This window comes from Macaca mulatta, chromosome 1 (genome assembly GCF_049350105.2).
Source record: "Macaca mulatta isolate MMU2019108-1 chromosome 1, T2T-MMU8v2.0, whole genome shotgun sequence".
Taxonomy (NCBI): Eukaryota; Metazoa; Chordata; class Mammalia; order Primates; family Cercopithecidae; genus Macaca; species Macaca mulatta.
This window is the reverse complement of record NC_133406.1, coordinates 78,613,341-78,685,429: the sequence shown is the minus strand read 5'-3', so window position 1 is coordinate 78,685,429 and position 72,089 is coordinate 78,613,341. Positions and strand designations below refer to the sequence as shown.

Sequence of the window (72,089 nt, the reverse complement as noted above, 5' to 3'; positions counted from 1 at the left end):
GGAAAGCCTGAAGTGGGAAATATCCCTGAAGACAGTCAGAGACTAAAAGAGGAGGCAAGACTACCATCTCCAGTCTGGGAAACTTGGCTCTGTAACTCATCCAAAGGAGATGCTAAATCAGAGTGGCTGTTCACCAGTAACATGCTGTAGGAGATTTGTTCCATAAGTGTCCTGGGCACAAACCCCTAACCAGCCTTCCCACACTACTGGGATATACCATTTGATACTGCAATTCAGCACTGGCAGTACTCTGTTTATTTACTAAAACTCAGGCAAACTGGGTTTAAGGCACCATGACTGGTGCCAGAAAAGAGGCAGTGACCTAGAATTAAATAAAGGAAGGGGAAAAAGAGGAAGGAAGGAAGGAAGGAAGGAAGGAAGGAAGGAAGGAAGGAAGGAAGGAAGGAAGGGAGGGAGGGAGGGAGGGAGGGAGGGAGGGAGGGAGGGAGGGAGGGAGGGAGGGAATTAACAGAAAAATTGCAAAGAATCTCTATGCAAATGTATCTCATAAAAACCAGAACAAGGTGAGAGGTGACAATGTGCTAGCAGCCCTCACTCTCAGCACCCCCTCCGCCTCAGTGTCCACTCTGACGGCGCTTAAGGAGCCCTTCAGCCCGCCATGGCACCCTGGGAGACCCTCTCTGGGCTAGCTGAGGCCGGAGCCCCCTCCCTCTGCTTGCCAGGTGTGGAGGGAGAGGCGCCGGCGGAACCGGGGTGACAATGTGCTAGCAGCCCTCACTCTCAGCGTCCCCTTGGCCTCAGCGTCCACTCTGGCGGCGCCTGAGGAGCCCTTCAGCCCGCCACCGCCATGGCACCATAGCAGCCCCTCTCTGGGCTGGCTGAGGCCGGAGCCCCCTCCCTCTGCTTGCCGGGAGGTGTGGAGGGAGAGGCGCGGGCGGGAACGGGGACTGGGGGCTGCGTGCTGCGCTCGCTGGCCGGTGTTAGTTCCGGCGGGCGCGGGCGTGGGCTCGGCAGGCCCCGCACACAGAGCGGCCGGCGGTGCCGCTTAGCACCCGGGCCAGCAGCTGCGGAGGTTGTGCCGGGTACCCCAGCAGTGCCGGCCTGCTGGCGCCGCACTCAAAGTCTCGCTGGGCCCTAGCTGCCTCCCTGCCTGTGGGGCAGGGCTCGGGACCTGCAGCCCGCCGTGTCTGAGCTCCTCCTGCTCCCGCGCAGCCTGAGCCTCCCCGACAGGCGCCGCCCCCTGCTCCGTGGCACCTGGTCCCATCCACAGCCCATGGGCTGAGGAGAGCAGGCGTTGCTGGGGACTGGCAGGCAGATCCGCCTGCAACCCCCGTGTAGGATCCACTGGGTGAAGCCAGCTGGGCTCCTGAACCGGATGGGGACTTGGAGAACTTTTGTATCTAGCTGGAGGATTGTATGTGCATCAATCAGTACTTTGTGACTCTGTGTCTAGTTCAAGGATTGTAAATGCACCAATCAGCACTCTGTCTACCTCAGGGTTTGTAAACACACCAATCAGCACTCTGTGTCTAGCCCAAGGTTTGTGAATGTACCAATTGGTACTCTGTATCTAGCTAACCTAGTGGAGACTTGGAGAACCAGCACTCTGTGACTCTGTCTAGCTCCAGGATTGTAAATGCACCAATCAGCACTTTGTATCTAGCTCAGGGTTTGTAAATGCACCAATCAGCACTCTGTGTCTAGCTCAAGGTTTGTAAATACACCAACTGGTACCCTGTATCTAGCTAACTAGCACTCTGTGACTCTGTGTCTAGCTCAAAGATTGTAAATGCACCAGTTAGCACTCTGTCAAAACGGACCAATCAGCTCTCTGTAAAGTGGACCAATCAACTCTCTGTAAAATGGACCAATCAGCAGGATGTGGGTAGGGCCAGATAAGGGAATAAAAGCAGGCTGCCCCAGCCAGCCAGCGGTAACCCACTGGGGTGGCATTCCAAGCTGTGGAAGCTTTGTCCTTTTGCTCTGCAATAAATCTTGCTGCTGCTCACTCTTTGGGTCCACGCTGCCTTTATGAACTGTAACACTCACCGCAAAGGTCTGCAGCTTCACTCCTGAAGCCAGCGAGACCATGAACCCACCGGGAAGAACAAACAACTCCAGACATGTTGCTTTTAAGAGCTATAACTCTCACCAGCAGCTTCACTCCTGACAGGGAGATCAGGAACCCACCAGAAGGAAGAAGCTCCAGACACATCTGAATGTCTGAAGGAAAAAACTCTGGACATACCATCTTTAATGAACAGGCAGTTCTCAAAAGAAGACATTTATGCAGATAAGAGACACATGAAAAATGCTCATCATCACTCGCCACCAGAGAAATACAAATATCAAAACCACATTGAGATATCATCTCACACCAGTTAGAATGGCAATCATTAAAAAGGCAGGAAACAACAGGTGCTGGAGAGGATGTGGAGAAATAGGAACACTTTTACACTGTTGGTGGGACTGTAAACTAGTTCAACCATTGTAGAAGACAGTAGGGCGATTCCTCAAGGATCTAGAACTAGAAATACCATTTGACCCAGCCATCCCATTACTGGGTATATACCCAAAGAATTATAAATCATGCTGCTATAAAGACACATGCACACGTATGTTTATTGAGGCATTATTCACAATAGCAAAGACTTGGAACCAACCCAAATGTCCATCAATGACAGACTGGACTAAGAAAATGTGGCACATATATACCATGGAATACTATGCAGCCATAAAAAAGAATGAGTTCATGTCCTTTGTAGGGACATGGAAGCAGCTAGAAACCATCATTCTCAGCAAACTATCACAAGAACAGAAAACCAAACACTGCTTGTTCTCACTCATAGGTGGGCATTGAACAATGAGAACACTTGGACACAGGAAGGGGAACATCACACACCAGGGCCGGTTGTGGGGTGGGGGGAGGGGGGAAGGATAGCATTAGGAGATATACCTAATGTACATGACGAGTTACTGGGTGCAGCACACCAACATGGCACATGTATACATATGTAACAAACCTGCACGTTGTGTACACATACCCTAGAACATAAAGTATAATAAAAAAAAAAAAGAAAGCTTATTCAAAGAAATAATAATAGAAAATTTTTCAAAACTTAAGAAAGAGATAAATATCCAGGTACTAGAGGATCAGAGAACACCAAAGAGATTCTACTTGAGAAAGACTACTCAAAGGCACATAAAAATCAAACTGTCAAGGTCAAGGAGAAAATCCTAAAAATAGCAAGAGAAAATAAACAAATAACATATAAAGAGTCTTCAATTTCTCAGATGACAGATTTCTCAATGGAAACCATATAGGCCAGGAGGACATGAGATATGTTCAGAGTGCTCAAAGAAAAATACTGGTATCCAAGAATATTGTATCCAGCAAACATAACTTTCACATATGAAGGAGAAATAAAAGTCTTTCCCACACAAACAAAATGGAAAGAATTCACAATCAACAAATTCATCTTACAACAAATGTTAAACGGATGCTAGAAACAGTGGCTTATGCCTGTAATCCCAGCACTTTGGGAGGCCAATGTGGGCTGATCATGAGGTCAGGAGATCAAGACCATCCTGGCCAACATGGTGAAACCCCATCTCCACTAAAAATATAAAAATTAGCCAGGTGTGGTGGTGCACACTTGTAGTCCCAGCTACTCAGGAGGCTGAGGCAGGAGAATCCCTTGAACCCAGGAGGCAGAGGTTGCAGTGAGCCAAGATTGCACCACTGCACTTCAGCCTAGGCAATAAGAGCAGAAAAGAAAGAAAAAAAAAGAAGTAAAGGAATCTCTTCAAACAAGCTGAAAGCACAAAAAGCACTGAAGTCCAAAAAGGAAACACATGAAAATATAAAATCCACTGGTAAAATTAAGGACACAGACAAATCCAGAATACTCCAATACAGTAATTTGGTATACAATCCACTCATAGCTCTTGTATGAAGCCCACAAGACAAATATATCAAAAATAATAACACCTACAGCAACCTGTTAAGAGATAGGCAACATAAGAATATGTAAATAAAGACAATATAAAGTCAAAATATAGAGGTCCCCACATTTGCAGGTAACATGTTGGAGAGTTTTTTCATTTTTTCTTGATTTGTTTGTTTCTATTCTTTTCTTTGTAATCTAAGTTGTCATCTCTTTAAAATAACTTGTTATGTCTATAAGATCCTTTTAGTAAGCCTCATGATAACCACAATGTGAAAACCTATAATAGATTCATTTTTTAAAAGAAAAGAAACAAATTAAAACATACTACCAGAGAAAATAACCAAAAAGGAAGACAATAAGAAGAGAAAAGCCACAAAACAACCAGAAAACAAGCAACAAAATGACAGTAGTAAATCCTTACTGCCCAATAAAAATACTGACTTAGACTCCAATTTTCCAATTAAAAGCCATAAAATGGCTAAATGGATAAAGAAACATGACCCAAATATGTGCTAACTACAAGAAACCCACTTCACCTATAATGACATGCATAGACTGACTGAAAGTGAAAGAGTGAAAAAAGATATTGCGTGCTACTTGACACCAAAACAGAACAGGAACAGGTATACTTACATTGTGCAAAACAGACTACAAGTCCAAGAGACAAAGGTCACCATATATGGTAAAAGAGACAATTCAGCAAGAGAATATAAATGGAAAATCTATGTATGATAAAGGAGACAATTCACCAAGAGAATATATCCATGCACCCAACATAGGAGCTCCCAAGTACATAAAGCAAACATTAATAGATCTAAAGGGAGAGATAGATTTCAACACAATAATAGTATACAACTTCAACAACTCACTCTTAGTAATGGACATATCATCCAACGGAAAATCAACAAAGAAAATCAGAGTTAAACTACACACTAGAGCAAATAAGCCTGACAATAACAGATACTTTAACCCAATGACTGCAGGATACACATTCTTTTCATCAGCACAGGGGACATTCTGAAGAACAGACCATATCTTAGGCTACAAAACAAGTCTCAACAAATTCAAAAAAGTAGAAATCATATCAAGTATTTTTTCTTATCTTAATAAAATAAAACTAGAAATCAATAATAAAAGGAACCTCAGTAAATGTACAAACATATGAAAATTAAACAACATGCTCTTGAAGAACAAAAGGTTCAATTACAAAATTTTTAAATTTATTGGAACAATGAAAATGGAAACATAACATATCAAAATATAGAATGCAGCAAAAGCAATAGCAAGAAGGAATTTTATAGCAATAAAAGCCTATGTCAAAAAAGCAGAAAGACTTCAAATAAATAACCTAACAATGCACTAAAAGAACTAGAAAAGCAAGAGCAAACCAAACTCAAGATTAATAGAAGGGAAAAAATACTAAAGATGAGAGTAAAAAATAAATGAAATTGAGACTAAAAAAACAGAGGACAAACAAAATTAAAAGTCTATTTTTTGAAAAGATAAAAATGACAAACCTTTAGCCAGACTAAGGAAAAAGAAAAGACCCAAATAAATAAAATCATAAATGAAAAAGGAGACATGATAGCTGAGAATACAGAAATACAAAGACCATTAGAGATTATTATGAACTACCATAGAGTAATAAATTGGAAAACCTAGAAGAACTGGATACACTCCTGGACACATAAAACCTACTAAGATTGAACCATGAAGAAAGAGAAAACCTCAGCAAACTAATAACAAGTAATGAGATAGAAGCCTTAATTTAAAAAAAGGTTTCCCATCAAAGAAAAGCCCAGGCTAGGCATGGTGGCTCATGCATGTTATCCCAGCAGTTTGGGAGGCCAAGGCAGGAGGATCATTTAAGGCCAAGAGCTCAAGACCAGCATGCACAGCACAGCAAGAACCCGTCTCTACAAAAAATAAAAATTAAAAAAAAAATAGCTGTATGTGGTGGTGCATGCCTGTAGTCCTAGCTACTTGGGAAGCTGAGACAGGAGGATCACTTCAAGGAATTCCAGGCTGCAGTGAGCTATAATCACACCACTGCACTCCAGCCTGGGCAAAAGAGCAATGACTTGTCTCTATTTAAAAAAAAATTTTTTTAAAGCCATGACCTGATGGCTTTATTACCAAATTCAACCAAACATTTAAAGAAAATCTAATACCAATTCTATTCAAATTCTTCACAAAATGTCGAAGAGGAGGGAATCCTTCTAAACTCATTCTGTGAGGCCAGCATTACCCTGATACTAAAATGATACTAAAATCAGACAAAGACACAAAAAGAAAGAAAACTGTAGACTAATATTACTGATAAAAATAGATGCAAAAATTCTCAACAAAAACTACCAAACTGAATTCAGCAACTTATCAAAAAGAACATTCACTGTGATCAAGTGGGAGTCATCCCAGGGATACAAGAACGGCTCCACACATGCAAATCAATAAATAAAATACATCACATTAACAGAACCAAGAACTAAAACCATGTAGTCATTTCAATAGATGCTGAAAAAGTATTTAATAAAAATCAGCATCCTTTTATGAGAAAAAACCCACAAACTGGGTATAGAAGGAACATATCTCAAAGTAATTAAGGTCACAGTGACAAATCCACAGTTGACTGATCATACTGAACAGGCAAAAATTGAAAGCCCATACTTTAAGATCTGCAGCAAGTCAAGGATGTCAACTTTCACCACTTTTATTCAACATAGTACTGGAAATCCTGGCCAAAGCAAATAGGCAAAAGATAAAAATAAAGCATATTTAAATTGAGAGAAAGAAGTCACATTAGCCTTGTTGACAGTTGACATAATCTTATACTTAGAAAATCCTAAAGACTCCACCAAAAAAGGATTAGCACTGATTAACAAATTCAGTAAAGTTGCAGGATGCAAAACCAACATACAAAAATCAGTAGCACTTATATACCCCAGAAATCAAGAAAGTAATTCCATTTACAATAGCTACAAAGAATATAAAATACTTAGGACTCAATCTAATCAAAGAAGTAAAGATCTCTACAAGAAAAACTATAAAATACTGAAGAAAGAAATGGAAAAGGAAATGCAAAAATGGAAAGACATTCCAGTTTTTGGGTTGGAAGAATTAGAATTGTTAAAAATGACAATTCTACTCAAAGCAATTTACCAATTCAATGCAATCCCTATCAAAAAATCAATGACATTTTTCACAAAAAATATAAAAAAGAATCCTAAAATTTATATGGACCCACAGAAGACCCCCAATACCCAAAGCAATCCTGAGTGAAAAAACGAAAGCTGGAAGCATCACACTACCTGATTTCAAAATATACTACAAAGCTATAGTAAGTAAATCATCATGGTATTGGCATAAAAACAGGTATGTAGACCAATGGAACAGAATAAAGAACCTAGATATATATTCACTCATTTATGGCCAACTCATTTTCAACAAAAGTGCCCACAATATACAATGAGGCAAGGACAGTTTCTTCAATATATGGTGCTGGGAAAACTGAATAACCATATGTAGAAGAAAAAAACTAGACCCCTATCTCTCCCCATATACAAAACTCAAACAAAATGGATTAAAGACTTAAATCTAAGACTTGAAACTATAAAAATACTCAAAGAAAATATTGGGGAAATGCTCCATGGCATTGATCTGGGCAAAGATTATTTGTGTAAGACCTCAAAAGCACAGGCAACTAAAGCAAAAATCAACAAATAGGATTATCAAGCTAAAAAGCTTCTGCACAGCAAAGGAAATAATGAACAAAGTGAAGACATAACCCACATAATGGGAGAAAATATTTGAAAACTATCCATCTGACAAGGGATTGAATAGCCAGAATATATAAAGACCTCAAACAATACAGTAGCAAAAAAAAAAAAAAAAAAAATTCAATTTTTAAATGGGTAAAAGACCTAAACACAAATATCTCAAAAGAAAACATACAAATGGCCAACAGGTATATGAAAAAATGCTTAGCATCCCTAATTATCAGATAAATGCAAACCAAAACCACAATATGATATCATCTTACCCCAGTTAAAATGGCTTTTTTCAAAAATACAAGGAATAATGAATGCTAGCAAGAATGTGGAGAAATGGGAACTCTCATACACTGTGTTTGGAAATGTAAATTAGTACAGCTAGTATAACAATTGTATGGAGTTTCCTCACAAAACTAAAAATAGAACTACTATATGATACAGCAATTCCACTACTGGGTATATATCTAAAAGAAATGAAATCAGTATATTGAAGAGATGTTTGAACTGTTACGTCTATTGCAGCATTATTCACAATAACCAAAATATGGAATCAACCTAAGTGCCCATCAGTGAATGAATGGATAAAAAAAGTGGTATATGTAAACAGTGGAATGCTATTCAACCATAAAAAGAATGAAATTCTGTCATTTGCAGCAACATGGATGGAACTGAAGGTCATTATGTGAAGTGAAGTGAAGTCAGTCAAGCACAGAAAGACAAATATCACATGTTCTCATTCATATGTGGGAGCCAAAACAGTGAATTTCATGAAGATAGACAGTAAATTGGTGGTTACCAGAGGCTTGGAAAGGTGGTGAGTAGGAGGGGATGAAGAAAGGTTGATTAATGAGTATAAATAAGCAGTTTGATAGAGGAAATAAGACCTAGTGTTTGATAGGTGAGTAGCGTGACTACAGTTTACAGTAACCCATTGTATATTTCAAAGAGCTATAAGAGAATAATCTGAATGTTGTTAGCATAAAGAAAAGACAAATATTTGAGGTGATGGATACCCTAATTACACTGATTTGGTCTTTACAAATTGTATAAAGGTATTACATTACCACAGGTACATCCATATGTATATCCATTATGTAATCCACAAACAAATAAAATATTTTAAAAAGAAGGTGGAAGATCTAGATTCCTTTCCACTTAAGTAAGGAAAGATAAACAGTTGGCAATGTTTTGCCTGATAAGAGGAGTGAAAACTATGCACATGTTTAATAGCCCATTCTACTTGACCATATATTTGAAAAAGTGTCCTGTATGAAAGAGAGTACACTGATTCAGGTTTTGAGATTAGGGGAGTAGCGACAAGGAGTAAGGTAACCATCAATGGAACAAATGAGAGAAAGATAATATGAAAGTAGTTTTTATTCCAGTAAACTTAAAAAAAAAAAATTTAACACTAAAGTGAACTTCTGTGATTTTCCTGTCACAAAAAGATATTTAATGGTAAGAATAGCAGCTAAATAGTAATTATTCCAGTACAAGCACTGCATCAAATCCTTTACTTGTGTTGTAATTTAATCCTAGCAATATTTTATGCAAAACACACCAGAAATCATCTTTACTGATACTTTTTTTATTTTTGTTTTTTGAGATGGAGTCTCACTCTGTCTCCCAGGCTGGAGTGCGGTGGTACGATCTCAGCTCACTGCAGCCTCCAATTGCCAGGTTCCAGCGATTCTCCTGCCTCAGCCTCCAGAGTAGCTGGGATTACAGGCATGCACCACCACATCCAGCTAATTTTTGTATTTTTAGCAGAAATGGAGTTTCACCATGTTGGCCAGGCTGGTCTTGAACTCCTGACCTCAGGAGATCCGCCCGCCTTGGCCTCCCAAAGTGCTGGGATTACAGGCGTGAGCCACCACAACTGGCCAATACTTTATTTAAATAAATATTTGACAACATCTATCCAGTTTAATGTATTCTACAAAAGAAATCCCAAGGACACAAAATATTTTCCTTTTAAAATGGTTTAATATATGCACACATAATGTTTTATGTTTTATTTTCTTTTTTATCTTTAATTTTGTTATTGCTATTATTCCTAAGTTGAATACTTTCATTATTTTTCAATCTTTTATTTTCTAAGAAAAATGCATTTTAAAACTGCAAAATTTCTTCTGAGTATTGCTTTGACTATGTCCCATTTGTTTTGATAAGAGTCCTCATAATTTATTTCTAAATAGTTTTGCTTTGCATTTATACCAAGAACGTAGAGGAATATTTTACACTTCCAAGTGGACAGATTTACATATGTGTGTTTATGTGGCTAGCACTTTCGATAATTTCCATTTTTATTGCATTGCACTCGGAGAATGCAACTTGTATGACCCCATTTACTTTGGAATTTGTTGATATTTTCTCTGTGGCTCAACATATGAACTGATTGTGTAAATTTCGGTATTTTTTTTAAATGTGTTGTCTCTGTTGAATACCAAGTTTTACATATATCTATGAGATATGTGTATGTTATTCAAATGCTATTATTATATAATACCTTCTTTTTGTGATTTAGTCTTTTTTTTTTTTTTTTTTGAGACGGAGTCTGGCTCTGTCGCCCGGGCTGGAGTGCAGTGGCCGGATCTCAGCTCACTGCAAGCTCCGCCCCCCGGGTTTATGCCATTCTCCTGCCTCAGCCTCCCGAGTAGCTGGGACTACAGGCGCCCGCCGCCTCGCCCGGCTAGTTTTTTTGTATTTTTTTAGTAGAGACGGGGTTTCACTGTGTTCGCCAGGATGGTCTCGATCTCCTGACCTCGTGATCCGCCCGTCTCGGCCTCCCAAAGTGCTGGGATTACAGGCTTGAGCCACCGCGCCCGGCCGTGATTTAGTCTTAATTTTTATGCATCATTAAGTTCTCCTTATATTTCTATCAGTTTTGTATATTTTGAAGTTGTTAGATTCATGAAGTTAAGTGACTTCTTAGTGAACTCTACTTTTTTTTTTTTTTTTTTTTTTTTTTTTTTTTTTTTTTGAGATGGAGTTTCACTCTTGTTGCCCAGGCTGGAGTTCAGTGGCACCATCTCAGCTCACTGCAACCTCTGCCTCCTGTGTTCAAGCGATTCTCCTGCCTTGGCCTCCCGAGTAGCTGGGATTACAGGCACCCACCATGCCCGGCTAATTTTTGTATTTTTAGTAGAGATGGGGGTTTCACCATTTTGGCCAGGCTAGTCTTGAACTCCTGACCTCGTGATCCGCCTGCCTTGGCCTCCCAAAGTGCTAGAATTACAGGCATGAGCCACCACATCCGGCCATGAACTATACTTTTAATCAATATAAATATGTCTCATTTTTCCTTTTATGCATTTGGCCTTAAATTCCATTTTATTTTATATTGATACTCTAATACCAGCTTATTTAAACTTAACTTTAAATTTTTGAATAGTGTTATATTCACAGAGTTCAACCTTGAAAATGTACAAAAGCTATCTAAAGAAGTAGACTTTTCATTCTGGTATCCCCCAGACACAGAATTTCTCTCCCAAGACACAGTGTTATCTGTATGTTGAATATATATCTGGATTGGGGTTTGGGCAGGGAAAGCAGACATGTGCTTGAGCCACCATCTTGATTCAGACTGTGAATATTATTCCAGTGGTGTGAATGCAGCTAGAATACATTCTCTTGCATCAGCCTAGAGTTGCAAATTCACATGTTGGGCCCAAGGAGAATGTCTTGTGGTCTATCTTAGGCCCTGTGGTCTAGGGAAGCCATTCTGTATTCCGCAACCTACGCCATTTTCTAGCTTGGTGATGGGGAAGGGAAGTAGGAAGGCGGGAGTCGCGGTAGAATCCGGGAGGTGTTGACATGGATTTGGGCCCTGAAATTATCCATTTTGAAGAAATTTATTTCTTGAAATACCCACTCATGAGAGACTTTCTGATGTTTCAAGACTATTAGGTTCAACAAAAATCAACCAATCAACAGTTTTGACTGATACTATTGTCTCGATGTGGATAAGCCTTATAGACACAAGCTGGTTTCTCCTCCTGAGGAGCTTAAAATTTAGAGGGGGCTAAAAGTATTCAGAAAACAAGTAATAACATGAGGAGACATAAAACCAAATGTATGCCTCGGGATCATCCTTTTGGTCTCAGAAAAGCGGTAAATTCACAGAACTCCTATATACATATGTGAGTAATATATATCTCTATATATCTCTCTCGTTAAATGGAGCATTATTTCCTGCTGGCTGTTCTTTGCACATAGCATTTGAAAAACAGCCCCATGATGTTAAAGGGAATCACACCCAAAGTTTGATTTGTATTAGCTGGCCATGGACAGTTGTACCACAGATGAAGAATTAACTCCTCTCTTTCATTTATCATTTTCTTATTTTTTCCTCATTCTTGATCTGATCCAGTCTTCCTTTTATCTCTCTCCCCATCCCTTTTCTTTCTTTCTTCACTATCCTTCTTCCACTACTTCTGATGAAGTATTCTCAACAAGCATTCTGAACAAACCCTCCTCTGTGGGCCTCCCCCCTGAGAAATTAGGTGGCTATGTCAATGCCTCTGATGCCTATTTTTACACTCGTGTTTGTCCGGAGTCTGACGTGGTTTATCACAGTCTCTCCAAAGGCCTATTGTTCAGCACTTCAAGAAGAATGTTGTTATATTGACTGTTAGTGCGTCAGCCCGGCTCTCTCTGGAGGAGCTCTTGGATGAAATTAGATAATTTCCATTAGGAGACCGTGCATTATTAGTCCCCGGTGCCAAACTGGAGAATGAGCCAAGATGACTATTTCTGGCCAGGCTCACCCCAGGAAGGAACCTTCTTGGCTTTAATGGGATTTTGCTATTGTTGGTTGCCTTCTGTTTGACACCAGGCCAGCCCAGGGTTGAAAATTGTTTAGAAAGCTGCATGAAATATAATAGAGCCCCAGCCATTTGCTGAGGCACATTCCTGCACAATGTTTATTTTGAAGAAGGGAAAAAAATATATTGTCCTTGGCAGACAACAATTAAAAAAAAAGAAAGAAAGAAAGCAGTAACTTGAATCTCTGACCATATGCTTCTTGTTGCCAGTTGTGTTTAAAAACTCCCTGCTGGTATCAGAGAATTTCACACTAAAGTGATAAATCTTTTGTAATATTTATAAGCATCTTCACTACAGACCCAGGAAGATATTTGAAGTCATCAGGACTTTCAAGTTTGAGGCTGTTTTAAATGGGTGGATGATGAGGAGGGGAGGACTGAAAGAATATTCCAGGCTCACAGTGGTCCCAGTCTGGGCCCCAGATGTCGAGTTTACAAAAATCCCTCTGCCCTTCTCTCTGGTAAAAAAAACCTTTCTCACCCAATTCTAGGATCTGAGCCTTTGTGAGCTGGTTGTGTTCTGAGCAGAGTTAATCAATAAAGTGGTGGAGGATGGTAGAAATAAAACTCTTATTCAGTATTAATGACATTCTAAGGATCGGATTTCGATCAGAGTTGTGGTGGGAGTTTTAGGGCTTTTTGATTCAATAAAAGATGGCTCATCATGAGAGTTGACTATAGGGCAAAAGTTGTCTCTATTTTGGCACTGCTATGGCAAGAAATGCCTAGGAATATTGAAATGTTGGACACCTTTGAATGAGATTGAAAACTGCTTTCCCTAAATTGCTTTCTTACAATCGTGCTTAGTGTTGCAGGCTTAGCCTTCTTTTATTGTCCAGTCCCTTTGGCGCTAAGTGTGCATGCAAGAAAATGGTAAACAGAACAAGACAAAACAAAACCTAAGGTGGGGTCTCAATAGACAATCCTTGAAAAAGCAATTAAAATGTATTTATAAGAATTCCTTCGCTGAATTAAAATGCTGTTTCCCAAGACTGTTTAAAGATATAATCTTCAAGTCAAGAAGCCAATTCCATCAATTGACATTTAGATGTCTTCTGACTTGTTTCCTCTCAATTATTAGGCTTTAGCCTTGGCCGTTTCCTCTTTAGTTCTTTCAATAAATAATATGCACAACTAAGTCTTGACTGTCAACAACAATGGGGGAGAGGGGAAGCAGAGATAATTAAAAGATAATCACCAAAGCTAACCACCAAATCAACTTTAGACATAAATGTCATCCTTTTCCCATGAAATCTTTCATCAGAAATGCTGACCCATGGGCCAAAACTCACTGATGGGTGGTGTGTGACCCCTGCACAAGAGGAAAAGGAGACAGGCAATTCCAAAATGCATGTGGCTCATATATAGACTCTCCTCTGGCCCTGCCTAGATAACTAGGTCCTGTTTTAGCCTAAAGGAGACCAAAGCATCCACGGTGCTAGGAATGAGTTTCACATGGCAGACAGAATTCTAAGATGATTCTCAAATTCTTGCCCCATGGCAGGTGGAATTCTAAGACGATCCTCAAATTCTTGCTCTATGGTGTACTTGCTATACATAATTCCCTCCCTATGAGTGTGGACGAGTCCTATGAATAGGGTGGGATATCATTCCTGTGATTAGTCTACACTATATTTCAAAAAATGAAGAGAGTTTGCAGATGTAATTGAGGTCCCAAATCATTTGATTTTGAGTGAACCAAAAACAAGGTTATCTTGCAAAGGTTTGACTTAATCAAATCAAAGTCAAATCAAATTAAAGGAGGCATGTGTCCTTCCTCAGGAAAGAGGCACTGCCTTAGTCCCTTGGAGCTGTTATGGCAAAGTACCACAGACAGAGTGACTTGTAAACAATAGAAACGTATTTCTCACAGTTCTGGAGTCTGGAAGTCCAAAATCAGAGTGCCAGCATGGTTAGGTTCTGGTGAGGGCTCTCTTCCTGTTTTGTAGACAGCTGCCTTCTCAAATGACAGAAAGAGAGCTAAAGAGCTCTCTGGAGTTCCTTTTATAGAGGCACTAATCCCATTAATGAGGGCTCCATCCTCATGGCCTAATAACCTCTCAAAGGCCCCATCTCCTAATACGATCACATTGAGGGTTAGGATTTCAACATACAGATCTGGGGGAGACCACAAACATTCAGTCCATAACAGATGCTCTCCTGCAGCTCTTAAAAAGCAAACAGCCATGCTGTCAACTGCCTCTGGAGGGAGGCAGCATCTAGGAGTTGAGGACCTTGGTCCTACCCTAGGGAGGAACTGAATTCTGCCAATACCCTACATGAGCTTGGAAGTAGATCCCAAGCTCCAGATGAAAATGCAGCTGACCAACACGTTGTGCCTTGTGAGATTCTGAGCAGAGGACATAGTTAAGCCATGCCCAGATGCTTGAATGATGAAACCATGAGATGGTAATGTATGTTGTTTTACACCACTAAACTTGCTGTAATTTGTTACACTGCTATGATAGATAACTAATAACAACCACCCTGGGGACAACGTGACCAGTTCCGAAGGTCTGAAAGCTCTGAGTCTGTTGATGCTGCAGGGCTCCAGTTGGCAGTTTATCTGTTGGGTTAAACCTACAGGGGGCTGGAGGCTTTTCAGAGACCGTGCCTGAGATCTCTCAATTGCCTTCAGATGGACATGGCTGGTTGCCTGGGGTTCCTGAGGTCTTGAGGAAGCATTAGCTATTTTCTACCTGAAGCAGCCTTGCAGAGAGTGGAAATGACACACCATGAGGCCACACCAGTCTGGGAAGGAAAGTGCCTTTTGATATTTATTAACCATGTAACTTGGTCAAGTCATTTAAGCTCTTGGAATCTCAGATGTGTCAAAGGGAGATAATATAATTTTTAGAGTTATTTATAGAAGTAAATAAATAATCTGTATGAAACACCTAACCCAGAGACTGGAATATAACATGAATTTTCTTTAAACTTAGCTTAAGTGTTGTCAGACAGCCTTAGTTCAATTCTGCCTCTGCTGCTTGCCAGTATGTTACTTAACTGCTCTCCGCTTCCATATGATCGTGAATAAAATGAAAATCACATTTGTACTTATTGTATACAGTTGTAAGTATTAAATAAAATAATTCAAGTAAAGCACTTATCATCTGCATGGCACATAGTAATGTTAATCTGTGTAGTTATTATCCCTTCGCTCCCAATGCCCAAACTGGAATTCTTCACTTCCTCTTCCATAGTCTCATGAACTTTGAATTTCTAAGATAGCACTTCTCATATTCTCAGATACCTGTATTGTAAGAAGTTGCATGCATTTCTTTCTTTCCCACTCTACCTTTCACTTTATGAGGCAGGAGCCATAACTGATTTATTTCTGCAATCTACCCAGAGCCTTGTCTATTACCTTCCATGTAGCAGATGATCAAAAGCATTAACTTGACTGAAATTTGAATTAAATTGAACAGAGTTAATGGCAGATAGGTGCTGCTTATGCACCCCAAGAAACACCAGTGACCTTGCAGAATCATTTGGTCTTTTCTTCTTGGTAGATCAAGTTGGACCAGATCAATCTGTCCCTAGCTTTGGTTGAAATATCCCTACATAAAGAGTTGTTCATATCATTCATCAATGGACCAAATGAGCATTTATTTTCTGGGAGATATACATCTATAGCATCTAGTACATGCTTTGATGGTACAAACCAAGAGGCAGAAGTCAGATTCCTCTTCTCAGAAACCTCCATGATAATGCAGGGAACAGTCTCCTAGTCCAAAACTCCTTTTGCTCTAATGTTGCCCCTGCCCCAGCTCTGTTCATACCTTCTCCTCTGAACTCAGGAGAGACTCCCCAAAACAGCTGCTCGCCATCCTCAGCCACACGACCCTCACATAATTAAGACCCGTTACTGAATCACCCTCAGCCCTTGCCTCACTTAGGTTCTGCCTGGAAAACAAGGATATTGATGATGACCTGCCTGGTAGGGTGACTGTGAGAAATAACTCATTAAAATGGCTGCACAGTGCAATGAAAAGGCCAGAGAGTAAGATCAAGCAGCTCTCCCTGGCACTCCATTCATTTTCAAGGGAAAACAATTCCGGATCAGAGCTATAAAAAGAATGCCAAAGATAAAGCGAGCCTCTCTCCCCACCTCAGGTTATTTGTTTTCAGTGAGGACCCAGGCACTTGCCTGCCTCCTTTTCAGCCTTTATCACAGCACATTTCTCATCTGTTCTTTTATTCATGCTGGGTCATTTTCATTGTCTCCTGCTCAGAAATGTTTGATAAGAATCTAGCTGAGTGGCATTAGGAAAATCCGCTGCTCAACAAAGGAACCTGCCATTGTGACCCACGCACTTCAAAGCTCTCACAATATCTTATTTTTATTGTTTCTTTATGTTTTTCAAAAGTACGAACAATGTGGTTTGCATCCTAGACCATCTGTGAGAAAATATATTTCTCATTAGTTGGATCCTGAACTGCCAGTGACTAAAGAAAATGTATAGTAATTCATGTTAAGGTTTGTAAAAGTGCTTAATAAACTTTTTTCTTCAAAGTACAATAGCACTGATTAGGTACTTGGGTAGAAACCCAAGAGTCAAGATGTCACAGCTAGATTGCTCCTGAGTTAATTTAGCATATCTTTATTAATTCAATATAACTGAGAGTGTAACAAATGCTAAGTATTATGATAGGCCTGAGGAGAGCAGGAAGAGCCTATGCTTTTCATAGGAAGGGCCTGACATGTCTATCAAGTATTACAGAAAAGGGACCAATGAATGGTATGGACAGGCTTCACAATTATGAGGATTACTCTAAACAGTGCACAGGGCTAGTTTAACAGATCAAGTTAGTCAAAACAAAATTGATAATACATTACAGAGAATAGGAATTAAAGGAAATTCTCCAAATAGCAAGGAGGCATAAACTGGAAGGAAATGGTAAAGTGGCTCCTGTGATTTGTTCATAGAAGTAGAATTAATTGGGCAAACTCAGCAAAAGGTAGTTATTCTGAACTTTCCTCAGCTCAAATACCATCCTTGGCCTTCTCCAGTGATATACTAACACTTACTCACTGGGGTTAGTTTCCTGGACTATAAGGTGAGATCAGAGGATGTTTCTAGTTCCTATCTCATTCAAACTATTTTCCCAGCATCTAGCAAGGTGCCTGGTGCACAGGCAAGTATGTGTTTTATGAATGAATCAAATGAAACCCTGAGACTAAATGGCATCTTGAAAGGGACTCCACGTTATGTTTCCTTTCTTCCACCAACTCCTGTTTTTGGGACACCAGTGGCAAATATTTAACTTAATCATATTTTTCTGTCTATGTCATATCATCATCATCATCCCTTGCAAGGCTCCTTTCTTATGTTATTTTCCTTTATTATTTTCTTCTTTTATTCTTCCAGACTGACTTTCATTCATTTCTCTCCCATAAGCCCCTACTCCTGGTTATCTAATTTATGTTCTTAGTTAGGTCCATACCTGTAAATATCATGATATTATTGCATATATGTGATTAATGTACACAAATAGTATTTACCTGTGGATCTCGTTATATTCATTACTTTTTCATGCAAAAATATATTTTTGAGATTTAGTCATGTTGTCCTTTGCAGATAGATAGATTGATTGATAAGATAGATGACAGATAGATAGATAGATAGATACATACATACATACATACATAAATACATAAATTTAAAAATTCTGACTCCTGCATTGTATTCCATTATTTGTGCCTGACATCTTATAACTATTCCTTCCTTGGTTGCCTTTAACTACTCACTATTTCAACTGCCTCTACTAAACAATCTTTTCCCTGTGGATTTTGTTGGTAACTTATAATTTTGATACAATTTCAAATTTAAAGAAAAGTTGAAAGAATAGTGCAAGAAATGCCCATATACTCTTTACCTAGATTTATTAATCATTTAATATTTTGCCCCATTTACTTCATTACTTCCTATTTCTATCTATTTATATGTATGCACTTTTAATCATTTGAGAGTAAACTGGATATAGCAGCCCCTTTATCCCTAAATATTTCAATGTTTATTTCCTTAAAAACACAAACATTCTTTTATATGTCACAGTTCCATTATCAAAATCTGGATATTTAACACTGACATAATACAATACTATTATGTAATCTACATTGTATATTCAAATGGTAACATTTGTCCAAGTACTGGGCACAGAGCTATTCTGCTCTCCCAAACCAGTATCCAGTCCAGGATTATGCACTGTGCTGTATTGACTTATCTCTTTAACCTCCTTTAATTTGGAACAGTTTCTCAGCCTTTTTTCTTCACCTTGACTCTTCTGAAGAGGACAGATCAGTTATTTTGTAGAATATTCTTCAGTTTGGGTTTATCTAAAGTTTCTTGATGTAAGGTGACAACTGCCATATTTCTCCACTGTAAGGGTAGTATTTTCGCCTTTGTGACTAATAAGTAATATTTTGCAAGATCCTTTGAGACAATGTAAATGTTCTTTTCTTCCCTAAATTTTCACTCTTCCATTTTAGCACCCATTGATAATTTTCTAACTCCAACATTCCTTCTATTGTAAGGAAGAGCTTGTTCTTTACCCATTTTTATTCATTTATTCATTGACTGATAATATCAATATAGATTGATGGATTTTCATTTTGTTGAATGAGTTTAATTTATTACTATTCAATTATAAAATTATAATAGATTTGGTCAGTGACAGCCACTTCAGGTTAGCTCCAATATGGTTTTAACATATCCTCATTACTGGACAAGCACTTCCTGACTTTTTGGCACAAACAAGATGTTCTAGGCTCATTGTTGACCTCTGCCCCAGTCCTGGAATCGGCCTTTTCTCCAAAGAACTCTGATTTCTTTTAATGGAAGGTGGTATTTAGAAACCAAGATCTGGGCATTAGATAGAATCATTGCCACTGATGTGGCATGGCTTTTAGGTCTTTTCAAGTGATGGTGGCTAGGAAATACATATAATATGTAATGTATTTTATTACACTGATGTTCAGACCGATACCACTAATCTCAATTCAACAACACAGGGTACATTCTACTCATCCTTCTTGCTGTGTTTGTAACTCCAACAATGGGAAATCTGGCTCCCATTATCCTCAATCTTTTTGCTCTTTTGCTAACCATTACTACTTCAATAAGCAAACTTCATAAGTTTAATGTTTGCTTACAGTTCTTTTTCATATACAATCTTTAGAAGTGAAATGCACAGATCTTAAGTGTGCAATCTGATGAGTAATGGCAAATGAAATCACCCATCCAACCACACAGCTATCAAGATATAAGGCATTTCCATGATCCCAGAAAGTTCTTTTGTCAACCACCTTCCCACTAGCAGCCATTTCTTATATTTTATTTTTTTCACCGTAGATTTTTGTCTGTTTTCCTGTTCTTGGCCTCATATAAATGGGATCATAAAGTATCTATTCCTTTTTGTTTTGCCTCTTGCTCAGCATGTCTGAGACATTGATCCACGTTGTTGTGTGTGCTAACAGTTCTTTCCTTTGTATTGTTCAGTAGTATACCATTGTATGACCATACCACATTGATCTATCTATTCTTCTATTCATAGACATTGGTTTCCAGTTATTGTCTATTATGAATAAAGTTGCTATAAACATTCTTGTAAAGTCTTTTTGTGGACTTACGTTTCACTTCATTAATCTTCCAAAATAACCAATTTTTTATTTTGTTAGTTGTCTCTATTATTTTTCTATTTTCTATGTGATTGATTTCTTCTCTTATCCCTAGCATTTCTTTCTTTATATTTACTCTGGGTTTAATTGTTCTTCTTTTTCTAGTTGCATAAGTAGAAACTTGGGTTTTATATGGCCTCCCAAAGGGCTGGGATTACAGGCATGAACCACCGCACCCGAATGACTGATTGTTTTTTAGCATTCCATTTTATCTCCTCTACTGGCTACTTAGCTTTGCCTCTTTGCAGAAAAATTTGCTAAACAAATTTTTTGTTTAGCAGTTGTTCTAGGGATTGTATATGCATCCTTAACTTATTACTTAGGGCTAATATTGCATGAAATATAAGAGCATTGCAACAGTATAATTCCATATGTCCACTTCCAGCCTTTGTGCTATTGTTACATACATATTATATCTCAATACATTATAAACCCCCAAAAAGAGTACTATAAGTTTTGCTTTAAACAGTCATATATTTTAAAGAAATGAAAGGAAGAAAAAATATTTTCATCCTGCTGAACTCTTTATTTCAACTATTATATTTTTTCTACCCTGTATTTCCATTTGGCTCCTATTCGTAATTTATATCTGCTTCATGTTTCCAACATCCTTTATTAGAACTTTGAAAATATTTATTACATTTATTTATATTCCTGTTCTTCCCAGACCCTTAATTCTGCTTCCTCTGGTGTATGTCATTCAGTTTTTGGCCTTTCTTTCCTGATGCCTTTGTTCCTCAGAATTCTCTTTTTTTTCCTTCTGAAATCCTATCAGCTACCTTTACGGTTAGTATATACCTTGGAGGAGAGTCAAATGCCTAGATTGTATAGCCTCCAAGTGAGTTGGGAAAGGGGCACGCCTCTAAGCACTTCAGGGTGATGTTGCATTCCGCTGTAATTCCTGGGTATGTAGTCATGCCCAGAACCTCCACTCAGGCACTGCTCTCTTCAGAGGCTGTCTTTCTCGGTGGTAATCTCTAAGCCCAAAGCATCAGCAGGACATTGCTCTCATATGTCATACTGCTCTTATATTTCATGCAATATTAGCTCTAAGTGATAAGTTAAGGATGCATATGCAATCCCTAGAACAACTGCTAAAAAAATAATAATAATAATACAAAGCGGTAAGTAAAGGAGGTAGAGGAGGTAAAATGGAATGTTAAAAAGGTTTTAGTAAGGGAATCCTCAGAGTGGCCTGTCCAGCAAACCTCTATTTACTATCCTACTCAGGATCTAGGATCTTATTCTGTTGCCTTTGAGAAGCACAACTATTTTCCTGTCCTGTAGGGTCAATGTGGTGGGCAGTGATCCACCCAAATAACCATGAAGGAAAGATAGAAACCAACTGGCAAGCACTTTTCAGGCACAACTCTAGTGTGTTAGTCAAGGTTCTCCAGAGAAACAAAACCAACAGGAGACTAACTGGCTCACAGGATTATAGGGGCTGGCCAAGAAGTCTCAAGGTCAGTAGTCAGCAATTGAAGACCCAGGAGAGCTGAAGTGTCATGAACAGTCTGAGTTCAAAGACCTGAGAACCAGGAGAGTTGATGGCATAAATTCCAGCCTGAAAACTGGCAGGCTCAAAGCCCAGGAAGAGCCGATGTTTTAGTTCAAATCCAAAGGTAGAAAAAGACTGATGTTCCTGCTCAAATAGTCTGGCAGAAGAATTTTCCCCTTTCTCAGTCTTTTTGTTTTAGCCAAGCCTTCAACTGATTAGATGAGGCCCACCATATTAGGAAAGGCAATCTGCATTACTCAGTCTACTAATTCAAATGCCAACCTTATCCAGAAACATCCTCACAGACAAACCCAGGATAATGTTTGATCAAATGTCAGGGCATCCTTGGTCCAGCCAAGCGGACAGAAAATTACTCATCACACCCAAAGTGTCTGTGACATTTTGCCCTCCCCCACTCTCACCCTTACCATGTCTCCCACCCTCACCATGAAAATCTCTACAGTTTTTCTCTTTGTTTTCAGGATCTGGCAACTTCCTCTCACTTTAAGATTGGGCTTTGGGAGGAAGCCAATATCCTGTGCTAGTTCACCACCTTTTTTAAAACTAGAAGCTTTCAAAGCATTTAATTTCTACCTGATATAGGAAACTCCTAATTGTAGGATTACTCTAAGACATTTCTTTAAAAGGTACAGAAGACTCATTAGCAGTTTTCCAACCTCTCTGACCTGAAAGAAATATAAGACGAAAGCACCAACTTGTAATTAATCAAGTTGTGTCTGCCTGGTTTTCTGTGGGTGTGTTTTGTTTTTAATAAATGGCTGCTAATAGTTGAAATTCAATATACTAGCCATAAAAGAAATGTGACAGGTCATGAGCCAAAAGAAGTTAACTATAGGAAGTGGAAATTTTGAATAAGACAATGAGATTCAGTGAGTGATAAATATAGTATATCATGTGAGCTTTTAGTCCCAGAAGAAAATCATTTTATAGACTTAAAAGTTATTGATGGTGCCAGATTTCCCTTCCCCTGAGGGAGCACTTCCCAGCCTTTCATCCAAACCTTCCCTTGCTCCACACCCTCCACTCCTTTTCCTAGTGGGTTTCTGAAGTCCCAGTTAGAGAATGCTGCAGGGTGAACAGAGAGGCGCAGTGTGTCAGCCTAAAAAACAAATCCAGAGAAATCTGCCAAGCATCAAAGTGCTGTTAAAACCTGGAGCTGCACTCTGGTGTGGTCAGTTTGTGTTTTATGTTGCATTTCAAGATGTTTGGAGTCGCCCCTTGGTTCTTGAAGAAGAGGGAAGTAGATGAGATTTCCACTGCACTATTACTCATTCCTTTGTCCTGTGGAGAGCAGAGTTATGGCTACTGTTGCAGAAGGAGGCATGATTATGTTTACTTATATATTTCCTTGTGTTTTTCTTCCTACCAGACCAGGTGGTCTCAGAAGAGGCGACTGGTTGCCAGGATGCACAGTCTGTGAAACCCAGAAGTAACTCTGGAGATCCTCCAATTCTCTCTCACTTTACAGTGGAGGAAACCGAGGCCCAGATGGAGTCAGTAGTTTACTTGAGATCTCACAGTTGCAGAAGTGAACTAGAAGCCAGGTGATCTGATTCCTAAACCAATGGATTTTTCATTACGCTGAGACTTCACTTTAAGATTTTCCTTTAAGTCCTTTAAGACTTTAACCTGTTACATGAGAGTATGTTATTCATCTTGATTTGTTTGGGTTTTTTGTTTGTTTATTTGTTTGTTTTTTTGAGATGGAGTTTTGCTCTTGTTGCCCAGGCTGGAATGTAAATGGCGTGATCTCAACATACTGCAACCTCTGCCTCCCAGGTTCAAGCGATTCTCCTGCCTCAGCCTCCCGAGTAGCTGGGATTACAGGCACCCGCCACCACGCCTGACTAATTTTTTTGTATTTTTAGTAGAGACGGAGTTTCAACACGTTGGTCAGGCTGGTCTCAAACTCCTGACCTCAGGTGATCCGCCCACCTCAGCCTCCCAAAGTGCTGGGATTACAGGCATGAGCCACCATGCCCAGGCTTTGATTTTTTTTTTTTTTAAATGAATTAATGGCCTTGGCTTACAGAAGTAATGCTTTTATTCCTATTTATTTCTACAGTTTGCTCCTTTAAATTATTCCTTTATTGGTGGTGGGGAAGTTACTGGGTAGAAATAAAGTAGCCTAATTTGAAACGACTAGCCTTAGCTTTTATTTTTTGATGCAAGGGTTTATAAAGCCAGAGTTGAGGAAAAGCTAGAGATGGGGCACAGAGACCTGCCTGTGCTTTCCCAACCCTGAACGACACACAGTCAGTGGGCTGTTCACTCAGTTGTCAGCCTATGTGCTTTCCTAGAGCTACTGTAATGTGTCAAGTTGTGTACAATGCTGGGCATATAAAACTAGACTATATGATTTCATTCTTTAGGCAGCTGAGAAGACACAGTCCAAGGCATCAATTTCTTGCCAGCATGTTACATGCCATAATGGAAGTATACACAGGTGCTGTGGAAGCAAAAGAGAGACACCTAGCCCAGGAGACATTGATTATATCACACTATCGTTGTCATTTACACATGTGTTGGGTCTTAGTTATTTATTCTCCCCAGCATCCTACATAATACCAGCTCATGGTAGTTGACAAATAATTGTTAAATGGAAAGAATGTATAGCTAAGCATTACAGATTTTGTAAATTCAGTCTAGAATCAGAAAGGACCCAGTACTTTGCTTACACCCACAGGTAGCCAACCGGCAGCCACAGGCCTGAATCTGATCCACTGTCTTCTGCTCATGCCATGGTTTCTGTTTTTGTTTTATAATTGAGCCATCTTTACTTAAAAATGCTAATTTCCAGCTTCTCGTGTAAGATCAGAATATCTGAAAACACTTTACGCTTATTCCAAAATGACTTCAACTGTTGGAGCTAAGTAGAACTTAGAGCCTATAATGATTAATTTTATATGTTGATTTGACTGGGCTAAGGGGTACCCAGATGGCTGGGAAAACAATATTTCTGGGTGTGTCAGTGAGGGCATTTCTGGAACAGGTGTGAATCAGTAGACTGAGTAAAGATGATCCACCTTCACCAACGTGAATAGGCATCATCCAGCCCATTGAGGGATCAAATAAAGCAAAAAGGCAGAGGAAGGGTGAATTCTGTCTTCCAGAGCTGGGACATCTTCCCTTAGATACCAGAGCTCCTGATTCTCAAGCCTTTGGACTTTGGGACTCATACCATCCATTCTCCTTGATCGTATGCCTTTGGATTCAGACTTAATTACGTCACTGGCTTTCCTGTTTCTCCAGCTTGCAGACAGCAGATAGTGGGTCTTCTAGGCCTCCATAATTGCATGAGCCAACTCCCATAATAAATCTTTTTACATATCTATCCAATGGGTTCCATCTCTCTGGAGAATGCTGACTAACACAGATCCCCTTCGATTAAGCACGAGCCCTGAGTTGGCCATTGTCCTACCTGTCATAATGAGAGAACTCTTCTCATTTGTGTTATGGGTCCTGGAGGCATTTGATTATTGGTCTGGACATTCACAGGAAAGCCATGTAGGAAATGCAAGCATACCCAGGAAAACTAGGAGAGAATTCCTGGAGTTCTAAGGTCTTGTAGAAGTGCAGTGTCAATGAATGCAGAATTGAGCCAAGCTGGAGAGAGGAAGGCTGGCCTGCAGGAGAAGAGATCCTTTACTGGTACCTGAATTGGCTCCTGCCAAGGTTATCTCTCCCAGTGAGGAAGCTATGCCTCTAGTTTCTCTCCTGAAAAGGGAGATTTTCAATCAACCCTGGCTTTTCATAAACGACTTGGGGCTGCTGGCTGAATAGCCTGTTGTTGGGGTTCACCCATGGGGATCTGCAAGGAAGCCTGAATCTTCTGATCCATCCAACCCCTCTTTTTACACTTGAAGAAACTGAGGCTGAGAGAGGGGAAGTGACTTGGCCAAGGCCACACAGCAAGGTCAAGATCCAAGACTAAAACCAATTGTTTCTCTGTTTTGCTTATTACTACAGCACAGAAATAAAGAAAAAGGGAATGGGAGAGAAGAGGTAGGTGTGGGGAGGCGATATGAAAACATGGAACAAGTGCTCTGCTTTTAGAATAACTAGAACCTTGAGCCCAGAAGATTTCTTTTCTTTTAATAAATAAATGTTTTACAGTCTTACTTCTGTGGTTGGTGGGGGAAAAAAGTCCTTCAAGTCCCCAAGGAATGTTAGGAAAACCTCCATTAGATTCTAGTCTTCAAATCTGAGTCATAATAACTATAATAAACTCTGAGAGTGTTTCCTTAGGGTTTCTCTTTTAGGGTGGCGAGGAGGCAGCAAAAAGAATAGGCAAGTTTTCACAAGAAAAACTTGTAAATAGGCAAGTATAACAAGAAAATGTATAAACTGGGATGGCTTCACCATTAGGCACAGCCCAATTGTGCTTATGTGTCTAGTCAAGAAACTCTATCTTAGAGTTCCAGGGGAAGAAGGTGTTGGGGATGAGGGAGTAGGATTGGGTTGGGGTAGTAGACTACATAAGGCCTCATGCTCCTTCCCATGGAGGGGATGTGTGATGGTTAATATTAGGTGTCAACTTGATTAGATTGAAGGATGCAAACTGTTGTTCCTGGGTGTGTCTGTGAGGGTGTTGCCAAAGGATATTAATTTTGAGTCAGTGGACTAGGAGAGGCAGATCCACCCTCAATCTGGGCGGGCACCATCTAATCAGCTGCCAGCACAGCCAGAATAAAAGCAGGCAGAGGAACATGGAAGGAGTAGATTTGCAGAGTTTTCCGGCTTTCATCGTTCTCTCATGCTGGATGCTTCCTGCTCTTGAACAACAGACTCCAAGTTCTTCAGGTTTTGGACTCTTGGATTTACACTAGCAGTTTGGTGGGGGCTCTGGGGCCTTCAGAAGGCTTCTCCGTCAGTTTCCCTACTTTTGAGGTTTGGGGACTCGGACTGGTTTCCCTGCTCTTCAGCTTGCAGATAGCCTATTGTGGGACTTCACCTTGTGATCATGTAAGTCAATACCACTTAATCAGCTACCCCTCATTTATAATCTGTCCTATTAGTTCTGTCCCTCTAGAGAAACCTGACTAATATAGCATGTATATGTGCTGTTCCCTTTGCTTGGAATGCTTGTCCCCACTCTGACCCTAAGCACCACCGCATGCTTCCTTCCCAGAGCTCAGGCGGTTATCCTCCAGGGCTCTGCTGAAATGTTCCTGGGCACCCCGCACTCTACTTCACAGCACTCATCACATTTGTCACTTGTGTAATTTGTTGCTTATCCCAGGCTTCTGTATTACATGATAAGCTCCATTAATGACCGTGGTGTCTGCCTTGGTTTTGTTCATGATGAGCACAGTGCCTGGCCCACAGTACCAGTTTACTAAGTATTTAGCAAAGAGCTTTATGAGGTCATCCCTGGCTCCAGCACCTCACAATCTTTATGGTGACTGTTTAGAGGGCAGCTAAGCAGAAAAAAAAGTTTTCAACAAGGCTGTTTCTGGCCTGTTTTCCCTCTTAGTACTACATGGCAAGTCACATCTCCAAACTGAGGAGTGTGCCTGAAGAGTCAGGTCTGACAGAGAGAGGACTTATTGCCCTAGGTTTAAACAAGCAATCTCGACACAACTTCCAAAGGCACTGGCTGCTTGGAAGAAGTGAGTCCCTTGGGTCATTCCCTTCACTATTGTGGACTCATGGCTGAGCAGGACAGAAATGTTACACAGGTGGACTGAGAACAAAATGATTTCAGATATGGGAGCCCCAAAGTGGCATCCCAAGGACAGGTGCTCAGAATTACAGGACTTGGTTTTCTGTTGAGCTATTTCTGTCTTGGATAATTATAGCATGAGCTCTTGGCCAGTGGTGGGAATTAATCAATTTTAATTCTCCCATAAAGATTCTGTTAAGTAAAAGAAAACCATTCGCAAACTGGAGTTCTCTGAGATATCGGTAACAACTTACTTTGCACACACCTCATAGCACACTGGTTAATAGCCCCCACCAAATAACTAATATTTAGGCACTGTGCAAATGTATGCAAAGTGCTTTCACGTATTATGTTATTAAATCTTCACAACATCACAGTTAGGTATTAGCACCATCTTACCTATTTTGTGGATATCCAAACAGAGGTCTTCAAAAGTTAGAAAATCTGCACAGTCACAGAGCCAGTGGAGCCACAGCTGAGGCATGGACAGGCTCCTCTCCTACCACCTGCCAGGCCCCTCTTGCCCAGCTCATGAGGTCCAAAGTTTTCTCAACAAACTGCTTGATGTCGATGTTGGAACCCGGAGCATTGCCCTGCAGCAGAAAGGCAGGCCTGGACATTAGCATGTCAGCATGGGGCCAATCTGATAATTTCCAGTTGGGGTCTAAGAAAAAGAAAAGCTCTCCACATGCCAACAACATTGTTATTAAGCTCTCTTGACCCAGCTACCCAACAGTGACCCTAAACATTTGGTCTCTCCAGTGTGTGTATGGGGGTAGGGGGCAGCTGGGCATGAAGCCTTGTACACTTTGCACTTGGAGAGGTAGGGACAGGGGTCTAAATTAACGGAAACCTTGCCCAGGGGCTGGCTTTGGGAAGCATGCCCTGCAGCCATGTGGAAGTTCACTGCATTAAGGTGAATTACACCAGGAGGGGTGAGTACAGGACAAGGAAGTACAAGTCGGGCCTGCTTTTCAAAATCACCCTGCAGGCTGTTGTCCCCAGAAGAAGAGATCAACCTCAGGGGAGACCAGAGTCCTAGACACAAAACAAAAGAGTAATAAGGGAGGAAGCAAATGAAGTTGCTTATCTCATTTATTTATTTTTCTCTCCCATTTCCGCCTATGCTCCTCCAACTGAACTCCCCCTAGTCTCTGGTTTCCTGGCCGCTATCTGGCCAATAACCTCCACATTAGCATCCCCAGCCCCTCTGTGCCCCCTGTAATCTCTTCTCCAGGCCCTGCTGAGGACTGTATTTACCACCACACAGGATTTCCGTAGGTGATAACAGCAGGGCCTGGTTGGCTTTTCCCTCTGTTCAGAGCCAACCCTCGGCTTCTTGTGGTGTCGTCTTACAGCAAGGGAAGAATCTTAATTTCTCCCAAGAATGTGACTCTCTTTAAATGTCTTACCTACACCCAACAACTAAGCAAGCCTCTTGATGAGCAGCCCCTCACTCTCCTACTCTCAACACTGTGGATTGAGAATTTACATTTTTTTAAAAATGCAGGGCACGGTGGCTCATGCCTATAATCCCAGCACTTTGTGAAGCTGAGATTGGAGAATTGTTTGAGGCCACAAGTTTGAGACCAGCCTGGCCAACACAGGGAGACTCTATCTCCATAAAAAAATTTTAAAAATTAGCCAGGCATGGTGACACGCCCCACGTGCTACTTGGGAGGCTGAGGTGGGGGGATTGCTTAAGCCCAGGAGGTTGAGGCTGCAGTGAGCTTTGGTGACACCACTGCACTGCAGTATCCTGGGCAACAGAGCAGGACCCTGTCTCTAAAAAAAAAATAATAATGAAAGATAAATGTAAAACTCTGGTCTGTTCTGCTCCGTGTGTGTATGGTGCCCCACATGGAGAGCCAAGAGACATAAGAGGTGCTGAGGTGAATTTCCAAGGCGGGTCACTCACTTGCAAACCTCTAGTCTGAGGATCGGATTGTGGGACAGACCTCCAGAATCGACCCCTCCAGGACTCTAACAGGCATCGTCAATCCAGGTCCCCACAGGTAGGGGACCCCTGATGGCCATTCTCACAGAACGTGTCCGCACCCTACCACATTCGCTCACCCCAGGCTGCTAGCTTTTCACTCAAAAACGTATGTGCCTTACAGGGTGATGTGTTCTGTTTTTCAGCTTCCTACTAATGTGTAATGCACATTCAGACAAGTACACAAGTCGCAAGCTCAATACATTTCCACAAAGTGAACAAACTTGGGTCATCAGCACCAGATCAATAACAGAGTATTTCCCATGGCCAGAAGCCCTTGTCTGAACCCTGGCCCCATCACTGCCCACCCCCTTCCCACCCAGTGTAACCACTGTCCCGACTTTGAGCACCACACATCAGGCTTGCCTTCTGGGGATCACTTTTCAGAAACTGATTCCAGAGATGCACAGAAAAGACTTCACTTTTTCGTCATCAACAATGCCTGAGGTTGGGAAGGCTTATGGAGCCTGATCTGGGTGTTCTATATTACTTTTAACTGTCAAGATCCCTAACTCCTTAACACCACATAAACCAGAGGAATCATAGGGACAGGATTATCTCAGAGAGAAACACAGCGGTGGGCAGCTGGCCAAGTGTGGAGGAAAGTGAGATGAGATCAACAAGGTGAAGGCATTGTCTAGAGGCAGGAGTTGCAAGAGGTCGGGGCCCCCAGGGACAGACTGCAAAGAAGGCAGGAAACTTAAATATATGCTCATATTTTTACCAAAGGGAGAGAGAAAAGAATTCCAACCCCTTCCTGCAGTCTTCATCCCATCATTGTCTCTTTCCATTTCTTCCCCATTCTAGAGACACTAGTGTAAGCAAAGCCACACCCATTGCAAAATAGAAATATAATGTGGGACACATGTAATTTTTTATTGCAGTAAAAGATACATAACATAAAATTTACTATTAGTGGCATGTAGTGCATTCACAATATTGTGTAACTGACACCACTATCTAGTTCCAGAACGTTTTAATCATCACAAAGGAAACCCCGTACCAATTACACAATCATTTTCCATTCTCAAAACCATGGTTAGATGCCACAAAGAAGGTGGCAATGCCGAAGTTATATGAGTGTACAGGCCTCCTCCATGCTTGTCAAGGGGAATGCTAACCTTCTCTTCTTTATACAACACTCATATATGTAATTTAAAATTTTTTAGTAACCACATTAACAGGTGAAAAGAGACAGACGAAGTTAATTCTAATGCTTTCTTTAACCCAATATTATACAAGCTATTATCATTTCACATGTAATCATTATAAAAAAATTACTAAAATAGGTAACGTTTTCACTTGTACTGAGTCTTTGAAATCGGTGTGTATTTTCCACACACAGTGCATCTTAATTTGTACTGGCCATGTTCCAAACACTCAATGACCACACATGGTTAATGGCTACCACGTCAGACAGTGTAGCTCTAAACAATTCATAAGATGCTATCAACATCCTAAATCATCTAAAGATTCTAGGCTATGGTTTCAATACAAATTTTATCAATTTTAATTAATGACATTTTAAATGGAAAAATTAATATTAATTTTAACATAGGCTGGGCACAGTGGTTCAAACCTGTAATCCCACAGCATTTTGGGAGGCCGAGCCAGGTGGATCACTTGAGCACAGGAGTTCAAGAACAGCCTGGGCAACATAAAAAATCCTCATCTCCACAAAAAATATAAAATTTAGCCAGGCAGGGCTGGGTCCCAGCTACTCATGAGGCTGAGGTGGGAGGATGGCTTGAGTCCTGGAGGCGGAGGTTGCAGTGAGCTGATATTGCACCATGGCACTCCAGCCTGGGTGACAGAGTGAGATCCTGTCTCAGAAAAGAAATTTAATATAAATTTACTTTCTAATTATCAAAAATAAAATATTTGGAAGCTACAGAAAGAAAAAGTAGCTGTAAGTCCTAAAACAAGGGCTAATCACTTTTTAGCACCAGGTGTGTTAGGACTTCTTTGTGGTTCTTTGCTCATCATATAGCAAATAAAAACTAAATCCCAACACAGCCACTCACCCAGAGACAAACATGCAGACGTCCAAAGGGTCATGACTGTCAGCACACAAGGCCAGGCAGGGTGACATCTGAGGACAGTGGCAGGTTTGTCCCATGGCCTGACAACCCTCCTATTTCATCAGCAATTTTCTAGCAAACCAGGAGCTTGCACCGGCCAAATCTAGAAACCTGGACTCAGCCCAGCATCATGGGAAGCTGCCCTGGAAGTTTTAGGGGATGTAGTTGGTCCGTTCCACCAGGGCCTTGTGGAAGATGCATCTAGAATGGTCACACCTTTGCGCCTCTGCAACCATGTGCCTAAGTGTCCCAAATCCGCCACCACCAGAGCTCCCTCCCTTGTGCTGCCTGGTGCTTATCGGGGTGTCCATGAAAGCTCCCTTTATCAGGAAGTCTTTAAAAGAAGGGGAAATGTCCCTTTTATTGAGGACTCAGGTGGGAAGAGGAGTGAAGGCAGTGGATGAATTCACTGCCCTTTCAAAACTCCTTCCAACCTCCAGATCTTTCCAGCATCCTCTCTCACACACATTTGGACCTAAGCTTAAAAATATGACCTGGGTAATGAGGAGGTGAGTTAACTAGTTTGTATCTAACAGCCTTTCCAACCCAAACATTCCAGGGTGCTAGGATGCCATTCATTCCTCCACCTAACAGACATACACACATACACACAGAAATCCATACACTTTGCCTGAGTCTCCAGTTTTACCCCATAGAGAAGCACACAAAGGAATGAGAATACGTCTCCTCAGCCCTGCTAACTCACAGGAAACACACAGATGGCTAAAAAGAAGCACTGTTATTTAGCATCCATGCTCAGAAAGAAGGAAATCTAGCAGAAACCAGAGCTGATATCCAAGAATGCAAAAACATTTTTTGGGGGATGCTTCATGCCACAATGCCCCAAGTCGGAAAAAAAAACGCACCATTTCATATGTTTATAACAACATCTGATTTAATATTATACAGTTTTGCTTCATCACAAACCAGAACAAATACTGTCAGATTTATTACATCCTTCTATTCTGAGACTTAAGTAATCATAGTTAGTAATGGAGCCATTCCACAGCTTAAGGAAAAGCTTTACAATTCTTTGGGACCTAGGATTCCTGAGAGGCAGGTTATTTTCTAGAAGAATTTAAAGTTTTAAAGCTCTCAACGGAGCTTGAAATTCATCCTTTCCATTTCACATGAAAAGAGTTTCCTCTGAAGCTTGGCTGGGAGGGAGGAAAAGAGGAAAACGAGTTGGCACAGACTCCCACTGAGCTCTTAGAGAATGGGGCCATCATTCGTCAACATTCTCAGTCTTTACCTTGCCTTTCTTTAAAAAGAAAGAAAGAAGAGGAAAAGAGGAAGAGAGAAAGAAAGAAGAAAGAAAAGAAGGAAGGAAGGAAGGAGAATGAGAGAAAGAAAGAAAGAAAGAAAGAAAGAAAGAAAGAAAGAAAGAAAGAAAGAAAGAAAGAAAGAAAGAAAGAAAGAAAGAAAGAAAGAAAGATGGAAGGAAGGAAGGAAGTAGAAAAACAAAATACCATTGATACTCATGCTTTTAAAATTGTTAATGCTGTATTTGGGACCCCCTTATTTGTTGATTCACTAAAAGAAACTAATTGATTTTTATAAGGAGATTAAATTTTCTTACAAAAGATGCTTTCTCATTTACTCCCCCACACATGCATGCACACAAGGTCATTTGTTACATGATTTGTGCACAATTGTTAGGCCCCAAGCATTGCCTCTGCTTGATTGACAAATTCAGGATTTGTTAATGATGTGGTCATTGACTCTGTTGCATGGAGGCTCAGATTGTAGGTTTGGTGCCTTCAGAGATTTGTTCCCTTTCAGGCATACACCGTCCTCTGCTGTATCCAAAAGTGGGGCTGTGGTCCCCTGAGGGCTGGGAGCGGTATGTTTGGATCAGTGTGACCCTATCACCCAAAATGAGCACATCTATGCTTAGCCATGAAGTATTCTAATGGGTTCCATTTTTCTCAGAAAGCCAGAATTTGTTACTCCAGTATTCCTTTACATACCACTAAGAAGAATGTTAACATTAATGTGGGATGAGTAGGGGTGATGGAAACTTGGTCTACAGAAAATCAAGTAAAAGTTTAGAACAGCTTAGAGCCTTTATAAAAATGAAAATTTCTAGGTTCCATTGCAGAACTACTAAATCAGGATATCTGAGAATCTACCCATGGAAGATTCTACCCATGGTTCACAGGTGATTCAAATACACACACCAGTCTTAAAGGTCCTTTCAGTATTTGGGACCCCCTTATTTGTTTCAAATGACCCCCCTTGTTTCAAAACAAGATTGTAGGATCAAACTAGTTTCCAGATGAAGGTACTACCACTCTTTGAATTCATTCTTGCCAACTTATTTTGTAGCATTGCCAGAAGGCAAGAGCCTTGAGTTCTAATTCAAGCCCATCACCTGTAATGTGGACAAGTTACTTAACCTCCCCAAAGCTCAGTGACATGCGTTATGCATTCAGGAGAGTGATGATACGTAAGGAGCTTACAAAAGACTTTCACATCCATCCTATCTCACTGGGTCATCAGTAAGATCTAATCGTGTAGAGTGGATGAAGGTGCACTGCAGGTCATGGCACTTTACAAATGCAAGGTACATTTAGAATATGGTCCTATTGGGTTTTGTTTGTGGGTTTTAGTTTTATTTTGTTTTGTTTTGAGATCAAAATATCTGCTTTATTTCTGATAAAAATTCCATTGCTTTTGTATTCCTAAACTGCATCCTCCAGCCTACGTTTTATCAATAATACTGAATCCCAATACTGAATTTATCTCCCCAGCCTTAGGCAAAACTGGAGAACTACAGGCATCTCCCAACTAGGGAAGGGTCTTTTCTACCAAAATCACCACTTGAACTAAAGGGTCCAGGGTCCTAGAACCTTGAAGGCAGCAAGAGCCCAAGTAGGAAAGAGAAGGAGAAAGAGCAGAGCTCAAACTCCCTACTTCCAAATTTACCAATCAGATCTCCCCGAAACAAGAGAGTGTGAGGGGGCAGAGAGGGGCCAAGACTAAGGAATGTCTCTTCATTTGGACATATTAGGGATAAGTGTGATTATAACACATTTGTTATAGCTAAGTTATCTGTATCCCCAGATTCCTCAACTTTTTGTTCTTTGAGCCCATTGTGCTTACACATTTTGCCCAGTCATATATATATATAAAAAATAGGGATAGCATCTTCAGAGAGGGAATCAACTCCTACCCCCATCTCCAGTGTCACTTGCATGTAGATCTTTCTAGAAAGGTACTGTTTTTGCCCCATAAGGTTCTGAGATGGGCCAGTACAGTACATTATGTTCTTCAAGGCCTTTCTGTAGTCAAGATAAAAATTGTCGATCCTTTTCTATTTTCCCTCGCAAACTATGTCTAGACATCATACTGACCAACAGAACCTATCAGACTGTGCAGCAAAGTCAAGCTATATCACAAAGGTACCTCAACAATAAAATGACAATAAGATGCTCTAGATCTGAACATAAACCCCCTCAACACCAAATTACCAAGGAGTCTGTAGTACAAAATTAAATTCCAAGTTAAGAGCCAAAGAAGGCAAAATGAGAAATTAAAAATCTGAAGTTAAATTATCTCTCAAGTTCAAAAACATTACATTGCAATTTCTTATTCTTTTTGGTGTCAGCAAGAAGAGTTCTGAATGGGCTACGTGGGATTGGTGTTCTTTCAGCAGCAGTAGCCTAGTATGACTTTCCAGGAAGGGACTTTAGAGTTGGGATTAATGCAACTCCAAGTCTCTGAAGTGTTGCACTCTTTTAAATTATTTTTTAACTGTGGTAAAATATACATAACATAAAATGTACCACCATAACTTCTTTTTTTATTCTTTTCAAGAAAGGGCCTCACTCTACCACCCAGGCTGGAGTGCAGTGGTGTGATCATAGCTCACTGTAACCTGTGAACTCCTTGGCTCAAGCTATTCACACACCTCAGCCTTCCAAGTAGCTAGGGCTAAAGGCATGCACCACCATGCCTGGCTAATACTTTCATTTTTTGTAGACATAGGGTCTCCCTATGTTGCCCAGGCTGGTCTTGAACTCCTGACCTCAAGTGATCCTCTTGCCTTGGCCACCATAACCATTTTTTTTAAGTGTACAGCTCAGGAGTATTAAGCACATTCACTTTGTTTTGCAACCAATCTCTGGAACTCTTTTCATCTTGCAAAACTGACTCTCTATATCCATGAAACAACTACTCCTTATTCTCCACTCCCCCATCCACTGGCAACTAGCATTCTACTTTTTGTTTCTATTTTATATCTAGAACAGTGTGACTGCTCTAGGTACCTTATATTAGTGGAATCATATAGTATTTGTCTTTATATGACTAGCTTATTTCACTTAGCGTAATGTCCTCAGGGTTCATCCATGTTATAGCATGTGTCAGAATTTTGCTCCTTTTCAAGGCTGAATAATATTCCATTGTATGTATAGGCTACACTTTGTTTATCCATTCATCTGTCAGTGGACCTGGGCTGTTTCTATTTTTTTTTTTTTTTTTTTTTTTTGCTATTGTAAATAATGCTGCTATGAACATGGGTGCATGTACCTCACTTTTTAAACTGCTCAGGAAGTTCAAACAACACAGGAGATGATCACAGCACAAAATTAGAAAATAATCCAGTCCCCAGTCCCAGATAATTTATCCAGGCAAAACTCATTCCTAAAGCCCAATATTTGGTGGTGTCAAAAACGACAGCAGATTCAGAAGGAAAAATTGCTTTACGAGATTCTTCAAAGGGAAAAAGGGTAAATGGTTTTAATTGAAGTGCTTTTCATTCATTGCCAGGTGACCATAATCCTTGGAGAGGCTAATTATGGCACTATTTTTTTTGTTTTGTTTGTTTGTTTTTTACCATATCTGGGGGAAATGAACTCATTCCTGTAAACAGTCTGCTCTGACAGTAGCATTTGAGACATTGTTGCTTTAAATGCATTTTCATGGTTCAAAATAAAAGCACTATTAAAAAGTAGTTCTTCAATAAGGATTTATTTTCTCCCTAAGAAGCTTAAAATGTGGACACCACGAATAATGACCAAAGCTGCTGAGTATGGCATAACAAAGAGAAAACAAAGCACTCATCCTGTCCTCCAGATCATGCCCAGAACACTGTCTGCCGACATGTGGCTTGCCAACTGGAATGATGCAAATGTCAGACCCACATCTGTGGAAAGGGGGCTTGTCCCACAGGAAGCAAGCTATTGGGGAATGGGGAGAATGATATAATTAGAAATTTAAGACACAGTATAACTCAGAAAAATGTTGGCTGGGCAGCACATTGCTAAGACTTGAAATCTTTATTTTGTTCTCTTTTCAAAAGCCCTGTGAGCATAATGAGAAGAATATGGCTTTAAGAACTGAGATTCACCCCATCAGGCATTAATGGTGTCCAGAAACTATGTGAACAATCTTACTTGACATCCCCAAGACGTTTATATCTGTCCAGTGCAAAATCAGAGGGGGGAACATGTTAATTTTCTCAGCCTTTTGATAGCACATGTACAAGATCTCTTAGCCCCACAAAAAGCTCCAAATATATTCTCTAGGACTTCAACTGCCTTAAAATATAGACTTGCATTTATCTTGGCCACATTAACGAGATCTGTTTGACCAATACATTTATATTTATGATGACTAAGGGCAGATTATGGTTGTTAAAATTTGTCCTTGGGACATGAAAACACTCCTCTGTCATTAATACATTTTGTAATATAAACTATGATGTCAGGTCAACATAAAGGGTAAAAACGTTCCTAAAGTATGCACACATCATTTTTTAAAGCAATTGAGCCTAATGGAATAACAAAGGTCATCATAACAAACCATTACAGCCTTGGTCTTGGCAACTCTGGCCACAGAAGAACCTCCAAGAAACGATCATCATTTCTCCAATGTTATGGCATCCAGACGACAGGAATGGCTCGCAAATGAGTCATACGGGCTCAGATTCGCGGTAGCTATGTGAGCGCTGGACGATCAATTATTCATGTGTTTACAAAGAGCTTTCCTGGTTGATGTTAACCAGAGCTGCCTGCAACGAAGAGCTCTCCAGCTGTCCTCGGCCGTCCTGGGCCTCGGACTAACAAGCGGCTTTAATTGCTGGGCAGGTCATGTGGAAGGTACTCCTCCCCTAGACCCAGTAAATTCAATCTCTCTGAGACTTTATTAGGTGTAAAAATGTTAATCAGAAACAATTATGACAATAATACTTTATTTACAGTACTCCCAGTAAATTCTAAAGAGGGAGACAGAAGTTAGACTTAACTTAGTTCCCACAGGGATCCACCAGGATTGGAGACTGACCAATACCAGGTCAGGGATTGGTAGAAGGCATAACAAATGCCAGGGAAGGGGAGGGACTAGGGGTTGTGGGTTTCACAAGGAAGATAAGAGGAAGAGCAGTCTAGAATGCTCTCTGAAGGTAAAGGGGATGACTGAGGACCAGCAAGGGTGAATGCACTAGATTGGCCAACAAATAGTCAAATATGAGTGAACTTGACCTGCCCATCAAAACTGGCCTTGGAAGAGGCTGAATGGGAAGTCACTTCTCAGTCCTTTTTGTTACTTTACACAACCTACAGCCTGTCCAGGAAGAATAACAATATAATTAAGGCAATTCTTCTCTCTGAGCCAGGCTATAGTGCATGGGAGCAGGTGCCCCACCACCCAATTCCTCAGCTGTGTTTGGAGGGACAGCAGGGTTATCGTCAGAGCTGTGGCCCAAGCCTCTTCCTTTGAAGAGAGTGTGGTCAGAGCAGACTAAGGGATGCCTAAGGGACTTTTTTATTATCCCAATTCCAAGAACATTTGTGGTACTGAGCCAGATTCTTCCTCTTGTTTGAAATTGGGTAACCTTAGATATCATCATAATTCATTTATCCATTCAGAGAAAGTGGTTGAAGCAAACAATCTCTGTTCTTGCAGATAGCAAAGCACAGTAGTGCTTTGTGCAGACATAGGTAGAGTCAGGGCCATAGGACCCCTGAGGTAATTCTGCTTTATATGGTGGAAGGCAACACTAGTTGAGAGGAGTTGCAATAGAAAGGAAGAGCTAGGGCCAGGTGTGGTGGCTTACACCTGTAATCCCAGCACTTTGGGAGGCCGAGGCAGGCAGATCACGAGATCAAGAGATTGAGACCATCCTGAACAACATGGTGAAACTCTGTCTCTACTAAAAATACAAAAATTAGCTAGGTGTGGTGGTGTGCACCTGTAGTCCCAGTGAGAGGTGAAGCCAGCTGGACTTCCTGGGTCGAGTGGGGACTTGGAAAACTTTTCCGTCTAGCTAGAGGATTGTAAATGCACCAATCAGCACTCTGTAAAATGGAACAATCAGCACTCTGTAAAATGGGCCAATCAGCACTCTGTAAAATGCAGCAATCAGCAGGACAAATAAGGGAATAAAAGGTGGCCACCCCAGCCAGCAGTGGCAACCCATTTGGGTCCCCTTCCATGCTGTGGAAACTTTGTTCTTTCACTCTTCACAATAAATCTTGCTGCTGCTCATTTTGGGTCCATGGCACCTTTAAGAGTTGTAACACTCACTGCGAAGGTCCACAGCTTCATTCTTGAAATCAGCGAGACCAAGAACCCACCAGAAGGAACCAACTCTGGACACACCAGCTACTTGGGAGGCTGAGGCAGGAGAATTGCTTGAACCTGGGAAGCGGAGGCTGCAGTGAGCTGAGATCGCACCACTGCACTCCAGCCTGGCAACAGAGTGAGACACTGTTAAAAAAGAGAAGAGAAGAGAAGAGAAGAGAAGAGAAGAGAAGAGAAGAGAAGAGAAGAGAAGAGAAGAGAAGAGAAGAGAAGAGAAGAGAAGAGAAGAGAAGAGAAGAGAAGGAAAGGAAGGAAGGAAAGAAAGAAAGGAGAAGCTAGCAGAAGAGAAACAGGGCACCCCTCCCTGTGAATGAAGCATCCTGGAGCACTTTCGTCACGGGTATTGTTGTAATTTACATCACAGGTATTGCTGTAAGAGCAAGATTAGAGAGAGTCTGGGTTCCCTTCCTTCACCCTGATCCACCCTATCCATCCAAAAATGCACGTTTAGAAAATGAACCCAAAGAAAGAGAGTACTTCCCCCAAGGCCTACAACAGGAGAGCTGGTCTAAGACACTTCTCCACACCTCGTTAACCTATCAAGTCCCAGTTCCATCCTTTTACCCCAGCAAGAGGGACAAGGGAGAGGACAAGGGGCAGTGTCCCAAGAGAGAACTCCTTCACATGGCAGGAACTTTTAACTCCTTCAGTCTTCCCATGAGTGCACCCCTCCTGCTAATTGGGATTCCTTGGCTTGCTGGCATTCTGCCTAGAGATCAGAGGATCATTTCTCAAAAGACAGTCAAAACCAGACTTTTGGGAAGGGCAGCATTAAACACAGATGCCTTCACGAAGGTCTCTCCAGAGCCTTCTGCCTCTGAAGAGAAGGGAGGCACAAAGGACTTTCCAAACTTATTGACCCATGAAATTGTTTTTAGGAGCATCCCTAAAGGCAAACTTTCAGAATTCCATGGACCAATAAAACACTGGGAAATGAAGTGTTAGGGTGTGGTAGCAACACTCCGATTATACCCACAAACAAGGTCTGGTCTGAGAGCCACTCTGTCACTTTCAAGGAACTTTAATGTATCTGTTCTCCACCATCATGGGTTGGTTTAATTTGATACACTCTCAGAATGCTGGGAGCACTTGCCTGGAGTTTTAGCCTGCCATCACTGTTGGTGACAGCCTCACAAATGGTTTCCCAAAGTCTCATTTGGCTAATCTAATTTACCTAACCTCCCCCATGCACTCTTACCAAATTGGCAGACCTCCACAAGCTCATCTCTTCACCCTGCCCTGTTATCAGTAACGGGAGAAGGAGGGGATGAGTATTTCTCCCTGTAGGACAACTGCCTAAATTCCATAAGCCCCCCACCAATTTCTTTCTGCCTTCGTGTGTATCAGTTGCTGCTCTGGTCTTTTGGTTGCAAGTTTCTAACATTTTCTGCAGAAGAGTCACAAAAGCAAGCCTTTAGGTAGCCCCTCTCGAGCCTGGCCCACATTGTCCTTTTCAAGACCTCCAGCTCCGAATCTGTGATTCTCTATTGCGGCTGCAGCATAAGTTGCCACACAGAGAAGACGCCTACCGAGGGTGAATATTTTGGCCTGACCACAAACGTCTGTCATTCACTATTGTAAGATGTGAAAGTCTGGGATGGCCTACATTCCTGATCCTACATTTCAAGTGGAATAGTGTGCAAATGCTCAGTATCCAAAATAAATGGGACATCAGCTTTGTCTCTGGCATTAACCAACTCATTAAATATAAAATAAACACAAGTAAATGGCCTTTAAATCTCACTGACAGAAAGCTTGGCAACTACTCTGAGATTCTAGAGGTCACTGGAACTTCTCTCTTCAAACACGAATCTTCCTCACACTGTGAGGCACAGAAGGACAGGTCTGCCTCCTGTGGGTATGTGGGAGCTGCCCTGCAGAGCTAGCTACCCCAAGAGCCTGTCCATGGAGAATGATGGTTACTGCCTGAAGTATGGCCTTTGGCACTGATCAGCCGCGGAGAAATGGCTGTTAGTTCTTACAAGTGATTAGAAATTCAGGACTAAGGCTTTTACTTGCCACTAATTATAAATACCTAGGAAGAGCCACCAAACCTGACCTTGGGTTTCTGATTGCTCCCTACCTATTGGCTATTCCCAGAGAGCCAACATTCACATGGTTTCCTAAATCCTGTGTACACTCACTCTCCCACGGGTCCCCCGGTCCCATTAGTAATGCTACTTGCTGAACACTTCGCTTTGTCTCAATCTGTCTCAACATCAACTGGACTTGTTGGGGAAGGTGATGGCTCAGGTTCTCTGGATAAATGATGTAATTATTCACCTCATGCCAAGCATGCACAAAACAAATTGTAATAACTCTCCAACCAGAAAACAAGCACATGCACCTCTTTGCTCAGAACTTTACTTCAGAGCTCAGCTAGATTTCAGCAATTACTGACCTCTTTTATAAAATCAAAGTGAAAAATGCACTGCTTTTGGTAAAAAGCATGTTGACTTGATAGTCCTTCAAAGGTGGGTGCTTGCCTGGGAGGCTATGGGTGAGCAGCTCCATTATGCAGAAGACGCAGCTGTGGTCAGGCATCAGAATTATTGGCTTTGCCCATTCACCTCAGTCAGCTTTCTTTTTTTTTCCCCTTTTTCTTTCTTAGAGATAGGATCTCACTCTGTCACTCAGGCTGGAGTGTAGTGGTGCAATCATAGCTCACTGCAGCCTCAACCTCCCGCTCCTGGGCTCAACCAATCCTTCTGCCTCATCCTCCCAAGTAGCCATAGCCAGGACCGTAGGCATGCGCCACCACACCCAGTGCATTTTAAAATTTTTTTTGTAGAGACAAGATCCCATTATATTGTCTGGGCTGGTCTCAAACTCCTGGGCTCAAGCCATTCTCTCACCTTGGACTTCCAAAGTGCTGGGATTATAGGCATGAGTCCCTGTGCCCAGCCTCAGTAAGCTTTCACAGTCTAACTTTGTGCCAAGAAGTTAGTAAGATCTGAAACTAGTCAAAGTAGCTTCCATTTATTCACAGTTTTAAAAACATTTTTCAAGTTTAGTCAACTTCCCAATACAATCAAAGGACAAAATGGCAATAAAAAATATACTTCATCAGATCTTAGAGTTATGCAATCAGTTAAAAAAGTAGATATTGGGTTTTAAACAACTGACATACGCTTTCCTTTTCCCCCTTTAAAGGTTTTCAGTATCCATTTGAAATCACTGAATCACTTTTCTTCTCCTCCACAGACTTCAGAACTTTTTCACCCAGAACTGGAGAAGGAGCACTCAGTCATTAGCCGAGGGGAATGGCAAGGATCCAGGGGTCCTCCGTGACTACACAACCACCCTCCTGAGCACCTTTAGGAAATCCAATGCTGTCTGAGAAGCAGCGGGGCCAGATCCAGATCTATGGAAAATTAATATCTGAAGTGCTTCCTGAAGGTCACCTCAGTCTTCATGCCATTTCAAAAGCTAGCCCGGGGCTTCAGAAGAAAAGGCAAGTGACATTCCAGCCATATTTGGGGAGCTATTTAATTTTCATTGCATACCTCATGCACAGGGGTAATAACACATTCTAGGACATTCTTCTGGCCTACCCACTCTTCCTCTTTCTCTTCTTCTCTTTCCCTCATGAGTGGTAGTGACAGGATGGAAGTCTGCACTCTTGGTAGATAAATGGCAAAGCAGGAGAAAGAACTATTCCATAATCAGTTAAACAGGGAGTTTTCAGAATCCTGTCTTGTCACTTAAGTGTCTTACTGAAAGCCTACTAAGTTATCAAGACTATATTTCTTTGCTTTGTGCACTGGGACATTGAAGCATTGAGACACGAGAAGTCCAAAAGAGGAAAAATGTGAAAATCACAAATTTAAAGAAAATGTTGAGGTCTCAGTTCTGAAACACCATGCTTCAAGTGTTGTCATTTTTGAGAACATTTTTTAAAGGCATCTAATATTCCAGGACATACAGTTCCCATTACTGGCCCAGCAGGTACACAGGGTCTCCCACTTTGATGGTCCCTGGGTTTTCCAGCACAAAATACTGCCCAAAGAGTGGTGATTTTCCATATAACTTTCGTTCTGAAGGGTCACACTGGCGATAACTGCAATAGGAAAAGATCATGATGAGTCACAGCCAAGCGGACGCAAGAGCTCAACCAGAACGTGGCTTCCATCCCACACAGGGCCTCCACATGCACAGCTTGAGAGGGCACCATCCCGTCAAAGCTCAACAGAACAACGCCTCCTGGAATGGGGCAGTGAACAGCCTGCCCAGCAAACAACTACAGAAGCATAAGCAATGGCCACATCCCCACATCTTTTCTCTATACATTCATGTTCCCCCTTTCAGCATCAAGACATTAGATACTTGGCCGGGCGCAGTGGCTCATGCCTGTAATCCCAGCACTTTGGGAGGCTGAGGTGGGCAGATCACAAGGTCAGGAGATCCTGGCTAACACAGTGAAACCCCATCTCTACTAAAACTACAAAAAATTAGCGCGGTGTGGTGGCAGGCGCCTGTGATCCCAGCTACTCAGGAGGCTGAGGCAGGAGAATGCCATGAACCCAGGAGGTGGAGCTTGCAGTGAGCCGAGATTGTGCCACTGTGCTCCAACCTGGGCGACAGAGTGAAATTCCATCTCAAAAAACAAACAAAAAAAAATTAGATACTCAATGTGTCTAGACATACTTTATCATCATCTTTCTTTGCCCTAGGCGTCTTTTCTCCTGTCTCCTCCATGTCTGTCACCTGAACCACTATCCTAGTCATCAGTTGGGCTGGGAGCCCATCCTTTACACCACTGTCCTCCCTTCCCACAGCCTGTCCACAGCTGACCAGTTCCAAGGTTCTTCCTGTACAACATTATTTGACTTGGCTTGCTTTTCCTCATTCCTACCATCAAGATCTTGCTTCCAGCATGCTCAGATTATCGTAATAACTTCTTAACCAATCTTTCTTCCTCGTTCTCTACCTGTTTTCAATTCATTGTTGACACTGCACTATATCACTGTTGTAATTGTATTCTGGTCTTATCATTCCTAGGCTCGAAAACCTTCCATGGCTCCCCAATGCCTAAAGAATAACATTCCAACTATTCAGCCTGGTGTGTAGGGCTCTACCTGGCCCCAGCCTGCTTTTTCCAACCTGTTGCCATATGCTCCTTACTTGCACCTCTGCAGCTCTCTGCTGGATTTCACCTTGCTCTGCATTTTACTGACTCGGTGAGCCCTCTGTGATTCCTGTGGGATGCCCCTCCTCCAAGTCCCCATGCTTTACAATTATACCTGCCTCAAGGCCCAACTCAAACACCACATCTCCCGGGAAGGAAGCCCAGGTTCCCCCAGCCACGAGTAATTCCCCTCCTCAATTCTCTTTGCCCCTCCAACACTCACATGTCTTGTCCTGTAATGTCAGGGCACAAGTTTGACTCTACAAGGCAGAGTCCCTGGAGAACAGGAACTGTGATTAATGCCCTTGTACTGCTCATGCCCAATGCTGGGCCTCCTACGTCGCCTGTGACCCAGCATTGTTTGCTGGCTGGATTAGTATGCTCACGAGTAAAACCGTCTGTCAGAGACAGTATAAATATGAATATTTTTGTCCAGCAGCAAATGAAAGAAGCCACAGGGAGAGGGCACATGAGCAGATGTGTGGCACTCACATGGCAAGATTCCCCTACCTTCCCCACTGGGAAGAAGTTAACCTTCAGTTTTTTATTTAATCTAACCCTAATTTTACATCATTTTTATATTTAAAACATTTTTAGATAAATCATTCATTTTATTCTGCCTTGCTTAAAAAAAAGTGACTGCAACAACTTGGTTCTAATGTTGTTCTTCAAATCAGAAACGGCAAAGGAGAAAACAGAGAGTCAAATCTAGAACCTCCTTCTGGAGACCCACAGCTCCTTCCCCAGACTGTAAACATCCTGTGGGCAGCATTGCGTCCACTCTGTTCTCTGTTGCATTCTCATGGCCTGGAACAGTGCCTCATACATATGCTGTAACCACTCAAAAAAAAATGTTGGTTGAACAATGAATGAACAAATGAATGAATGAATGAAAATGACGAGCTGCTGATGCAGGCTTCCCTGCCTTGCCAAGAGAATTTCCTCTCTCTGTAATCAGGTTTCTGCAATGCCTTTGGACCTGACAAACCAGACATCTCTCCTAGCCTGGCTCTCCTCTGTCAGCATGCGACACCCACGACATTCTGGGATCTATGTGTCAGAGGGTGACCTCTTCAGGAACAGGCGACACATCAGCTGCTTGTATGGCTTGGGATTTCCGTGGCTGCCAAGCTCTGTAGTCTAGAGTCCAGGCTCTCATTATCTTGGGGAGAAATTGAGAGTTGGAGTTCTGTGCACCACACATGGATAGTCTATAAGGAACTTTACACATGTTATCTCTTTTAATCCTTACAAACTGCCTATGTGCGAATTTGTCTTTTCTCCATTTTACAGTTAAGTCTCAGGGGAGTAACAGACTTGCCTGAGATCACAGATCTAAGGGATCCAGCTGGGGCCAGAGCCCAGGCCTGGCTGACTTCAGAGTCTGGTGGACTCTTCCCACCCAGGATGTAACCCTGCCTGGTCATCAACATCCTCCTGAGTACAACCGCCGGCCTGAGAAGAACTGAGGGGCCTCACAATATAGTCATCTACACCAATTTCTAGCCACTTACAGTTTTCACCTATCCCTTCCTGCCAACCACACACATACACACTCACTCCCTCACCAGGTAATGAGGAGCAGAGGACCATAAAGAGCGGCTGCCCCTCCCGGCACAGCCTCCCTAAACTGCACAGGTCGGGGTGAGGGAGTTGCTTTGTCAAAGTGCAGGTGTGGTCACCGGCTCACAGGTGGCGGTCCACTCCACTGTCTAGGCGTAGAAGCGGGAAGAGCTATGGGAGTGGAGAAGGGGTTCTCGGCGGGCCGGCCTGCCAGGGCTTTCCTACAGCTGCCTGGTTTTGCTGCAGACTCTCACCGCCCCCTGCACCACCTCCTCTTGCTGCTGCTGCTGAAGCCCGCCTCCAGGCTGTGTGAAGACTCAACGAGGTCACTAGCGGCCCCTACTGGCACTAAGAGGTATTGCAAGCAGTCTATGGATTCGTGTGCACACCAAGTTCAACCGACTGAAAGAAAATAGTGTTGTTTCATACATGGGTCTTCTACGATTTTTTTAATATATGACTTTTCATATATGTATTCCTTTTGGTATTAATAAATTAAAACTCATTTAAAATCTTCCTTAGTGCACTTTCTCCTTAAATGAATACAAAATATGACTATTCTAATGAGCAGGAAGCCCAAGACACTTTATTTAGCTTAAACCGAGGTCTCCATTATTTACAAGGTGCAATGTAAATAGAAACAGTTTGTTACCTTTAAAGTGCTGTGCGCCACAGAGGGCTGCTCCTTGTTTACACTGCCTGGTTTACTCATACACTGGTCAACGTCCAGGCCATGACTCCAGGCAGAGTCTCTGGTCACTGCCCAATCCCACCACTGGTGTTCATGGGACCATAAGTCACCAGGGGCAGAAGCCATTCCTGAGGCCTCATGACTGCCTATCTCTACGGCCAGGTTAAGAATTAAACAGCATTGTTAATCCCAACACTTTGGGAAGCCAAGGCAGACACGTCAGCTGAGGTCAGGACTTTGAGACCAGCCTGGTCGACATGGTGAAACCCTGTCTCTACTAAAAATACAAAAATTAGCCAGGCATAGTGGCACATGCCTGTAATCCCAGCTACTTGGGAGGCCAAGGCATGAGAATTGCTTGAACCCTGGAGGCGGAGGTTGCAGGGAGCCGAGATTACTCCACTGCACTCCAGCCTGGGTGACAGAGTGAGACTCTGTCTCAAAAAATAAGTAAATAAATAAATAAAATAAAATAAAATAAAAGAATTAGCATCGTGAACGTTCCCAGAAGAGGTGCCACACTGAACTTACAGAGGCTGGCTGTTGGGCAAGTTCGTGTTCGGTTTCATTTAAAGCAGCCTCTGAGTATAGGAAGAAGTGTGGTCAAGCTTCTCCTCCTCTCAGAAAGTGTCAAGTTTATAAATGGAGACTCTCAATGAACGCAGCTTACATGGTCATTGTGCACAGTATTCTATCACCTATAAAAATCCTATATCTTACATTATTCCAGTCTACCAGAAGAGGTATTACAAGTCCAGTTTATACCAATAAAGAAACTGTGACTTGAAGAGCCTAAGCAACTTGCCAGTGTCACACAATTAGGAGGTGACAGAGCCAGACAGGTGGAGGGTCTGTCTCCTCCCTTGGAGTTACCACTGCTATATCTTCCGTGTTTTGCTCAGCAGAGCACAGCCTGACACAAGTGGCTGCTGGCAAATGTCATTGCAGTCACAGTATTCGTGCATCCAGCAAAACCTTTTTGTTTTTTTTTTTTTTTTTTGAGTCCCCATGCAGTAATTGTGCTATATTCTTTCCATTAGGGGCAAGATGTCATGGAAGCAACAATGGCAGACTCCAGCCATTCCTTCAACCATGGGGATTAGTGTGTACGTCACTTTTCCTTAAGCAAGAAAAGAAAAATTCCATTTTCCTATTTTCCTGTTAGCAGACAGGCCTCCACTGTGCCACCCACTGTGAGCATTTTACAGACAAAGGCTCCCCTATGCCTCTGTATTTCTTTTTCTCGCACTGCTGTGCCACCCCGGGCTCTGCCTGTGGATGACTAACATCAGGAGGCAGGGCTGGGCAGGCAGAGAGGTCTCCCAGCTGAGCGCTTGCATTCCAGAAGCAACCCCAGCCATGGGACCATGAGTACCCAGAGGCAGAAAGCGGTGTGGCTCTGAGCAACCTGCCCAACAGCGGAGAGGCTGTGGACACCACTGTTTGCTTCCCTTCCCATGATTTATGCGATGCGGCCAGGCCTTTCTCTTCCCGATTTATGACCACCTGTCTTGGGAAGAACATAAATTAAACATCCATGGCAATTTAAATCTCAGTAAGAGATAGGAGAAGACACCTAGGCTGGCCGCACTGTCTCCTGGGGTATTAGAAGCAATTAGGGCTGGATTGTTGGGCTGCACAAAGCCTGCAGAAGATCAGGGGGGTGTGCTGGCTCCTTACGCCCCCCGCCTTCCCACCCTCACTCTGTGTTTAGGGTCAATTATCCTCCTTCTATAAACACAGGCTCCCAATGGAGGAAGGGGGGCCCTGAAGATGCAGAGAACGAGCCCAAACACGTGAAGTGCTTTGCGGAGGCCGTTTCTGCAAGAGCATAAACCTTCTAAATCCAGAGGGAAGGATGCCCCACACCGAGCAACTGGGGGGAGAGAGAGAACAAGATGGACAAAAAAGGATGACAGCCAATTCCCCAAACCACTTGGCTGATTTACACAGAACCATCTATTTCTGTCTTGCCTCCCTTATTTTATAGGGAAGAACACTCAGGGCCTGAGTGGGGGTGGGGGCAGGAGCACAGCAGTTGGTGTGCTGCAGATCCTGGTCTCCTGACTCCCAGCCCAGGATCTTCCCTCTGGCCCTCCCTGCTTTCTGCCCCTAGTAGCTCCTCTGTGGCCATGGAAAACAGGAAGACTGAGTTCTGGTTTGTTCTGATGGTGAGTGTGCACATTTCACAGAATAGCTATAACCCTGCTCTTCTCATCAATGTTCTGTCACACATAGTGACATTTCCCCCAAAATTTTACTATGAAAATTCTCAAACAGGCAATTGGTAAAATAATTTTACAGCAAATACCCATTTACTCACTGCTTGAATTCTGAGCTTAACACTTGACTATATATATATATATATATATATATATTCTTGACTATATTTATTCTTGACTATATATATATATATAAATATATATATATAAAAATATATATATATAAAAACATATATATATATTTAATATATTTAATATATATTTATATATATATAAACAAATATATATATATATTTATATATATATATAAAAACACTTGACTATATATATCTGTCATCCAAACTGGAGTGCAGTGGCACAGTCTCAGCTCACTACAACCTCCACCTCTCGGGTTCAAATGATTCTCCTGCCTCAGCCTCCTGAGTAGCTGCAACTACAAGTGACCGCCACCATGCCCAGCTAAGTTTTGTATTTTTAGCAGAGACAGGGTTTCACTATGTTGCCCAGGTCTCGAACTCCTGACCTCAAGTGATCCACCAGCCTCAGCCTCCCAAAGTGCTGGGATTACAAGCATGAGCCATCGTGCCTGGCCTTGACTATACTTTCTTTATCACATATATATCTATTCATCAATCCACTGTATTCTCTCAGGCTGGTCTGTACCCCTCCTCTTTGAAAGTTGCTGTAAATCACACCCAACGCTGTTGGAGTCAGGTAGAGACCAGCCACTTGCTATCCACCTCAAAGATTCCTTGAGTCCCACAAACCCCCTTCTCCGTAACTCCCTCCACCCACCCTGTTTGACTTCCCTGCTGACCACTGTATCCCTGCCAGGTGGCTTAGGCCCTCAAGGCCACCTGCTAACCTTGCTGCAGCCTGGCCCACACCCTGGGACTCATCTCCTATAGGATGACAGGTGCTAGCCAGAGAAGTCAGGCCATAGCCTCATGCTGAGGAGTGAGGTGACAGCAGGGATGACACCCCTCCAGCCCAGGGCTTCAGCTTGCCCAGAGAGGGGGTCAGATCTGGGACAGTAGAATTGTCAGGGAGGGATTGGGGCTGATCAAAGAAGACTGAATCGTTGGCCCCCAAAAAGGCATGAGGTTGGTGAAAAGTGGAAGGAAAGGGAGGCAGGGAGCCTCACGTTATAGAGAATGAATCCTGCTCCACAAAGGCCAGTGCAACCTCTCTGTCATGCGCTCGTTCACGATGGTTTTGATACAAGATAGTCGCGTCTCAACTGCATTCCTTCTTCAAGGTTCCCAGGGCCCTCCCTTCTACAAGTTATACCTGGGGATGCCAAGTTAGGACCAAAGCCAAAGAAGGGTCTCAGGGACTGTAGAGATGAGGCCTGACACCTGGCCTGTAACTCAGTATTCAATGTCAAAGGAACCAATAAAGAGAAGCACCCTTAGTTCATTTTCAGTTTCAGCAATTTCCTGGGTCCCAAATTTGGCAGATAACAGCACCGAAGTGCTTGGATACTAAACTGTTATTGGTGTTGTTTTCACAAAAGTAATGCAGAGTAATTATAGAAAGTTTAGAGACTACATATAAGAATAACCCTTTTCCATAATTCTATCACTGAACCAAAACAGCATCTCCATTTTGCTTCATCTCCTTTCAGCCTTTTATCTACTCATGTGCATTTATGTTTTTTAAAAAGGAAAATCAAATAAAAATAAAAAGTAAATAGTGCTATTTTATAATCAACTTTGTAAAATCAACATGGCATCCTGACTATATATACAATTTAAAATGATTCTCGGTACTGTGCCTTTCACTTAAAATTTACCCTTAAGAAATTTTAAAGTAAACATAAAAGTAGAATAGTGCAATAAACCTCCCCATAATTATCACTCAGATTCTATTTATGAAGATTGTGACACATTTTTAAAATGTACTCATCTATCCTTTTTTTCTTTTTGCTAAAATAATATATAGCATATAGCAAGTTCCAGATGTCACATCACTTCACTCCTACACACATACTTCAAGCAGCGTCTCTAAAATATATTGACATTTCTAATATAACCACAATGCCACTAGGACACCTAGTACATTTTTTGGTATCATCTAATACTCAGCCCATAATAAAATTTGTCAAAATACATAAGCAATTTTTAAACATTGATTTATTTGAATTATGATTTCTAAATGAAAGATAAAAGTATTTATTTAAGCACACATGTTGGTGCTCAAAACACCAGCGAATGTTTCCCAAATCATCTCTTTGATGGGACCCCCTTGAGCTTCAAGACTATGTGTGTGGTGTTTTCACTGCTTCCTCTTATAAACATTAAGCAACAAATATTGCTTCTGTTCCAGGCACCTAAACCCGAGGATGAGCCCCGTCTGCCTAGTCCTACCTCTTCAGTGTTTCCAGCGGCTCCTTCCAGCTCATGACGCCGGTGTCTGGGTCCACTGTGGTTAAAATGCATCTGGAGACACACACAGAACATCATAAGGGGGACAGAGCAGAGTGGCCTTATCCCCACCCCCACCCCACAGGGACAGGAAAGCGCCTTACCTGGAACAAGCCATCAACCTTTTCAGTTCCACGTCACCAATAAGAAGCTCGTCCCAAGAATCCTAGGAAACAAAGCGCAAACTCCCATGAGCACCTCCAGGCCCCGCCCCTGACACGTGTGTAGAGACTTCCCAGGAGCGCCCGCACCTAATGATGTCACCCACATCAGCGATGGCAGCCTTCTGTTCTCCCCCAGCCCTGCTCTGCCAAGCCATACCCACACACCTTCACGTTCCCTCTCTCTGGCTTTCACATGCCAGTTCATTCCCCTGAGATGAGATTTCTCTCTCCTCTCACTTGTAACTGTCGTGGAAACTCACCTCGCTCAGGGAGGCTCCCTGATGATCCCACTTGACTCCTGGTGGGGGTTGGGGTGCACAAAGTGGATGGGGTGGGTGAAAGTGGGGAGGGGGACAGAAGGGGACATTACTCATTACTTCAGTTCGTATCAGATCCCTTCGTGCCTGCCTGAAGTTATATGGCTCAAGAGCCTGAAGTCATTGAGTACGTGCATGTCTCGCCGGCCAGATACGGACACATCAGGAGCAGGGCCAGCAGCCTCATTCCTCTTTGATTTTTGCTGGAGCATTTACGAAGCACTGAAGCCAGGGGAGCTCTGCAGGCATCGCCTGTGGGCTGGGTCAGCGGAGCCTACTTTCCACGACAAACCGCATTAGTGGACCAAGGCCCTCCAATCTAGCAGCCGAGATAGGCCATCCATACATGGAATTCTAAAGATCAATATTCTGTTTTTAAATGCCACAAATATTCACAAAAAGCACTCCAAGGCAGCATGTTGTGTGTTGGTTTCACTGTGCAGGCAATACTCACTGTGGGGATTTAGAGGCACAGCTCTCCGGGCTGGTCTGGTTAGAGGAAGTTTTATGGAATAGGTAAGATAAGTGCTGAGTCTAAAAGGGCAGAGAATTTGAGAGGCACAAAAGAAGGGTAAGGGGACTCCAGGCAGAGGGGACAGCAATAAGAAGGAAGGGCGCTGAGGAGGCAAAGTTCATTTGATTATAGTCCTGACCTTCTTACCCTCGGAGAGAATTGCCCGCCACACAAGGGCGAAAGGCAAAGACCTGGAGTTAGAAAGCAAACTGCCTTGTCCTTGGTTGAGGATGAGCTGAGGGACAGAGTTTCAAGCTCAGAATTTTAACTCCAATAGTGTGTGTTATTCTTGATATATATGACACCGGGGTTTTGTTCTGTCATAAATCATAAAACGCGTCTCAGGTGCATATTTTCAACAGTCCAGAAAACTGGGCACAGCGGATTAGCATAGCCACAGCCTGTCCTGTGAACATTTCTCCACAAGGAGGCACTGTGGTCACAAAAAACACATAAAAAGAGTATAAAAGGAGAAAAACAAGGGTTCCACTTAGGAAATTAAGTTCTTATTAATTAAAGAAATATTTCCAGAGCCCCTTCTATGTCCAGTAAAAACTACTGGGGATTGAGTCCTAAGCACTGATGAGCCCAGGAAAGTCTTCCTACAGCACCTGGAGGTGACCAGTTCAAACAGGACAAGCATGGCATGGGAGAGGCTCAGAGCACACCATAGCTTCAGAGACGGGAGGGAGCTCTTTGAGGTCCTGCCATCACAGCAGGCTTCCCAGGGGAGAGGGCTTTTAATCCAGGCTTTCAGAGAATGTCAAGAGTTTTAAGTAGGGCAGGGAGTAAGAGTCTCAGTGACCAGGAGACATCAGTTTGCAGTTTGGAGCTTTCACTGGTGATATGGTTTGGTTGTGTCCCCATCCAAATCTCATCTTGAATTGTAGCTCCCATAATCTCCATATGTCATGGGAGGGATCCAGTGGGAGATAATTGAATCATGGGGGCGGGTCTTTCCAGTGCTTTTCTTGTGATAGTGAATAAATCTCACAAGATCTGATGGTTTTATAAAGGGCAGTTCCCCTGCACGCATTCTCTCGCCTGCCACCATGTGAGACATGCCTTTGCTTCTCCTCTGACTTTTGCCATGATTGTGAGGCCTCCCCAGCCATGTGGAACTGAGTCCATTAAGCCTCTCTATCTTTATAAATTACCCAGTCTCGGGTATTTCTTCATAGCAGTATGAAAATGAACTAATACAGTTGGTAATAAAGGCTGGAAAAGCAGACTGTGGCAAGGTTACAGAGGAATGGAATGTAATGATTGAGTGGGAAGTGTGGACCTTTGTGACATGGAGAACCACTAAAGGCTTCTGAGCAAGGCAGCAACACTGATGTTTTGTCACAAACTTTTAGAGAGGGAGAGATCACGCTGATCAGCTCTGGGAGGCTTGGCTGTGGCAATATTCAGGAGGGAGCACTTAGTGGTCCAAACTTAAGGTAACAAACTTTGGATCTGGCTGGTGGTTGAGAATAGAAAGGGGAGCCGATGTGGCTGGGGCTGGGAGGAACACAGCAGAGGGAGGAGCCAGGGCTGACTGTCACCTTCCCAGACTGGGTGAAAGAAAAAAATGAGCTGCCTGGATAGAAACAGCGAAGTTAACAGAAGGAGTTTGAGGACCAGGCACGGTGGCTCATGCCTGTAATCCTAGCACTTTGTGAGGCCAAGGCGGGTAGATCACCTGAGGTCAGGAGTTCGAGACCAGCCTGGCCAACATGGCAAAACTCCTTCTATATTAAAAATACAAAAATTAGCTGGGCGTGGTGGCACATGCCTGTAATCCCAGCTACTCAGGAGGCTGAGGCAGGAGAATCGCTTGAACCCAGGAGGCAGAGGTTGCAGTGAGCTGAGATCACACCACTGCACTCCGGCCTGGGTGACAGAGCAAGACTCTGTTTCAAAAAAGAAAGAAAGAATGAGTTTGGGGAGGTGGGGTGAGGGTGTAGGGGCTGGAGTGTGAGTACCTAAGTCTGAGTTTCTCTGTCAACCAACAGAGAGTTGGAACTGTGACACGGCACTCCAGAGGGGGTCCGGGTGGACATTTGAGGGACCTACATCAGGTGACAGAGGGTGATACTGCAGGAGAGTGTGATCACCAAGGAGGGGAGAGAAAAGGGTCAAGGCCAGAACTTTTGGAAGTAAGGAATGAGGACAAACAGCAGAGAAGTAAGGGCAGTGCAGCCAAAGGAGAAACGTTTCAGTAAGTAGTGCCCATGGGTCCTCAGGGTGGGGTGGCAGCGACTGAAAAAGTCACTGACTGTGGCAGGTGGGGTGGATGTCTCCACTGTGGCTCTGGGGAGAAATGAGGTATAAGAAATGAGTGTGGGGAGTGCCGATGATGAAGGGAGGCAGAGAAAAGCCACAGTTGCTGAGAAAGTAGGTTCTGAGATGCACTGTGGGTCTGCTTTCCAGAAACTTCCGTGCAGGTCCTCAGCCTTCCTCCATGCTAGCCTGCTCTCTCAGCTGCACCCTGGCCCCACCTGCTCTAATCCTTCTCCAGGCTCCTGGCAGAAGCAAATATGTACCATGCAAATCAGATTCAGTCACTCTCTGGCTAAAAATTCTTCCCAGACTCCCCAAAACCAGACACCACATACCTGTGCTCTCAGCTCCCCTCCTCTCCTGAGCCCCAGTGCTGCGAGATGACCATTCTCTCACACCTTCATAGCCCTGTGTATGCACCCCTGCCTCAGTGCTCCCCCTTCTCCTGGATAATACTTATCCGGTCATTCATTTAACAGATAAGTAGTGCACACCTACTGTGTACCAGGGGCTCTCCTAGGGGCTGGAGATAAAGAGCTTGCATAGGGGAAACAGACAATACACTAAAACCTGAGTACACACGGCTTGTTAGGTGGGGTGTGTGCTGTGGGGGGCTGGATGAGTGGGGTCAGTGAAGCCTGCAGCAGGGGACTGAAAGAGGCACTGGAGTGAGCCATGAGGCCTGTGAGGGAAGGTATGCCAGGCAGAGGACCCAGCCAGGACACAGAGAAAAGGCCAGTATGGCTGGGGCAGAATGAGACAGCAGAGGGGAGTGAGAGGAGAAGGGGCTGGGAGCTGGCGGGGTGTCATGTTGGGCCTTCAAGGCCATCCATAAGGATCCCATCTTTTACTTGAAGAAAGGTGGAGAACTGTGAGAGGGCTTTGAGCTGAAGAATCACATGATGTTACTTACATCAACAGGGTTACTTTGACAGATGTGCTGAGAACAGCCCATGGATGGTGGCAGGGCTGGGTCAAGAGTGGGGCAGGAAGGCCAGTGAACCCAGGCTATTGCAGCACCAGTGGTGACTACATCCAGGCAGGGAGGGGTGTGGGGAGGAGGGCCCAGCCATAAAGATTTGTCAACTGTAGGAACTTGGGATATGAGACAAAGAGAAGAACAAAGGGTGGTTCGCAGTTTGGGGCCTGAGCCAGCAGAAGTCAGGGCTGCTGTGTGCTGAGATGGGCGAGACTGGGCACAGCAGGCTTTAGGGTGGAAACCTGACCCTCAATTTCAGACATCCTGACATTGGATTAGACATCCACATGGAGCTATGGAGAAGCAGGGGAAAGCTCTGGCAGAAGGATATAGTTAGGAGTCCTCAGGGCAGATGAGGTTTTGAAAATGAAAGAAAGAAAGAAAAGAAAGGAAAGAAAGGAAAGAAAGAAAGAAAAGAAAGAAAAGAAAGGAAGGAAGGAAGGAAGGAAGGAAGGAAGGAAGGAAGGGAGGAAGGGAGGGAGGAAGGGAGGAAGGGAGGAAGGGAGGAAGGGAGGAAGGGAGGAAGGGAAGGGAGGGAAGGGAGGGAGGGGAGGGAGGGGAGGGAGGGGAGGGAAGGGAGGGAAGGGAGGGAAGGGTAGGAAGGGAAGGAAGGGAAGGAAGGGAAGGAAGGGAAGGAAGGGAAGGAAGGGAAAAGGAAGGAAGGAAAGGGAAGGAAGGGAAGGAAGGGAAGGAAGGGAAGGAAGGAAAGAAGGAAGGAAGGAAGGAACAGATCAGAAAAGTGAGTGCAGACAAATGAGAAAGGTTCTGAGACCAGAGCCCTGGGTGCCCCACGCTTCAGCTCACCCCACAATGCAGGTGTTAGTCACGTCCCCAGGTCTGGCTGCTCACCACCCTCCTGGCCATGTCTTACTGGACTGTGACTGCTTGTTCACTATCTGACCACCCTGAGCTCCTCAGGAGAAGCAAATGCATTTCTTCAACCCTTGTTCTCAGGTGTCTATTCACAGCGCACACCACACAGGGGCAGCAACCCACTAGATGATGGGTGAATTACTAGATACAAGGCCGGCTCAGCCACCATTGTGTTACCGCCCAACTTCACATACAGAATGTTCTCAATTAGGAAACACTCAGAGATAGAGAGAGAGATGAGGGTTTTTAAAGTAAGATTCAATTGAAAGAAATCTCCGAGATCTGAAGTTCTACTCTGGGCCGTCTCCTCCTCTCCTCTCATCCGAATCTTACTGTCACAGAATTTTGGAGTGGAAATGGCTTCAGTATGACCCTCGGTGCACAGATCACACCAGGGGAAAGAAAGCTTAAAGCCGATCATAGGGAGAAAGCTGGGGGGTCTGAGCCAAACTCCCAGGAATGAAACTCTTCCTTACCTTTCTGTGGTACTTAATGTCCTAGAACTTTTCCACAAATTGTCATCGACCTTGATTCTCACAGCTCCCATCAGGCGAGGGAGTCATTGGAATTGCCCATGTTTTACAACTGCAAGAAGCAGAGGCCTCGGCAGGTTCGGTGACCTGTTCAGGCTTGTGTGGTCACTTGCTGAAGCAGGCAGAGTGGAATCCAGCTGTCCCAGCCCCACGGATATACCCTAGAATTCTCAGGGTTCCTCTGGCCTTGTACAATTGGGGTTCAAAACCCAGCCCCTCCTTGCTGTGGTATAGCCTAGGGCAGGCCACCTCACCTCCCCAAGCCTCTCTCTTCTCTCCTGTAAGATAGGAATGATAGCTTTACCCTGCTGGGCTCTGTGAGGCATAGAAGAGACAACATACTTAAGTGAAACACAAGTGTTTATTCAAAACCCTCCCCACTCATTTCTCTTTTCCTGAGAAGGAATGTTCTCAGGAAAAATGACTCTCCTAGCCATAGCTAGTGGAAGATGAATATCAAGGACATGGTCAAAGGCAACCAAACAGAGATTATTTTCCTGTTGTCTGAGTCAGGCTGGCCCATTGTGCACAGAAGCAGGACAGGCAGCGCTCCCTTGTCACAAAGAAGCACTGAGAGACGCCCAACCCAGGACCGTGGGGGATATGCACACAGTCCACCTGCCTCACACTACGAAGTTCTCTGCCATCTTTAGAAGAAACGCTACCCTTGGAAGGTGGGAGCCAAGAGTATTTTATATAAAGCATTAGCAGTGGATTTGGGAGTACTTTCATTATCCTCCATCGATTGATATTGCATTTATACACCTCATAAATTACATTATCCAAATTGATCCTTCAACAGACCTTTAAGGTAACCCTAGGCAGAAATACGATTATCTCATCATTCAGGCAAGGTAAGTGGGACATAGCAGTGCTGCTCAAAGTCATGCAGAAGCCAGCACAGAAGCTGAAACCAGCCCTCACATCCTCTTGTTTGAATGTGGGAACCAAATTCATATATTATTTCTCTTTCAGCACAGCTTTGCCTCCGTACAGCAAAAGTGAAGAACAGAATTGGTTCCTCTGAGTATAAAAGGTTAAAACTCAATTGCTTTGACTCCATTTTTCCCTGTTATGGAGGAAATGGGCAAACGTAAGAACCACTATATTGTCCCTTTTACCTCTCCCTTCTCAACATAAACATGAGGCACAACAAGAGCTCCTGAATTCCTAGCTGGGGGTCAGGGCTTCTGTTGAGTATCCACAGCTGGTGGCCACTCCCCAAGCCTCTAGGCCACCAACCTCTGCCTTCATGGAAGCCCAGGGAGAGAATCAGGTTAAACAGCCAAAGGCTATTTATTACAAAGTAAATTTGCTGCCATAATCCTGCGGAATCCCGGACACCAAGCCTCAGGGCTATTCAAGCTAAGTCACCACGCAGACATCTGAGGGCAGATGGAAGGTGGCACTGCAGGCGTTTTAGGGCAGTGCCATCAAGCCCAGGGGCAACAACCTCTCCCAACCCTCACCCAGCAGCCTTGCGGTAAATGCCTGTCTTCTCCAAGAGAGCCATCTACTAAACAGGAAGACCATCCTTCGACAAGACAGGAGCACACACTTTCTTTGTTCCACGGCCCACACAGATCATGTAGTCTGTGCAAGAAAATTTGACTCAACCACGAACCTGTCAACTCAGAATTCTCCTTAGAAGCCACAGATACTGAACTGCTTCCTTGATGACAGTCTCTGACCCATCAATATTTGTATCCTCCACACAGAAGTCTGCACTTATTAGGTGAATAAATCTAAAAATCAAATTGTTATGTATTACAGAGTTGATAAATAATGCACCCTTCAGAATAATCTAATCCAATGTCAAAGACTTTCATACCTTAAAAAAGAAGTCAAATCCAAGGAAAGATGCAAAGGGGCATAGCGTTACCTCTGCATAGACATCGCATCCTGAAATTACAATATTGGGCCTGAAGTTGGTTGCTTTAACTTTCTTCTCTAGCCTGGAGTTGAGATCCGCTAGCGACGCCTCAGAAAGGATCATGAATGGGCTGGTGTCTGAGTAAGCAATCTGATAGGGAAATACACATTGTTATAACACGTGGCACACCAACTTTTCAGTGGCTAGGTGTCCCTAGCTCCTAGACATACCCTCCGTGCTCCACCCCACCCCACACACAATCTTTCAAAGTAGTTCTCTTATTCTTGTAATAGAAGTCACAGTGACTCAGAAGCTTTAAATAGCCTTGAGACAGCAGAAACTGCATGGTGGAATGAAGGGAACAAGGACTCAGAATCCATCCTAAGCTGCCACAAGGCATGTGCCCTTGGGGACATCACTGCACCTTTCTAAGTCTCCAATTTCTCGAATGTTTAATAAGTTGGTTGAGTTTGATGACCTCATTATGTTTGATTTAAATGCTCACTAATTCCATGAACACTTATTTTTATGCAACTTACAAATTAATATTTATGTTGACCATAATTTATGCATTTGCTTGTTTATTTATTTATATATTTTGAGACAGGGTCTCTTTGTAGCCCGGGCTGCAATGCAATGGCGCCACCACAGGTCACTGCAGCCTCAACTCTCTGGGCTCAAGCAATCCTCCCACCTCAGCCTCCTTAGCAGCAAGGACTACAGCATAATTTCTTTTTTATGCGCATGGTAAAAGCAGTATATGGTGCTACCAACCCTGCTTTTATGATGAATCCTTAGAGCTTTATGCCATTAAGGCTGATCATTTGAGTCTGTGTATCTCCACACCCATGCCAACTCACATAGCTGGAATCTGACATACAACTGCAAACTAAAAATTCTGGACTCCACGTGCAATTATAGAATGGAATGAAAAAAAAAAAAAACACTGGTGCAGGACAGTTTTGAAACCCTACTGGCATCAGAATGCTTACACAAATAGGAAGGTAGATGCTCAAGGGCAAAAATTCAAGAGTCCCCCAAATGAAGAAACAAATGATGCTTCCAAGGGAAGGGCTTTATTTCTGCCTACTGCTTGTGGTCTAAGCTACCAGAGGGCTGCCCCGAAAACCAGAGAGCCGAGGTCATCAGAGATGCCACCTGAGCCCGCCGGGCTGGGGGTGACTGCTTTCTACCAATAGAGGCAGCAGAACCTCTCACCTGGTCCTTGGGTCGGAACAAGTCTGCTATTTGGTGAGGATGTCTCGGTCGCATGTGAGGCTCGAAGTGCACCAGGCGGTAGGACTGTGACTTCAGGAAGCTGGTTATCCACTGGGCGGCGGCCTCACCACAGTCTCTGCCCTCAATCTCCAGGCCATGGACTCTGCAGGGGTGGCAGGAACAAAGGGCAGACATGTCTTTGAAAATCCATGCACCCTAATATGTGCCAGTTATATCAGAAAAGCTGCTTCTAGCTGTAACATTACTGTCATATCTTAATTACCAGAAGATGTAATTTTAGTGCTGGCTCTGACTCCAAACCTGCGTCAGCCCACATGAAAGTGAAAGCACCCCTTTAAGCTTTGCTTTCCCCATTTTAAAAAATCAAGTTTTGTACAACTGTGTCTCCCTACCTGGAAGGAATGCAGGGAGGATGAAATGAAATCATATATTTGAAAATGTACTGAGTTCTCCAGAAGAAAACTAATGTGTCAGTGTAAACTTAGAATTACTGCAAAATCTAGTTCACCCAGCTGAATAGCGACCAGAAATCTTTATTCACAGGCCTGGCTATACTTTGCCAGTATAGTAACAGCAGTATAGTAACATTTTCATTTTCATATGAAAATGTTCTATAAAGTCTAAAACATTACAGATAATAACTTTATATATAACAAACATTAACAGTAATAGTCTATTTATTTTATAATAACAATAATAATCTACTAGATTTGATTGCAAGTTATAACTTTGTAGGATTTGAAGTTCCTACTCTCCAGCACATAGCCATGTGCAGGGCTGTTCGGCGTTATATGAATTTCACAGCTATAGAGAGGAAAATAAATGCTATGGTGTAGGCCAGCGTTTCACAAAGTGCAGGACCATTACCACTGCTGGCATTCAAGATAACTGCAGATGGCACCTGGGTATAGCATTAAATAACAGTGAATTGCACAGAGAGAAATTTCAGTTTAGTGGTAATAAATCTTTACCTTTTAGCAACACTTGATAATCACCTCTTCTAACAAAGAAAGAACACACCTTAGGTCCAGAGACCTCTGTAGGCAACAGTTTCTAGCTAGAATTTAGTAATGTTTTAGCATATTGAGTGTTTGTTAATTTCTGGCAAATTATATAGGTAGCAATATAAAATTTGTATACAGGTAGCCATATAAGGTTTATAGGTAGCCACATAAATTTATATATAAACCCATATATATAAATTATATAGGTAGCCATATAAAGCCATATACCTGGCAAATGATATAGGTAGCTATATAAAGTTTCTTTTTTAAATAAATGTGTTTAAGATTAGTTTTTAAGCTGAATCAATTTAAAGAAAAACATTAATAAATAAGAGCACAGGTGGTTTATGGTTTGGCCTACTGTCATGGTGGTGTTATGCAAATGCTGGAAGTTTGAGAAAGCTTAGTGGATCAAGTAAATCTACTTGGCTGGGCATTCCATTTCCACAAATGACTAGCTCCATGACCTTGGTGATAGTTTCTTATTCTGAGACTCAGTTTCTTCATCAATAAAATGGGGGTAGGAGCACAACTTTGTTGTGAGGATTAGGAACAATCTGTAAGAAGCCCCCAAACAATTCTTAGGACTGGGATGTGCTCAGTAGGCGGTAATGACCTAGGGTCCTCCAACCAAGTTATTTCAAGCTATCTTTGTATAGTTAGTCCACAAATCAAACATTTAATCAAACAAAAGCATCCATTCTCTAATAATAATGTACAAATGGATTTTTATATTGTGAAATAATATTGAGTATAGTATCCTATATGTTTTTATATAATTTTATTTTATTGCTTTATATCTAAAATGAGAAATCATTACTAACAGTGTCTGGGTTACATAAAGCAGTGGGATTAGTGTATTCAAAGGTTTCATAAATTTTTAAAAACTTCAGAAGTGTAACACTCATGTAGAAAAGTGCACTGCTGTAGTATATGACTTGATACCTTTTCGCACACTGTCACCCCACCCATTCTAAATTAACTTCCTGAGAATCAGAGGGCTGAAATATGCACCCAAGGCCTATGAAGTAATGAGAACATTTACAAAGACCAGGAGTGTTTGTGTTACTCTTTTCTGGATCAAGATGAAAAATAAATAAAATGAATAAAATAAATGTACCCAAATTTATACACCCAAATGGATATTACCTTTCAGAGCAGTCACCTTGGGAAGTAATCATTCTAACCTATTATTAATCATATCTACTTATTACTACTTTTAAGCCTAACCTCACTTTTTAACCAAAAAAAAAAAAAATGGTCCTATCATTTTCTTATTCACAGGGTTTAGCTCCAAACAATTTTTTACTTTTCCCCAAAAATCAAATTCACCAGTTCTAGAACTGAGTGTATGTGAAGGGCTTAGCGTCTGTGTGTGTGTGCAGTTTAATGTCTGAAATGCTGATTTCAGAAGCATCTTGTGAAATGCCAGCATTACCAAATATCTAGGTATGGAGACAGCCTTGAAGGTCATTGCCTTGTTAGATGCCTCTTTGCTGGTGCCTAAGAAAAAAAAAAAAATCAACCTCCTTTCTCCAGAGTCAAACCCTTACAGCTCACCAAGGTACCCTTTCAGTCTCAACTTGCCATTCGGCAGCCCAGGGCTTCCCTTAGTTGCTTTTACAGGAGGGTGTGAGGGCGCACAGCAGAGGATGTAAACAGGAAGGCTGCTTTGACTCCTCAGGGCTTCAGTTCACAATAATTATTTTTACAAAGTCAAAACATTTGCATCTATCTTGGGCCATTTAGGCATCTGCCCTGTTAATCTGACACTGATTTCCATTGCAACCTCTATTTCTAGATCCTGGGGTTCAGGTTCATAATCACCCAGAACTTGAGGCCTTTCAGCGAGTAGAATTTGTTCTGCCTTCTTCCTGCTCCTCCCATGTTTCTCCTGAGTTCTCACTGGCCTCTGCTGTATCTTGGCCCCAGCACTCCACCTGTACACTGTCCCAAAGAGTGCAAGCAAAGAATTAAAATAAAATTCCAGATGCTTCTATAACCTTTGACCCTTTGACAAAGATAATGTAGGCATGGCTTGAGATGGTTTGAGGTTTGAGGCTGTTTGCCTGAATAATCCACAGCAAAAGTCCCTAATTCTCTGTATCTTATTAGTAGCAGGCAAGGCACGTGAGAAGATCAAGTAACATCTTCAACCATGAAAACAGGTGTACTGCCTGTGATCACGACCTTCTGAAAGTGACCCCAGAGCCCCAAGAACTCATCAGAAATCTTTAAGAAACTGTGGGCTGAGGTTACAACTTCCTCATAAGAGAATAGGTTGGGCTGTCAAAAGAAACCTGAGTCCAGAAGATCCTTGGAATCTTTGGATGAAGAGTCTGTATACTACCGTAGCATGTCTAAGCCTTTTCAGTTTGCAATTTCCAAGCATGCCCTTGTTTAGTCTTTTGGGCATGGACCAAATGCCCATATGGGACTGTGAAAAAAGTTTCGAAACAATTTCAAATGGATTGAAAATTAAACAAAAAATTAACTGTAAGAAAATATGGGTAAATATCTAACCATGGCAAATAAACACAAATCATGACATGGATAAACATGAAATACAAATTGCAATATAAATATTTAAAATCTTACCTCATTCAGGGAAAAATGCAAATTAAAGTAACAAGAAATCGTAAACCCGGGAGGCGGAGCTTGCAGTGAGCTGAGATCCAGCCACTGCACTCCAGCCCGGGCTACAGAGCAAGACTCCGTCTCAAAAAAAAAAAAAAAAGAAAAAGTAACAAGAAATTATCGTTTTTGCTCATAAAAATGGCAAAATATTTTTTAATATAATGGTTACAATGGAATTGGTGAAACCACTCTGCAAACAATTTAGCAAGATGTATCAAAAGCCTGCAGGATCCATATTCTTATTTCAAACAAAACCACTGCTAGAATTTTTTCCTAAGAAAACAACAAATGATATAAACAAAGATTTATGCCAAGATACTCATCACATTCTTCTTAATATCTGGAAAAAAATTAAGACAATCAAAATGTTTAATCATGGGGCATGTTCAAATGCATTAGATGACACCCACACAATGAAATATTATGCCAACATGAAAAATGGTATCCTTAAAGATTTTTTAACAATATGAAAAAATACTCAACATTATCAGTTTAAGTATATAAACAATATGAAAGGATTTTTTGTATTATTTCAATTTGTTTTCTAAGTAACAGGCATAGAGACAGAAAGAAAATATGCCACAATATTAATTACAGTTATCACAGATTTTGTTTCTTTTTTTTTTGGTATTTCCCAATTTTTCAACAATGAATATGTACCACTTTTTTTAATCTGAAAAACCACCAATTTCAATAAAAGTATATTATCATATTTAAAACTAAAATGTAGAAATTATATCAGTATTGCATTTTGTGAACTTTTCTGGGTCTTTAGACATTTTTCAGATAACTACATTTTTTGAGGTGATACTATTTTTTTATGATAGGCTATAAACTACATGTAACATTCACAGTGCATTTTTATTCCAAATGCAGAAACTATAACAAGAATATAACTAGACCAACTTTAATTTTGCCGTAATGAGATAAGAAATCAACTCCAGACATGACTGCTTAGAGGCAAAGCTAGTTTTCCTAGAAGAATTGCTTCGCTGCAGCCCTTCTGATGTTGAGGGAAGGGCTTCTGTACACAACACCCTCCTGGGCTGCATCCCCAGCCTCATTCTGACACTGACCGCTGAGCAGCCACTGGCTGGATCACTCTTCTAGCTAGAGCTGTTCTTTTCTATTTTGGTTCTTTCATTAGAACTAAATCTTATGGGTCACATAGCCATTTGCAACTCCTTTCCTAACTCAGATTTGGAAGGTACCCAGTTTTTCCAAGCCAAGTAGAAAAAGTTCTATGAGAATACGTAGATCGAATCTCACCTCTGCTAGGACACTCGCCCCCACCACTCCTACCCCATTTTTGTGCTTGATCTTTGGGTGCTGTTATTTTTCTCTTGTTGACATGACAATATGCTTTTGTTCTCATGGGTTTCTACATAGCACTTTCAATGTGTTGTTGTCATCTCAACAACACAAGTTTCTGAAGCTGCTTCCTTCTTTCTCCTTCTTTTAGATCTTCATAATGTTGAAGACTTGGTTTTACATATGGTACACACGCAATCAACAGTTCATTATTGATATGTTTCTCAGGATTCCCTCTAGAGTTTACGCTTTCTCAAAATTGCATGACTATTCATTCATGCAAGGGCTACGACCTGCCCTTTCCTTACCTGCACTTGCGCACTGCATTTGTGGTGGGCGTTTTGATGGGCAGTAGTAGATCCTTTGTGTAGGCTGCACTGAGAGTCAGGGTGTCACCATCACAGGTCAGGGAAATCAGGACCAGGCGAGGTTCCTGGCGAGCGGTAACCATGTTTCCCTCCTGGTTGATCACAAGCCAAAACCTGCCATTTTCAAAACACAGGATATATGTGAACTAGTATGACAGGAAGCCAGACTCTGGAGGAGCTCCAATTAGACACTGTTGTCATCTTTGACTTCTTCCCCATAAGCCTGGTGTGTGTGAGTTTGAGAGTGTGTGTCTGTCTGTCTTAAACATCAGCACACAGGACTCAGTCTGTCACTTAATTTCAAAGGGTTTAATAACCACTCAAGCATCCAACATATCTAGAGAACAGTTTGAGCTCTTTGATGGCACAGAAATCAAAGATGTTAATTATATTTTCATCTCAATCTCTAGAAAGCCTGAACGCTTTCATTAAACATGCTCCAAGCAGATGACAAGAATCTATTTTACAGAAAGACTTTAAGGGCAGGAGGAAACACAGTGCCTGGCATCCGGTAGGCAATGGGCTCTCATCGGCGGAAACAGGAGGGCTGTTGCTCATATTGTTCACAGAGTATGCAGTTTAGCTGAGCAACATGCAGTGCCACTTATACTCTGCCAGTTCCAGCCCCCCACCTCTAAAAACTTTTTATGTTCCAATATTCAGTGCTGTCCATTCTGCAATTTGCTAAACTAGACAGTATTTTTTTCTCTGGCCCAGTATTCCTGGTCTACAGGTACTTCCTAGAAAAAAAGATAAATGGAGAAATAAGGGCAATAGAAAGAGCCATTTCCAGAACAAGAACAATACGTTTTTGTAGGTTGTCTCTCAGCTACCAAAGAAACAAAACATATTGTCATTTCAATCCTTTCAGTACATGCTAATCAAATGATTACAGTTATAGAAGTGAGCATGTGCTTTTGAGATTTCCAGACATAAGAAAAAAATATGGCCGGTACTTTAGGTCGTTCAATATATTTCTTGCATCACTTCCAGCAGGTTATCATGGCTGAGCTGTTCAGCTACACTAGAAAAATATGCTCAGTATAAGCCCTTTCCCTAACTGCCCTTTTATCAGACTTCATTTCTGCACAGACAGAGGCCTGCCCTGCCCCAAATCCTTGGGACCAGCAGGTGAATATTCTCCCTAATATTCTTCCTGGTAATGGCAGTTTAGATCTTTCTAAAATGCAAATCTAACTTTAAGACCCCCTCATTCAAAATCCCTCCACGGTTCCTGCTTTCAGGATAAAGCCAACTCCCAAGCAAGGGCATGCACAGCCCTTCATGATCCAGCTGCTGCTCCAGCCATTCTTACCTCCCGAGGTCTTCACACAGGCCAGTCTTTTACACATTTTTTTTAATTGCAGTAAAATAGATATAAAACATAAAATACCTAGCATACTCCTATGTACAGACCCAAAAGAACTGAAAACAGGAACTCAAACAGATATTTGTGTATCAGTCTTTATTGCAGCTTTATTCAAAATGCTAAAAAAGTAGTAACAGCCCAAGTGTCCATCAACAGAGAATGGAATTTTTTTAATGTGATTTTAACCATTTTGAAGTATGCGATTCAGTGGCAGGAAGTACATTCACAGTGTTGTGCAACCATCAGCACTATTTGCAAAACCTTTTCATCACCCCAAACAGAAACTCTGTACCAGTTAAGCAATAACTCCTCATTTTCCCCTTCCCCCTGCCCCCAGTAACATCTAATCCACTTTGTCTCTATAAATTTATCTACTAGACATTTCATATAATCAGAATCATGCAATATTTGTCCTTTTGTGTCTAGCTTATTTCAATTAGCGTTATGTTTTCCAGGGCCATCCATGTTGTAGCACATATCAGAACTTCATTCCTTTTCATGGCTGAATAGTATTCCATTGCATGTATATATCACATTTTGTTTATCCACTCATCCATCAATGGACACTTAGTTGTTTCCACCTTTTGACTACTGTGAGTAACATCATAATGAAGGTTCCACACTCGATGCTGCAAAGAACATTCACCCTATTTATGTCACAGTTCCTTTTGGTAAATACCTTAGAGTAAGTTTGTCCAACCCATGGCCCGTGGGCCACATGTGGCCTAAGATAGCTTTGAATGCAGCCCAACACAAATTGATAAACTTTCTTAAAACATTATGAGATTTTTTTGTGATTTTTTTTTTTTTTAACTCATCAGCTATTGTTAGTGTTAGTGTATTTTGTGTGTGGCCCAAGACAATTCTTCTTCCGATGTGGCCCAGGGAAATTTAAAGATTGGACAACCCGGCACAGACTGTGCCAGCCTTTCCCCAGCATACACCATCCTCTCAAGCCAAGTGCCTTTGCCCAGCTTATTCTCTCTCTGGAAAGTTCTTCTCCCAACTTACTTGCCCAGCAAGTTCTGAATTATTTTCCGGTTTTCAGTTCAAGCTGTTACTTCCTCTCTGAAGTTGTCCCTGATGGCTCCAGCCAGCTTCCAGCACTGCAACCTCTATGCTGGCACGCTGGCACGTGTCACAACCTCTGTTTAGTTGGTTATCACCTAGGACTGTAAGCCAGTGTTGGCTTCTCTTGATCACACTTTCTGGGAGTGTGTGTTGAACGAAAATAAAGAATTTATCATAGTGTCTGGTACAAAGGCCAGCTCTTCTTATCATCTATTGTAATATGAGCTCAAAAACTGCTTTTTGAATCTACGTAGTAAAATTCCAGGGCCCTTTGCCTCTCGGGCCTACAAAAACTAATTCAGTAAATTCTACCACTTTTCAGAGTCTACTATACAAAACATGGATTTTTTTTTTTTTTTTAGACGGAGTGTTTCTGTCGCCCAGGCTGGAGTGCAGTTATGCGATCTCCGCTCACTGCAAGCTCCTCCTCCCAGATTCACGCCATTCTCCTGTTTCAGCCTCCCGAGTAGCTGGGACTACAGGAGCCTGCCACCAAGCCTAGCTAATTTTTTGTATTTTTTAGTAGAGACGGAGTTTCACCGTGTTAGCCAGGATGGTCTCGATCTCCCGACCTCGTGATCTGCCCACCTCGGCCCCCCAAAGTGCTAGGATTACAGGCCTGAGCCACCGCGGCTGGCCCAAAACATGGAATATTTAGGATCCTTGGTTTTCTTCCTGAAGCAAAGATGCATGTATCACTAACGTTTCAACTATGTCATGAATTGCCCTCTGTCTTGGGAGCTGGTAGGAGAAAGGTTACAGCTCCCATGAGTCCTGTGTTACTTGCTGAGCTGCGAGGGCTTCTCTGGAAAGGAGTTTCAAGTGCAGCCTCACAATGAGACCCGGGGCTGGCCTGAAGCCAGACCCTAAAGAGGACAAAGCCGCCGGCTCCCGGGTTTTGCAGCCTTTGCTGAACCCCAGGAATCCACGCAGCTCTCAGAACCCAGACAGAACATTAACAAGATCACTCTTTACAAAGCCCCAGTGTGCTAAAGAAAATAAGAGTCCTGGTTCCGCTGCTGTGTGGCTCTGAACTCAGCTTCTTTATCCACAAGGGTGCTTGAGACAATTGGGGAAAATAGCATCTGCAATGCCACCCCCGCCTTTTTTTTTTTTTTTTTTTTTTTTTTTTAACTTAGTCTCCCTCTGTCGCCCAGGCTGGAGTGCAGTGGCATAATCTTGGCTCACTGCAACCTCCACCTCCCGGGTTCAAGCGATTCTCCTGCCTCAGCCTCCTGAGTAACTGGGATTACAGGTGCGCGCCACCATGCCCGGCTAATTTTTTTTTTTTTCCCTTAGTAGAGATGGGGTTTCACCATGTTGGTCAGGCTGGTCTCGAACTCCTGACCTCAGGTGATCCACCCGCCTCGGCCTCCCGAAGTGCTGGGATTACAAGCGTGAGCCACCGCGCCTGAAGGTATTCCTTGAACTGCAGTCATTACTATTATGAGCCCCGCCTTGGTGCGCTCTTGGAGGGCTGGACTCTACAGTTTCAGCTTTCCCCAAGATCTCAAGAAAGTCACTGAAAATAAAGCTACTGGGAACCAATCTCTTTAAGCTAGCCACCTCCACTAAATGGAGATTAAGAAGTTTGCTCTCTGGCAGACACCTGGGAGCGATACCACACCTCAGCAGGAGCACATGACGCCAAAGAGCCAGTGAGAGGTGGAAATCCGCCCAACCCGGGAAAACGGGTCCATGTGCTCAGAGTCCCAGAGCCCCGGGATCTGATGCTGGGGGCTGAGGGTTCCTTTTTCTCTTTGGCCTTTTCTCATCCAACTCCCAGTTTCTTTGTAATAGGAGGAAGGACCTGTTAGCAGACTCTGCAGACCTCCCCTGCACTCCTCCCTTCTCAGACCCTTGCCCGAGGCGGATCAGCGCTGCCCCGCGCCCGCGCTCGGCCGTACCTGTCCCGCAGGTTGCCGCTGCGCAGCCCCATGGCCGTGCACTCGGCCTCGCTCACTGGCACCCCCTTGCAGGATTTCACAGGGTAGATCCAGAGCTGCGCCACTGTGCCCACCTGCTGCAGCAGCCGCCGGCGCTGCGTGGGCCATGCGCGGCGCCAGGCGACAGCCCCCAGCGCCACCGCGGTCAGTCCCAGCACGGCGACCCCGAGCCACCCGGGCCGGGGCTGCGCGAGGAGGACAAAGCCGGCCAGCGCGGAGGAACCGGCGGCGCCCATGGCTGGCTTCTCCGCGAGGTGCCGGCGGCAAGGCCGCAGCGCGCTGGTAGCCCCGGGCAGCTGGGGGAAGGTGCGGCCTTTGGCCCTGAGCCCAAAGGGTGGGCAGTTCCCAAACCCTTCCGGGCCAATCAGAGCAGTGCGTCCTTTTGGGGGGCGGCGCGCGGAGTGGGAGGTGGCGGCTCAGCTTCCACTTGGTCTGCGCCCCATGGCTTCTGCAACCTTCCGTCGCCTGCAGCTCAGGGCGCCGTGCCCTCCCCCACGATCTCTGCAAGTGACCAGTTTATTTACTTACGTATTTATGGGGTTATTTGACCTAAAATAAACAATAGACAACATTTGCAGGACAAAGCGTGATTTTGAAATTAAAAATCAGACAGCGGGCAGCAGCTTCTCCCAGGAATAGTAGAGAGCGGGTTGGCCCTGCCTGGCCTGCGCAGTGTCCAGCTCTCTGCTGCGGCCGCCGTCCCCGCAGGCTGCCCGGGGTTTAGGGAGGTTCCAAAGAGTGGGGGTCTGGTGGAGGAGGATGCTACCAGGCCCTCTGCGCCAGCGGGACAAGGCCAGAGTTCTCCCAGCGGCAGTTCGGAGCGGCAATGGGCGTCTGAGAGCGCCTTCTACGCTCCCGGCGGGGAGCCTCAGCTGCAGCTGCATTGGCAAGGCCTTGGCTCAGAGGTTCAGCACTGCACAAGGTCCCCAGGCTGCTTCTGGCGGGAGGGAATGTCACCTGGTCCTGCAGGCACTCACCTCAGTCACTTGTCACTTCCAAATCAGGTTATATTCCAGTCAACAATATCAGCACACCCGAACAGCATGGTTTAGGAGTCAGGCTCCTGTTTGATGTACCAAGCTATCAAAGGAAAAAATTACTCAAACGCTTATTAAAAAGGTAAGGAAGACTATTCACGGCTATTGTAACAGGGGCATCACAATAGGGGAAAGAGATTAGGCTCAGCTCTGTATTACAGCGAAGACTGCTGGGGGTTTATAGCCAAAGAGCAAAGTTCCTGGGGGTCAGTGAATGAAAAATCACTAAGAGGAGACATCAAGTGTAGAGGATTCTTGATAAACCCACTTAACAGGATTCTACTGAACTAGGCAAGGACTTACACACTGAGGGTGACAGATGAGGAATCTGAGCAGATATCAAGGATGATCAGATATCAAGGATGGGAGAATACTCTGGAAACTGACTAAGCAGGATTCTTGCTAAACTGGGCTCTGCAGGGAGTAGGGTGGCAAGGTCAAGGCCTCATGAAGAAAAGGGCTCAGAGGAGACTGAAGTTTGGTCGAGAGCCTGTGTCATCCGCAGCTCAGCCATGGTCCCCTGAGCCAGGAGTGTACATTTCAAGACTCAGCCAGAATTGTCCATGCAGGGCAAGGGTGCCTTGGAAGAGAGAAGCGGGAGTTCGCCAAGAGAAAAGAACAACCCTCTCCTCCAGATGGCAACTCACTGCAGAGCAGTTCCGTGCTCAGGGAGGCTCTGTCTTTACTGGCCTGAACACTTATCTGTCCTGCTTTTCTGCTCTCGTCTCTTCTCTTCCAACCCCAGGTCACACCCTGTCTGTAAAGGACACAGCTCCGCAGGACGTACCACTTGATCCTCCTCGGAAAGGCAGCTCCGGGGCACCAAATATGTGTTTCTGTTTATCTCCCTCCTGAATTCCTCTTTGAAAATTTAAGAGGAAAAAATGGCTCCCCTATTTTAATGGTTGACTTTAAAGTTCTGATTCTTCCATTTCATCACTTCCAGAATTTACCCAGGGCTACAGCTCACTTACCACTTTTTTTTTTTTTTTTTTTTTTTTTGAGACGGAGTCTTGCTCTGTCGCCGAGACTGGAGTGCAGTGGCCGGATCTCGGCTCACTGCAAGCTCCGCCTCCCGGGTTTACGCCATTCTCCTGCCTCAGCCTCCCGAGTAGCTGGGACTACAGGCACCTGCCACCTCGCCCGGCTATTTTTTTGTATTTTTTACTAGAGACGGGGTTTCACCGTGTTAGCCAGGATGGTCTCGATCTCCTGACCTCGTGATCCGCCCGTCTCGGCCTCCCAAAGTGCTGGGATTACAGGCTTGAGCCACCGCGCCCGGCCTCACTTACCACTTTTACCTCACAGGGTGCGGAGGATGGTGGTGAATTTCAGTCCCAGAACCCAGCAAAGGAAAATGGAGGAGGAGGGAACAACCACTCCTCACTGACCACTAGGAAGGCCCCTTGCGGACACTGGCCATCCTGCCACAGACAGGACACCGGTGTGCCTGCAGCTCACAATGCCCTCGCCCCCTGCCAATGACAGAAGCCAGTGTTTGTGGAGTCAGATTGTGTCTCTGG

The 72,089-nt window shown here is 42.9% G+C and overlaps 1 protein-coding gene and 1 pseudogene across 5 annotated transcripts; both read right to left on the bottom strand.

Moving 5' to 3' along the window:
- Window positions 1–27,775: 27,775 nt before the first annotated feature.
- On the bottom strand, window positions 27,776–69,827 carry MTARC1 (mitochondrial amidoxime reducing component 1). 5 transcript variants are annotated; one of them, XR_013395117.1, is made up of 9 exons: window positions 69,491–69,827; window positions 65,084–65,257; window positions 59,803–59,965; window positions 58,543–58,734; window positions 58,336–58,456; window positions 56,655–56,989; window positions 51,171–51,232; window positions 51,010–51,081; window positions 41,996–43,096 (listed from the first exon to the last, which is right to left on the bottom strand). XR_013395117.1 is itself a non-coding variant. In XM_015115809.3 (7 exons), exons 1-7 carry the CDS (start codon window positions 69,763–69,765, stop codon window positions 27,902–27,904), a joined length of 1,002 nt encoding a protein of 333 aa, XP_014971295.2. In that variant the 5' UTR covers window positions 69,766–69,827; the 3' UTR covers window positions 27,776–27,901. The 5 variants fall into 5 exon arrangements, 4 of the variants coding, with proteins under 4 accessions (XP_014971295.2, XP_077793960.1, XP_001102192.3 ...); XM_015115809.3 differs by lacking the exons at window positions 41,996–43,096; window positions 56,655–56,989; window positions 58,336–58,456 and adding an exon at window positions 27,776–27,965; XM_077937834.1 differs by lacking the exons at window positions 41,996–43,096; window positions 56,655–56,989; window positions 58,336–58,456 and adding an exon at window positions 27,777–27,965 and having other exon boundaries at window positions 58,594–58,734.
- On the bottom strand, window positions 30,396–30,510 carry LOC114675248 (U6atac minor spliceosomal RNA; annotated as a pseudogene).
- Window positions 69,828–72,089: the final 2,262 nt, after the last annotated feature.

Excerpts from the sequence above, each read along its gene's own strand:
- MTARC1 (XM_001102192.5), bottom strand. The coding sequence starts at position 69,765 with ATGGGCGCCGCCGGTTCCTCCGCGCTGGCCGGCTTTGTCCTCCTCGCG. Across the intron at positions 59,966-65,083 it reads AATGCAGTGCGCAAGTGCAG|AGTCCATGGCCTGGAGATTG; the intron begins GTAAGGAAAGGG and ends CCACCCCTGCAG. Across the intron at positions 43,097-51,009 it reads CCGCTGGAAACACTGAAGAG|TTATCGCCAGTGTGACCCTT; the intron begins GTAGGACTAGGC and ends TTCCTATTGCAG.